A 72089-nucleotide genomic window follows, 5' to 3' on the forward strand; every position below is an offset into this window, starting at 1 on the left:
ACATTCACTGTCAGCGAGAACAATTTAAGTAGTGTTCCGGAAATCGATTATAAAGTGGCAGCTGTAATACCCACAGCGGAACTGGAGATTGAGTTTAAGACTGATTCGCAAGTGTTGAAAGAAGATCAGATGTCGGATAAAACGTCCGTCATCGAGCGAGGAGATGCAGAGAGGGATGAGGTCTGGTTAAGGCAGTTCGGTCGCTTATACGACGAACTAAGAGATTATAGGGGCCTGTACGGGAGAAGTGTTTATGGGGAGCGCGGGCAGGATTTGCCGCGTCTCGTCCCGCAGGAAGATAGTGATTGTGAAGTGATAGAAAGTTCTGGCCCTAACCGGCAGACTTTACTAGAAATAGTTGATGTTAATGGGGAGCACGAGCAAGATGCGTCGTGTTTCGTCCCGCAGGAGTTGAATGTTGAAGTAGTAACGGAAAGTTCTGGCCCTAACCGGCAGACTTTACCGAAAGTTGTAATGGTAGAAGTAGCCGACCCATCCGACACGAACATCCAGTTTAAACATTGCGAGAGTATTAAGGAGAAAGATTACGAAAATTTTAGTGATAGCCGAACACGATTGGTAGAAAAGCACGTAGATTACAGCGTGTATGAGGTTAGAGCTGACATTATACGGTCAGAAGATAACAGTGTGGGTTGTACAGATCTAGAGGAAGTAATTGCAGATACTACTGGGCACATGTCTCCAGGTAGATTGGCAGATGAGATCAATCTGATTAAAGAGGAATCAACGAAGGTGACAATTAGTGAATTGATAGCAAAGCAACACTCACTAGTTGACGAGTTACAGGAAAAGGTTTCGATATTGGAGGCGAAGCTACAGACTAAGCCTCAGGACAAACGTGTTGAAATTAAAACTGTATGTGAACAGAGGCTGAAAAAGCCGCCAGATAAACCGGATTTACGATCAAAGCCGGATGGTTTTTTCTGGAATGACCTGGATATAGACGAGGATTTACTGTGGGAAAATAAAGAAACAGTCGAGGACAAGTGTAGGCAGATAGTAGTGTCTGTTAATATGCACGACCTACAACTAAACGTGTTGATTGACACCGGTGCAGAATTGAGTGCTGTATCTGGGAAAATATTTGAGTTGCTGAAAGACAGACCTGGCATCGTAGTTATGCCAGTAACAGGAGTGAAAATTATCGGTGCTACTGGGAAGGCCAGTAAACCGGTCACAAAACAGATTTTTGTCAACTTCGAGATATGTGGGGCACGATTTGAACAAGAGTTTGTCGTCGTGCCAGACTTAACTACGGAAGTAATTATCGGGTTAGATTGGCTATTAAAGTACCGTGCAGTGATTAACTGCGAAAGCAAAACTTTGACATGTATGTCACTAGATAAAACAATGGTAGTTGGTTTTGACGAGGCAGGAGACGGTGTGCATAGGCAATACCAGCCTATACACATTGTTAACTGGCCGGATGACATTGACGTAGGAATGAGTTTGAACTGCCATAACATGAGGAATTTCGGCATTGACAAAAGTGTAGAAAGTGAATTGGAAGAGATAATCAAATTCCCTCCACGGATTAACATTAATATTGGTGTGAAAAAAGATCGTTTGCGAGAAGTAATGAAGCTAAAAGCCGATGCTCGCATACGTCGTCATGACGCTAAAGCGCGTTTTGCTAAGTTTGCAATCGGAGACTTAGTACTTGTAAAAGCTCATGAGAAATCGAGCGAGATAGACCATGAAAACTCTAAATTTAAGTTTGTTTATAATGGACCATATAAAGTCATTGGTATACCTCACACAAATGCTTACGGAATATTGTAGACTTGAAATTGTACCAACCTAGGATCGATTAATACCACACAATGGGTAATTTGTACAATATGTAAATATAGAGTGTACGATTTACGATTTGCAAGACTGTCATGCTTTTGCCTGACCAAGAGGAGATTAAAGAAGTTGTAATTAATAAGTAATTAATTTTTACTAAATGATTTAAGAGTCATTATAAATCAATTGAAAAAACCAAGCTGCTAATTTAAGTTTTCAGCTGAGTCACAGTACATTAAGCAACGTAAATATGATTTTGTAACTAGCTGTCAGATTTCATGAATGTGTGTTTTATTAGTCATTGCCGATGTACTTAGACGCTGTTTTAAGTTTCAGGCTAGTACATGCGTGTGATGATGGACAGTGTTAATTTATCCACTGTGATAGTATTAAGGGACTCCTTGAGATTACTCGGGAGTGAGTTTTTCCGAAAGAATTCAGTGAAACGGACGTTCTGGAAATGCCGTCACAAGGGCGAGTGAGATCAAGCGTGCCGCACACGCGGGCGCAACAATACTGGCGAGGCGAGCCGCTGTCGGCTCTTGTGCCGCTGTTGGCTCTTGTGCCGCTGTCGGCATTCTTTGTACTTGCGAGTACGAAAGGCGGAATAGTTTTTCTTCCCGGACAGCTGATGTGAAAGAATTCTGCTGTCAATATTTATGTTTTTTTCGATCTACTGAATATTATTTTCTTGTTTAGCGTTAAGTGGAATCTCATGACGAGATATTAATTATGAAAAGGTTATGTAAAAATGTGTATTCTATGTAATTAATTATTAATTTGCGTATTTTGATATACATGTTTTCTATGACCATGTAATCTGATTAGTTTTGTAAATAGTATTTCATTTCTTGATACTGCTAGGAATTTTGACGATTTTAGAATAGCTAAACCATTTTCTATGTTTTCTATGAATTTTAATATGTTGTCAACCTGTTTATTTTGTGCAAGATGACAGAGTGGAATAAGATTAGGAGTGTCTCCACTCAATTATTATGGTCTAAAAATTGATTTATGGTTAATTAGACGAATGCTAAATTTTGTTGATGTTTTGAGCATATGCATTTCCGCTGTATCTTTTTTGGGACATTTTCTGAGTCTGTTTACGTTACACGAACATCCTCAGACAATGTGGGGCACGTGTAACGCCGGAAATGCATATCCTCCTATTTCCATCTATTGTACTATTATTTTTTTTCCTTGTTTTGTTACCTCAAGATATGACATTTCTGTCTCTTTATATATTGTAATTGTTTTACTGTTTGTATATATATATTTATGCACTCATGTCGATGTATAATTGGTTTGTTTCGTAAATATTATTTGTATTTTTACGCTGGGTCTTGCCTAGGGAAAACTGCTATCGAACGATTACGTCGATAGGTCGTGTGACGAATCAAAGTGTGTAGGATCTTTGGTAGTGTTAACTCTGCCGCGTGGAGCGCGGGCAGAACAGTGAGGAGTCTGGCGGGAGTAGCGAGTGGAGCAGGTGTTGTGTGACGCTCCCGCGAGTTGCCGCGCTTTCGGGGTTTGGCAGCATGTAATTGCGCTCGACTCGCGATGATAGTTTCTGACATGGTGTCGTGGACGGGAAGCATTAGCTGGCGCACATCAAGAGCCCGTTTCGCCTGGTGACCGTGTCGAGAAGAAGGCGCGCCAACATCCAGCTTCTGCAACAGCGACGGCCGACAATGAGTGACTGTCGCCACCTCCTCGATCGACGGCTTCAAACCTTCAATCAACCAACAAGGAAGACTAAAAGCACGTAAAGTTTCAGAACTGTATGGCAGACCTCAGCTTTTCAAATTGTTCCATTTGCCTCGCAAAATTACAGCAACTTAGCATGAACCTTTGTTGCTCATTGTCCCAATTGCATTGCCAAGCAGGGTCCCTTCCTTTTCCGAAATGAACCCAAGTGTCGTTGAAATTCAAACGCCAGCATTAAAATAATATAATTAGATTTCACTGCTTTAATTTCAAAGTTCAGTAGCTGGCTACAATATTTAGGTTACACGAGCACAAATTTAGAGTGCGAGTTTTGTTAGCATATTTTAGCTTACCTGTGACTGCAGCTCAGCTTGGTACGTACTAAATTTTACTATTGTTAATAGTTCAGAATCATTTAATTCAAGTTCAAAGTTAAATCTCTTGTTTCTAAATTGCGTAGAGTCAAGTTGCTTTTGAAATGATTGTTGAGGTAGTCCAAGACTAACCGTATTTTACCGGATTTCGATGTGCTTCAGAAAGAAAGCTCACTATTAACTTCAGTCACTAAATTAACTTTCGATTTTCCGGTTTTATTAATTCTTTTGCTAAATTAAGTCAGAGTGTAGCGAAATTTATTACATCTGACAAACTTTCAGTTTTCACACTACACGTGTCAACCTTCAGTTGCCACGCCTCTAGTGTTAATTATATGTGTAATAACCTTTCTTTTTCAGTTACTATAGTAATTGTCCTTAGGACTGGCGACCGTGATTTCCCCCAAATCTCAAATATCTAATTACCGCTAGTTAATTGTTAACGTAACGGCCGCACACTTACTTTCTTTATTAACTTTACCCCTTTTCAAAATTAATTTCCACCAGTTTCATTTGCATTTTTCCTTTCATTTAGATGTAACCCTTTCCTCCCTCTTTACCGACAGGTTAACTTCGGTGACGATTGCTTTTCCAAAACTCCCATTAGGTACACGCGGTTTCATTTTTCACTGTCATTAAGGTCGATAAGTGAGGGGGGAGGTTACAGTACCCGCGTCAGAGTCTGGCAACAAACACCAAAAGAACATAAAATACAAAAACTCTCGTAAATCACTTCGTAAATAAACAAGGAAAAGGCTATGATTTTGGTCATTTACAACTGGTAAGAGCAACATAAACTCGCACTTGTTAATCAGAATGCCGTAAAATGACTTCTTCTTGAATGTACACACAATTTACGTAGCTGAAAGTTGTCAAACTCAAGCATTCTGCTGGTGGCTTGCCTTGCACCAATAGGGAGGGAGGACTGTTGTTTGATTGGTCGGCGCTCAGAATTTAATGGCAGATGCCACAACTTACGAGGGCTGACACATAAACTGTTAACGTACAAGAAAACACATCCTTCAAAAGAATACACATGCAATAACAGCTACATTAAAGTAAGAGAAAGATAGAGGTAGCAAAATTGAAGTAACTACTGTCTATGGTGAAATTAACAATGCAAATCTGGTTACAAAAGCTACAGCTATTTAAGGAAAGCCAATATTGAGAAAAGCTCGTCACAAAACAAAAATAAATTACCTTTGGGACTGCTTTACATGTTTTTAGTAGTTACGGAGGAGAGAGCTTGGCGTTGGGACGATACGTCGTGACGTCAGCGGCAGGTCGGTGCTACTGGCTGCGTAATTATTATGGCGTTATGAAATTGCATTGCATAAATGCTCTTGTTTAGAATAGGCCACAATATTATCCTCCGTTGAAGTTCTTTTTCACAGTCCGGTCGGATGTCGTCGTTGCTGTATAAAATCCAAGTCTGCACGTATGTCATTGCGAATTTCGTTACACACACAGTTCCACTATCAACGTCCCGTACACAGTTTTAAAACAGTATACATTCCACACTGACTCGCCAATAGCGAATATACTGTACAATCAGTCCCCTTGGCAATCACGATTAGCGAAGTGAGTGCAGTAACACACGTCACAAGCAGTATCAAAACATCCAAGGCGACATTTAATGTTTGAAACCGCGCGCCAGATCATTAAGTGGCGGACGAGGTAGTGAATCGAAAATATATTCGTTCGTGCAGTTTAGTTAGCTACGAACAGTTCAGTTCTCACAACAACAATCACAGTCCATTCGCACAAGCATTGTCACTACTGTTTGTAGTGCTCTGCAAAACTCACAGTATTCACAGTCTAACATTTTGTTCCATAACGTACACGTTGAATTTTGATTTAAGCGCAGTGACCGACAAATAAAAACGCAGCCATGAATTTTCGTGTGTTAGTCTAGCACGATAACACAACACAAACGCGAGAACGCCACGACACAGAACACCGGCTTTCGACTGCAACTATCGTTACCGATCTCGCATCTCAGTTCATACAACAGTTCTGCATGTTACTTTTACACAACGCGTTAGCATTAAGCATTACAAAGAAAATGAACGATGCATCGAAACTTTTGGATACTCAGTTAAAAGTAACTTAATGTAGCAACACAAATAAAGAAAAACATAGTAACGTGTCATACTACAGAACAAATCAAAAAAAGTACTCTAGATCTTCGAAGATATGTATATATCAAGTAAAAAGAAGCACGAGAAAAGACAGAAGAAAAAAAATTGTCTCTCGTAACTGCCAATATCTTCACACATCCTGGAGGGGTAATTTTTTTAATGTCTGTTTATGAAGTGCAGGTGATGTTAAAATGTGTACGCTCCTTTCAACCCAGCATCAGTCATTCTCCAATGACCAGTTCCGCTACAGATATGTTTAACGACCGCAGTGCCTTCCAACACTCACCTTCGGCGGCCACTTCATTTTCGTTTCTTGTACTGCAACCAAGTTGAAATACTTGCTACATATGCAGATTGCTACGTAGGAAAGTAGTGGTGCTACAATAATGAAAGACGTAACGCGAATCCTATGAGGCTGCAACATATTGCTCAGAATCACTTCATAAGAGTGCACCGTTCACCCGCTGGAATTTGTGCGTCGTTTGGCGTCACTCTCGCAATCAGCCAGTCCAGTCCACCACACTCTTTTCCTGATTGTAGTCAGTCTAATTAATTCATTAGTTCCGTTCCCACCGTGCCGAATAATTACGCGGAACGGGACACGAATAACAAGCGATTCCGATTAACTTCATGCATTTCGCGAACCGCCGTTTACCAATACGTGATGTGTACATACCAATGCACATCATTAGAGACACTTTAACTAAAATTTAACGCCTTTCAGGACACAATCCCTTACGTAGCTCCACCGCGTGAGACAGCCAACGTTGCACCCGGGGAAATGAGTGATTTACGCGCCAGACGAAAGCGATGAAAAGTACGCTGATACGAATATCGATCGCAGAGATGATAAGTGGCTTACATTTTGAAGTGGTTGTTCGGACAGAACCTATTAAAACTTCGAAAAAAGTGAACTAAGACCAATCAAAATACGGTTAAAGCGAGTAGTGGTAATTCGTTTTCTTTGTTTCAAGATGCAGTTCCTGAACTTTTCAGATGAATTGACTCGTAAGCCGATCAGGCACAACATTATGACCACCGATCTACTATGGATATAAACCCGTACAGGCGATAGCAGCGTCACCGGGCGAGGAATGACTGATAGTCAGACAATACGCACGGTGCGTGTAGTGTCATTGAGCGTGTTACTAAAATGTAGACTTTCACGGCCGGAAATGTCATGTCCATTATAATTATCCGGGCTGTTATGCCGTGGTCGGTTGATGAATTCTGTGCAGCGAGCCAGTGGGTGTGTTGGACCTTACATCGAGCTGTGGACCCCCTTGAAGATGTCTCCCGCAGTCGGAGACGAAACGTTGGGAATCGACACAGAATTCATCAACCGTCCACGGCATAACAGCCCGGATAATTATTATGGACAAGTGAGCGTGTTGTCCGTGTGTAGAATAAGGAAGGCGCGCGATCTATCTGACAGTGATTGTGGCCGAGGGCAATTTGTGATAGTCTGTCGGCTCGACACGGGCATTTCGGAAACTGCAAGATTTGTCGGGTGTTCGAGGAGTGCTGCAGTGAGTGTCTTCAATACGTGGCAAAACCAAGGTGGAACCACGTGCAGACGTCGTCGGGTTGGGCGGCCATTCCTAATTACATATGTCGGAGGTCGTAGGCTGGGCAGACTGGTAAAACTAAATAGGCGGCAAACTATGGCAGAAATAACATCAGACTTGAATGCTGGGCAGAGTACAAGTGTGTCTGAACACACAGTGCTCCGAACACTCCTAACGATGGGCCTCCACAACCGACGACCCATTTATGTGCCGATGTTAACACCGCGACATTGGCAATTACGACTGAAATAGGCATGTGTCAATCGGTACTGGACGTTGGCGCAGTGACAGAGCGCTACATGGTCTGATAAATCGCGAAACCTCCTTCATTATACCGATGGAAGGGCGCGAAACCTTCGTATTTCAAGGGGTACAGCTCCTTGACGCCTGTACTGTGTGAAGCGGACAAGCTGGCAGCGACCCCATTATACTCTGGGGAACATTCACATGGGCATCAGTGGGTTCAGTGGAGCTCGTGCAAGGCCCCCTTGACGGCCAAGGAATACCGTACACTGGCTGCAGATCAAGTACACCCCTTCGTGACGATCATGTTTCCCGATGGTAGAGGCCGGCCGGAGTGTCCGCGAGGTTCTAGGCGCTACAGTCTGGAACCGAGCGACCGCTACGGTCGCAGGTTCGAATCCTGCCTCGGGCATGGATGTGTGTGATGTCCTTAGGTTAGTTAGGAAAAATTACTTCTAAGTTCTAGGCGACTGATGACCTCAGAAGTTAAGTCGCATAGCGCTCAGAGCCATTTGAACCGATGGTAGAGGCATTTTTCAACAGGATAATGCACCATGTCACACAGTTAGGTGTGTGACGGAGTGGTTCGTGAAACACAGTAGCGAGTTCCAGTTGATGTGCTGGCACCCCAACTGGCCAGATCTGAATCCAATCGAGCATATCTAGGATGCGATCGAACGTGGCGTCAAAGTTCATCGCCACCTACCCGAAATTTAGGTGACTCGTGTGTGCAAATGTGGTGCCATCTCCAAGTAGCGATCTACCAAGGTCTCATTACTTCCATACCACGACCCATCGCAGCTGTTCTCCGTGCCAAAGGTGGACATATTGTCTATTTGATAGATGGTCATTATGTCCTGGCTGGTCAGGGTGTTTCAACTGAGCCTACCACTGTTGTGTTACGCAACTTGCAATGTTATAGTTAGCCTCCATAAACCAAGCGTCAGATTTTCATACTACTAGTCCTATACAAAAATGAACAGAATCTTTTTGTAGGGAATTTGATGTAGTTGGCTTTTGTACCAGAGTACGTTTTCGCTAGAGACCGTGGTTTTCCGAGTTATTCACGAGAAACGAACAAAAGCAAACTGCAGAAACACCTCCACTCTCACACTCAGCGGCGAAAGGTCAGAATTTCTAGTAAGTTGTTCGTGGCACTCCCTTCTACCACTGTGCAAATCTCACCAATTATTTCCCACGTTCGAGCATCCTTGGTCTTCAGTGACTGGCCGTATTACGCCAATATAAACTCAGTCGAGCACTTAAAAACCGTAAAATTGGCGTTTGTGTAAATTTTACAGAACAATTTTATGTATTTAAACATCATAAAATAAACTATTACATAGTTGTAGCCATCAGGCCTTCTGACAAAGATATTACTGTGCTTGGAAGAATTAAGTTTGAATCGAATTGTCAACGTAATTAGTTCTAGCGTAACATTTACAAAAGCCGTTTTCTTTCATTACCCTCACAGGCAGGGCCGGTTCGTGATCATTTTCCACCCGAGCGACGTATCATTTGGCGCCCCCCCCCCCCCCCTGCCTTATCTCGCCTTTCCCTCGTACACTTTTACAAGTGGTTAGTTGATCTTTTTAATTTGGATGCGCACTGTACATAATCCTTATACATGGCCACCCATGGCATCCCACTCAGTGTAGCGAGCCAAGCGGTCGCTACCACTATTGTATTCTGTACGCAAATCTTACTGTTACCGAGCCTTTGGCACCCCTCTGAGCTTGGCGTCCCAAGTGACGGCTTGTGCTGCTTTGCCCTTAAAACGGCGCCATTCACGTGCACATTTAAATTTATGTCAGCGAAGTAACTCGCTAAACTGGTGGCTTATATGGGACTTTATATCTGAGGTCATCAGTCCCCTAGAACTTATAACTACTTAAACCTAACTAACCTAAGAACATCACACACATCCATGCCCGAGGCAGAATTCGAACCTGCGACCGTAGCAGTCGCGCGGTTCCAGACTGAAGCGCCCAGAACGGCTCGGACACCAACGGCCGGCAATAGTTCGTGTAGTCGGAAAATTTTACGCATTGTTGGGAGGGACTGCAACGAACAACATACTGGGAATCCTGACTGGAGAGGGGTGAATGCGTGGTGGAGGAGCGTTTGAAGGTCACATTTGTAGGTTTTTCTTGAAAAACTCTCAAACCGTGGTCTCCAGCGAAAATGTATCCTAGTACAAGGTCCTACATCAAATGTCCTACAAAGAGGGCTTGCTCATTTTTGCTGTAGGACTCATATTGTAGTTTGCGCGTAGGGAGCGAAGAATATGAAATCTCATGCGTGGTTTATGAAGGCCAGATATAACGCTGGGGATTGCATAAAATGGCAGTGATAGGGGCAAGCTGAATTACTCTATATATTCCTATACACTGTCCAAGATGCTACTCCAGGCGGGTGTAAAAATGAATATGCGCAGCAGAAAATAATAAACGCTGAAATAATTATTTGGCCCTGTCTGACTACCCCCTGAAGCAGATCTTAGGATCTCTTAATGCTCTTTTTAACATATAAATTACGATCTAAACATAAATGAATGATGAAGACAACTAATACTACTACGTGATAAACATTGTTGTTCAATATATATTTATTGTAAATTAAAATCAACCCTTTAAGTGCAATAGTCTATATTTCCTAACTAAAATTATTAATCAATTGCCCAACTGTGCCCCTTACTATGACTGCACGGTCTAATATCACAAACACGAAATGACTGACATCATCTACAGGGCTATTACAAATGATTGAAGCGATTTCATAAATTCACTGTAGCTCCATTCCTTGACATATGGTCACGACACACTACAGATACGTAAAAAAACTCATAAAGTTTTGTTCGGCTGAAGCCGCACTTCAGGTTTCTGCCGCCAGAGCGCTCGAGAGCGCAGTGAGACAAAATCGCGACAGGAGCCGAGAAAGCGCATGTCGTGCTTGAAATGCACTCACATCAGTCAGTCATAACAGTGCAACGACACTTCAGGACGAAGTTCAACAAAGATCCACCAACTGCTAACTCCATTCGGCGATGGTATGCGCAGTTTAAAGCTTCTGGATGCCTCTGTAAGGGGGCGAAGAAACTGTTGAACGCGTGCGGGCAAGTTTCTCGCGTAGCCCGCGGACGTCGGCGAATAAAGCAAGCAGGGAGCTAAACGTACCACAGCCGACGGTTTGGAAAATCTTACGGAAAAGGCTAAAGCAGAAGCATTACCGTTTGCAATTGCTACAAGCCCTGACACCCGATGACAAAGTCAAACGCTTTGAATTTTCGGCGCGGTTGCAACAGCTCATGGAAGAGGATGCGTTCAGTGCGAAACTTGTTTTCTACATCTACATCTACATTGATACTCCGCAAGCCACCCAACGGTGTGTGGCGGAGGGCACTTTACGTGCCACTGTCATTACCTCCCTTTCCTGTTCCAGTCGCGTATGGTTCGCGGGAAGAACGACTGTCTGAAAGCCTCCGTGCGCGCTCTAATCTCTCTAATTTTACATTCGTGATCTCCTCGGGAAGTATAAGTAGGGGGAAGCAATATATTCGATACCTCATCCAGAAACGCACCCTCTCGAAACCTGGCGAGCAAGCTACACCGCGATGCAGAGCGCCTCTCTTGCAGAGTCTGCCACTTGAGTTTATTAAACATCTCCGTAACGCTATCACGGTTACCAAATAACCCAGTGACGAAACGCGCCGCTCTTCTTTGGATCTTCTCTATCTCCTCCGTCAACCCGACCTGGTACGGATCCCACACTGATGAGCAATACTCAAGTATAGGTCGAACGAGTGTTTTGTAAGCCACCTCCTTTGTTGATGGACTACATTTTCTAAGCACTCTCCCAATGAATCTCAACCTGGTACCCGCCTTACCAACAATTAATTTTATATGATCATTCCACTTCAAATCGTTCCGTACGCATACTCCCAGATATTTTACAGAAGTAACTGCTACCAGTGTTTGTTCCGCTATCATATAATCATACAATAAAGGATCCTTCTTTCTATGTATTCGCAATACATTACATTTGTCTATGTTAAGGGTCAGTTGCCACTCCCTGCACCAAGTGCCTATCCGCTGCAGATCTTCCTGTATTTCGCTACAATTTTCTAATGCAGCAACTTCTCTGTATACTACAGCATCATCCGCGAAAAGCCGCATGGAACTACCGACACTATCTACTAAGTCATTTATATATATTGTGAAAAGCAATGGTCCCATAACACTCCCCTGTGGCACGCCAGAGGTTACTTTAACGTCTGTAGACGTCTCTCCATTGATAACAACATGCTGTGTTCTGTTTGCTAAAAACTCTTCAATCCAGCCACACAGCTGGTCTGATATTCCGTAGGCTCTTACTTTGTTTATCAGGCGACAGTGCGGAACTGTATCGAACGCCTTCCGGAAGTCAAGAAAAATAGCATCTACCTGGGAGCCTGTATCTAATATTTTCTGGGTCTCATGAACAAATAAGGCAAGTTGGGTCTCACACGATCGCTGTTTCCGGAATCCATGTTGATTCCTACATAGTAGATTCTGGGTTTCCAGAAATGACATGATACGCGAGCAAAAAACATGTTCTAAAATTCTACAAGAGATCGACGTAAGAGATATAGGTCTATAGTTTTGCGCATCTGCTCGACGACCCTTCTTGAAGACTGGGACTATCTGTGCACTTTTCCAATCATTTGGAACCCTCCGTTCCTCTAGAGACTTGCGGTACACGGCTGTTAGAAGGGGGGCAAGTTCTTTCGCGTACTCTGTGTAGAATCGAATTGGTATCCCGTCAGGTCCAGTGGACTTTCCTCTATTGAGTGATTCCAGTTGCTTTTCTATTCCTTGGACACTTATTTCGATGTCAGCCATTTTTTCGTTTGTGCGAGGATTTAGAGAAGGAACTGCAGTGCGGTCTTCCTCTGTGAAACAGCTTTGGAAAAAGGTGTTTAGTATTTCAGCTTTACGCGTGTCATCCTCTGTTTCAATGCCATCATCATCCCGTAGTGTCTGGATATGCTGTTTCGAGCCACTTACTGATTTAACGTAAGACCAGAACTTCCTAGGATTTTCTGTCAAGTCGGTACATAGAATTTTACTTTCGAATTCAATGAACGCTTCACGCATAGCCCTCCTTACGCTAACTTTGACATCGTTTAGCTTCTGTTTGTCTGAGAGGTTTTGGCTGCGTTTAAACTTGGAGTGGAGCTCTCTTTGCTTTCGCAGTAGTTTCCTAACTTTGTTGTTGTACCACGGTGGGTTTTTCCCGTCCCTCACAGTTTTACTCGGCACGTACCTGTCTAAAACGCATTTTACGATTGCCTTGAACTTTTTCCATAAACACTCAACATTGTCAGTGTCGGAACAGAAATTTTCGTTTTGATCTGTTAGGTAGTCTGAAATCTGCCTTCTATTACTCTTTCTAAACAGATAAACCTTCCTCCCTTTTTTTATATTCCTATTAACTTCCATATTCAGGGATGCTGCAACGGCCTTATGATCACTGATTCCCTGTTCTGTACATACAGATTCGAAAAGTTCGGGTCTGTTTGTTATCAGTAGGTCCAATATGTTATCTCCACGAGTCGGTTCTCTGTTTAATTGCTCGAGGTAATTTTCGGATAGTGCACTCAGTATAATGTCACTCGATGCTCTGTCCCTACCACCCGTCCTAAACATCTGAGTGTCCCAGTCTATATCTGGTAAATTGAAATCTCCACCTAAGACTATAACATGCTGAGAAAATTTATGTGAAATGTATTCCAAATTTTCTCTCAGTTGTTCTGCCACTAATGCTGCTGAGTCGGGAGGTCGGTAAAAGGAGCCAATTATTAACCTAGTTCGGTTGTTTAGTGTAACCTCCACCCATAATAATTCACAGGAACTATCCACTTCTACTTCACTACAGGATAAACTACTACTAACAGCGATGAACACTCCACCACCGGTTGCATGCAATCTATCCTTTCTAAACACCGTCTGTACCTTTGTAAAAATTTCGGCAGAATTTATCTCTGGCTTAAGCCAGCTTTCTGTACCTATAACGATTTCAGCTTCGGTGCTTTCTATCAGCGCTTGAAGTTCCGGTACTTTACCAACGCAGCTTCGACAGTTGACAATTACAATACCGATTGCTGCTTGGTCCCCGCATGTCCTGACTTTGCCCCGCACCCGATGAGGCTGTTGCCCTTTCTGTACTTGCCCAAGGCCATCTAACCTAAAAAACCGCCCAGCCCACGCCACACAACCCCTGCTACCCGTGTAGCCGCTTGTTGCGTGTAGTGGACTCCTGACCTATCCAGCGGAACCCGAAACCCCACCACCCTACGGCGCAAGTCGAGGAATCTGCAGCCCACACGGTCGCAGAACCGTCTCAGCCTCTGATTCAGACCCTCCACTCGGCTCTGTACCAAAGGTCCGCAGTCAGTCCTGTCGACGATGCTGCAGATGGTGAGCTCTGCTTTCATCCCGCTAGCGAGACTGGCAGTCTTCACCAAATCAGATAGCCGCCGGAAGCCAGAGAGGATTTCCTCCGATCCATAGCGACACACATCATTGGTGCCGACATGAGCGACCACCTGCAGATGGGTGCACCTTGTACCCTTCATGGCATCCGGAAGGACCCTTTCCACATCTGGAATGACTCCCCCCGGTATGCACACGGAGTGCACATTGGTTTTCTTCCCCTCTCTTGCTGCCATTTCCCTAAGGGGCCCCATTCAGTGATGAAGCAACATTTTTTCTTAATGGTGAAGTGAACAGACACGATGTGCGAATCTGGGCGGTAGAGAATCCTCACGCATTCGTGCAGCAAATTCGCATTTCACCAAAAGTTAACATGTTTTGTGCAATCTCACAGTTTAAAGTTTACGGCCCCTTTTTCTTCTGCGAAAAAAACGTTTCAGGACACGTGTATCTGGACATGCTGGAAAATTGGCTCATGACACAGCTGTAGACCGACAGCGCCGACTTCATCTTTCAACAGGATGGTGCTCCACCGCACTTCCATCATGATGTTCGGCATTTCTTAAACAGGAGATTGGAAAACCGATGGATCGGTCGTGGTGGAGATCATGATGAGCAATTCATGTCATGGCCTCCACGCTCTCCCGACTTAACCCCACGCGTTTTCTTTCTGTGAGGTTATGTGAAAGATTCAGTGTTTAAACCTCCTCTACCAAGAAACATGCCAGAACTGCGAGCTCGCATCAACGATGCTTTCGAACTCATTGATGGGGACATGCTGCGCCGAGTGTGGGAGGAACTTGATTATCGGCTTGATGTCTGCCGAATCGCTAAAGGGGCACATTTCGAACATTTGTGAATGCCTAAGAAAACTTTTTGAGTTTTTGTATGTGTGTGCAAAGCATTGTGAAAATATCTCAAATAATAAAGTTATTGTAGAGCTGTGAAATCGCTTCAATCATTTGTAATAATCCTGTACGTACCAAACACTAGAAGACACTACTATCAAAGATGACCTACGATGGTGTGGAACCTCAGTGGAAATAAACTAACGTGATCACAGCTGTTTAGCTTTTATAGCCCTAATAAGCCAAAGCAGTTAGCGATATCACTGTATTTACTGCATCCGGTACGTTGAAGTGGTGGTTCTCGTACTCATCTGCGACGATGGAAGAATTCCAGCCACAAATAAACGCTTTCAAACACTGGAACGGCAGAAGGCGGTCCTTGACTAATATACTCTAGTACTGTCGTCTCCTCTCTGTGTTCTACAGACGAGAAACGCGAACTCCCAGCCACAAGGACGGAGTTCAGATAAAGTCTCAAAGTAAGCACAGGCAGAAGAAGTGCTCTCAATTACTGAACGCTGCGTACTCAACGACGACTTCCAATCCGGAGGTGAAGTCCAGAATCGTATAGGTTCGCAACAGTACAGTGCCTAACTGTTCTAACTGTAAACTCTCCTGAGAGCAAAGACAGCAAGTCCGTCTGTACCAAAAAAGCTGATACTCAGCGACCGTCACACACGGGCGCTCACGACGGAAGACCTCGTCTCTCCAGCGCTGGCTTCCCAGCAAGGCTTGCCTCCCGACCATGGTAATTCCGAAAACGAATCATATTCCTGAAACCACGGAATATTCTCCCTCTCTACAGATTCTTCCGAACGCCGGCCTACCATATTTTAGTCTTTGGTCGTCCAGCGCGGAAAATTTGCAAGGAAAAAGCTATACTAGTACTATGGAACACTTCTGAGTAAAATTCTTGGAAATAATCCAGCCTGCATGGTTTCCGAGGTGCCGCTTCTTCGTGCCTCTCACCTACGTCCAAGATATGCAGAGTTCCCGGTTATCCCTCCGGTCCTGCTACAGTAGCTACCAGCCATCACCTTATTGAGCTCCAGAGCTCAGGTGCCACGACGTCCGTCTAGCTCAGAGGTTCCCAAACTTTTGTTTGTCACGCCCCCCCCTTCTGCCGAAAAGAAAACTTCCGTGCCCCCCCCCCTCCCTAAAAAAATAGAGATTTTTATTAATTATCAAGAAACTATTGAAAAATTTGTGATGGTGACGTCATGTAACATGGTGGGCTGTTAATGTATCGACTCGCAGTTATTACGTCATCAGTCTAGTCTAGTGATTATAAGCCACTCCTAAAGTAAAGAAAGTCCTTGGTAAACAAGGAAAAATGTTTGCTACCTTTGCAGATTAGTGGATGCGGACCATTATTTTAAGTTGAGTGTAGCTTATCACTTTCACTCATTATCAAAAATAGTCACTCAGTCACGGTGTTAAGGAACATCACTGATTTGTACGCCTATAGCGCTCCCCATTGTCATTGCGCATAGGTTGGCATTTATGTCAACGACGACAGCTACCGAACGGCGACAAAGACTCAATTCCCAGAACCAGACAAAAAATAAAAAATAAGTTTTACGAAATAATTTTGCAGACTACACAAAACTTTAAAAAATATGAATAAAAAAACTTCCTTATCGTGATTACATTCCCTTGCTGCACACCATTTCTTCACCAGTATACGATTTTAGGAGTACTCTTCGCTTCCCATATCTAGGATAAACTTTCGCTGTGTCTTTATCCAGAAGAAATACCATTATTAGTTGAAATAACATACCACACGTAACATCAGAATCCATAAGGGTCACACGCAGTATTTATATTTAAATCAGATTAACTATAATTATTTTATATTGTTTCTTCGAAATAGTTTCTTTTATAATTTTTGAGTATAACCTACATGTAAGGATAGTTAGGAGGAAAATAACAAGTTCTCTTATAATGTTACGTATTTATTATATAAGTATTATTTCCACACACATATTGTAAGAAACAAACAAATAAATCCATGTGAAGCATGAACTTGCATATTTTTTACAAGATTTTGAATTCTTGGCTGAATAGTAGAAACTGCGCAACGTAAATCGTCGGCAATACTGAGTTTACTTCTAAGCTTATTTTTTATCGCCACTACCGCTGGAAACGCTCTTTCGCACAAATAAGTGCTTGAAATGGTAAATACAGTTTCAGTGCTTGTTCTGCTGTGCTGGGATAGACTGTAATCGCATCACATGGGGATCCGCGGGTTGACAGGGTAATAAAACGGCATTTTTGCAGTTACGGAGTATAAGTTATTATTACTCTGATGAACATAGCCTACTACGGCTAAAAGTTATAACACTATTACATTCAGTTCATGTGTACAAATGTACGGAATAGTTAATACCTGACTTTTGTGTTTTCCAATTGTCAGAAGTAAGTTGTTTACAAATCTGATATATTAGAATTAACGCATATCGCCTTCGTAATTTTCAGAGTTTCTGTGTGTGACATTCTAAACATGACATTCTCAACGTGATCTTCAAAAGCTGTACGTTGTAGGACAGGTTATTCGGATAGGATTGCGGGAAGTAGGAAGCCAAACGATTGCATTTAGCACCATAATCTATCATTAATACCTGCACATCCATTTTTATTAAAATATCGATATTAAAAAGAAATATCAGGTTTATACCGCTAACTCCACCCGCGCCCCCTTGCAACATCATCACGCCCCCCCCCCCCAGGGGGGGGGGGGCGCCCACCAGTTCGGGAACCCATGGTCTAGCCACTTCCTGTTTCTAAGCAGGACCAACACCTGTGCGGCCCTTCCACCCAGAACTTGAGTTCCGCCTGCCGTTTCATCTCCAGTGGCGTTCCAACCTCTACTAGTATAGGCAATCATTCATTACGCCGTTTCTGTAATAAAGACACTCCGTCACCTTTCACGCAATGAGCGTTAATAGTTATTTACAAGGCGTACGTCACAATGTCAGCCTCCTTTAAATATTCATATATACGATGTACAAACTATCAAATGATACGTAATTGTGGTTGTAGTTCACGGCAAAGTATGTGAATGAGTGATTGTAAAGTGCGAAATTATAGCCACCTTACAACTGAGATGACAAAGATCATGGGATGGCGATATTCCCATACACACAAGGCGGCAGTATAGCGTACACAAGACTTAAAAGGCCAGTTCATTGACGGAACAGTCATTTGTACTCATATCATTCATGTGAAAAGAGATCTGACGTGATTATGGCAGCACGACGGAAATTACCAGACTTTACATGTGGAATGGTAGTTGGAGCTAGACGTTTGGAACATTCCATCTCGGAAATCTTTAGAGAATTCAATATTGCGATATTCACAGTGTCGAGAATATGCGTAGAGTACCAAATTTCATGCATTATCTCTCACCACTCTGTGGCCGACAGCCTTCGTTTAACGACCGAGAGCATCGGCGATTGCATACAGTAGTCAGTGCTAACAGACCAGCAATAGTGCGTGAAATAACCGCAGAAATCACTGGGCACGGCGAACGTGTGAGTTACGACAGTGAGGGGGAATTTGGCTTTAATGGGATTCGACAGCTGACGACCGACGCGAGTGCCGTTGATAACAGCACAGTGCCTCCCCTGGGCTCGTCACCATATCTACATCTACATCTACATCTACATCTACATTTATACTCCGCAAGCCACCCAACAGTGTGTGGAGGAGAGCACTTTACGTGCCACTGTCATTACCTCCCTTTCCTGTTCCAGTCGCGTATGGTTCGCGGGAAGAACGAATGCCCGAAAGCCTCCGTGCGCGCTCGAGTCTCTCTAATTTTACATTCGTGATCTCCTCGGGAGGTATAAGTAGGGGGAAGCAATATATTCGATACCTCATCCAGAAACGCACCCTATCGAAACCTGGACAGCAAGCTACACCGCGATGCAGAGCGCCTCTCTTGCAGAGTCTGCCACTTGAGTTTGCTAAACATCTCCGTAACGCTGTCACGCTTACCAAATAACCCTGTGACGAAACGCGCCGCTCTTCTTTGGATCTTCTCTATCTCCTCTGTCAACCCGACCTGGTACGGATCCGACACAGATGAGCAATACTCAAGTATAAGTCGAACGAGTGTTTTGTAAGCCACCTCCTTTGTTGATGGACTACGTTTTCTAAGGACTCTCCCAATGAATCTCAACCTGGCACCCACCTTACCAACAATTAATTTTATTTGATCATTCCACTTCAAATCGTTCCGCACGCATACTCCCAGATATTTTACAGAAGTAACTGCTACCAGTGTTTGTTCCGCTATCATATAATCATACAATAAAGGATCCTTCTTTCTATGTATTCGCAATACATTACATTTGTCTATGTTAAGGGTCAGTTGCCACTTCCTGCACCAAGTGCCTATCCGCTGCAGATCTTCCTGCATTTCGCTGCAATTTTCTAATGCTGCAACTTTTCTGTATCAGTTCGGCCCTGGACGACTGGGAAACAGTGGCTTCGTCAGATGAGTCTGTATTTCAGTACGCAAGAGGTGACAGTAGGGTTCGACTGTGGCGCCGACCCCACGGAGCCGTGGACCCAGTTTGTCAAGAGGGCACTGTGCAAGCAGACGGTGGTTGTACAATGCTGTGGGCTGTGTTTACATGGAATGGTCCAACGTAACCGATCACTGACTGGAAATGGTTACCTTCCTCTACTTGAGGACCATTTGCAATTTTTATGGATGAGAATGCTCCATGTGTCACAGCTCTTCGCGATTCGTTTGAAGAACATTCTGGGCAATTCGAATGAATTGTCTGGTTACCCCGATCGCCCGACTTGAATCCCGTCGACCATTTATGGGACACAATCGAGAGGTCACCTCGTGAGCAAAATCCTGCACCGGCAGCACTCTCTCGATTACGGACGGCTGTAGAGGCAGCATGGATCAGTCAGTATGCCTGCAGGGGCTTCCAACGACTTCTTCAGTCCCTGCCACGTCCCTCAAGATTCTGCACTACGGGCGGCAAAAGGAGATCCGACACAACATTTGGATGTACCGGGTGATCAAAAAGTCAGTATAAATTTGAAAACTTAATAAACCACGGAATAATGTAGATAGAGAGGTAAAAATTGACACACATGCTTGGAATGACTTTGGGTTTTATTAGAACGAAAAAAAAAACAAAGTTCAGAAAATGTCCGACAGATGGCGCTGGACAGCAAAACGTCAGTGACTGCGCATGACAATCGTGTATAAAAGGAGCTGTAATGAGAGAGAGAATCAGATGCGCCAGCAGTCGCAGCATGTTGACGTTACCTGAAAAGGCGCTTTTAGTGAAGCTGTATTATCAGAATGGGGAATGTGCTAGTTCAGCGTTACGATCCTATCGCCATAGGAAGGGGATTCGAACGGGTAAAGGTCCGTTGACAAATGCATCTGTGGCGAGAATGATTTCAAAGTTCGAAGCCACGGGTTGTGTAGACGATAGACCCCGTAGTGCCCGACCGAGCACAAGGCGTAATGCTGCTGAGACAGTTCAGGAAGAAATGGAGACTGTAGCGGGTTCGTCTATGCACGGGGAAGTCAGCGCTCGGGGAGTCGCACGTCGCACCTGCATTCCATACGCTACTGTTCGGTTGGCACTGAGGCGTACCCTCCGACGCTATCCGTACAAAATCCATCGGCATCATGAACTGTTTCCTGGCGATTTAGTGAAGCGGAGGGCATTTGTGATGTGGGCGTTTCAAAAGATGGCGGAAGATGACGATTGGTTGAGTAACGTGTTGTGGACCGACGAAGCTCATTTCACGCTGCGAGGGTCTGTCAACGCCCACAACTGCAGAATTTGGGCTACCCAAAATCCTAGAACTGTTGTGGAAACTCCATTGCACGACGAGAAAGTCACGGTGTGGGTTGGATTTACCGCATCTACGGTTATCGGGCCTTTTTTCTTCGAGGAAATGCGTCATTGTGGTTTTGTAACTGCTACCACGACGGGTGAGAGGTACGCCGATATGTTACAGAATCGCATCATCCCCAGCCTGGCTGATAAACACCTGCTGGAACGTACGATGTTTATGCAGGATGGCGCTCCGCCCCATATTGCTAGACGCGTGAAAGATCTCTTGCGCGTGTCGTTTGGTGATGATCGTGTGCTCAGCCGCCACTTTCGTCATGCTTGGCCTCCCAGGTCCCCAGACCTGAGTCCGTGCGATTATTGGCTTTGGGGTTACCTGAAGTCGCAAGTGTATCGTGATCGACCGACATCTCTAGGGACGCTGAAAGACAACATCCGACGCCAATGCCTCACCATAATTCCGGACATGCTTTACAGTGCTGTTCACAACATTATTCCTCGACTACAGCTATTGTTGAGGAATCATGGTGGACATATTGAGCATTTCCTGTAAAGAACATCGTCTTAGCTTTGTCTTACTTTGGTACGCTAATTATTGCTAAATCTGATCAGATGAAGCACCATCTGTCGGACATTTTTTGAACTTTTGTATTTTTATGGTTCTAGTAAACTCCCATGTCATTCCAAGCATGTGTGTCAATTTGTACCTCTCTGTCTACATTATTCAGTGACTTATTCAGTTTTCAAATTTATACTGACTTTTTGCTCACCCGGTATCTTATGACGTTTTGTCGTCTCAGTATAAACTGTGCTTAGCGAGGGAGAGAATATGAAAATGTCGCAATAGGTTTATCAAGGCGAGCCCCATCGTTGCGGGTTGCATAAAACGACAGCGGAAGGGGCAGCTGAATCAGTACTTACAAGGAGACGGCACGACCGTGGGGTCGGGGATTTGTCCGCAATTTTGTGTGGTGAAAGAGGACCCCTAAGACCTCATGTGGTTAAAGTATTAGGACGCACTACCCGGAAAATCGATCCAAAGTTTCTTAGGTGCCTTATGAGTGATGATGAGTCCCATACTCCATTACAGAGCGTAGGGGAGCGACGCGGGAGACCCGCGCCGCTTTACTAGGCAAGGTCCCAGTGGAGGTGGTTTGCCATTGCCTTCCTGCGACCGCAATGGGGATGAATGATGATGATGAAGACGACACAACAACACCCAGTCATCTCGAGGCAGGAAAAATCCCTGACCCCCGGGAATTGAACCCGGGACCCCGTGCTCGGGAAGCGAGAACGCTACCGCGAGACCACGAGCAGCGGACGCCTTATGAGTATAAGAATGTTAGTACACTGCCGAGCCGCCGTCTGGCCTCCGTGTTTAGGGCTGCGATTCTTTTGCTAGAGGTCTCGTGTTCGATTCCTCCTCTGGCACTTTTTTTTTCTTCTGTTTCATTTTCTTTGGTTATTCCACCAATTATTCAGGAATTTTCCCAAACCTACATTGTCTTTAACAAATTAGTTACATTATTGAATAAAAATTTTTTTCTCTCTTTTCGTCCAACAACACAATTCATGGCGGTGGGTTTTCCATTTTTCATTGTAAAGTATATGTGGAGAAACATTCGGTTTTTAATCAGAATATCAAAGTCGATTCGGAAACATTCAATTTTTATGCATATAATAATTATAAACAAGAACTGCAGTGGTAATTATCGTAAAAACAAACAAAGCAATAATCAAAATATCCACGGGTGTACTGCCGGTCTACAGTGTCCAACGGGCACAATATTTCGGCGATCATACATGTCGCCATCATCAGGTGAACTGACGGACTGAGCTCCTGTGAACGTGCCGGCACGGAGATCCGTACACTATGGCTGCTCAGGGGGAACTGGGTTCGGTCGCGGCGGCGGCCGATTTAAATACCCTCCGCCCGCGGCGCGCTCACTCCGCCGTCCGCGCCCCGCGCCACGGTCGCGCGGTGGGACAGATTGTGACGGCGTCTGAGATGATGTCGGGGTGATGGCTCTGTCCGCCGTGGTCGTCACAACTATACATTTGCTCGATTTACTCTTGATTAACCCAATCGCTGGTTTCCATGCCTTGCTAAGATTATAGCCACAGTCACGGTTTATGAGGTCGTCATTGGTGCGAATTTAGATGGCCTCTCTAACAACGCTGTCCCAGTATCTCGACGTCTGTACCAGAATCCTCGTGCGTTCATACTCCATAGCGTGATTTTCCGACAAACAATGTTCAGCGACCGCCGACTTGCTCGGATACATCAGTCGAGTGTGCCTCTGGTGTTCACGGCATCGATCCTCGACGGTACGCATCGTCTGACCAATATACGACTTGCCACATTGACACGGAATCTGGTACACGCCGGCCTTCCTCAAACCGAGGTCATCTTTGGCGCTCCCCACCAGTGCACGAGTTTTATTCGGAGGACAAAACACAGTTCCGACCCGGTGTTTCTTCAAAATGCGGGCGATTTTCCCCGAGGAGAGTGCGCCTGTATATGGGATAAACGCAGTGCCTACCTCCTCCCCTGCGAGAGTCACTAGAATTGATTAGTCAGAAGTTTGACGAGAAGACCACTGAACTTTTTAGGCATGTCTTGACTTCCACGTATTTTCTTTTTAATGGAGAATACTACGAACAAACGGAGGGAGTCGCCATGGGTAGCCCACTATCACCGGTGGTAGCGAATTTGTACATGGAGAACTTCGAGGAGGAAGCCCTGTCGTCATCCGAATGGAAACCTACTTGCTTTTTCCGTTACGTGGACGACACGTTCGTCATCTGGCCACATGGTATGGATAAACTCCTTGACTCCCTTACACATCTAAACTCCATACACCCCAACATCAAATTCACTATGGAGACTGAAACGGAGGGTCAACTACCTTTCCTTGACGTCTTGGTCAAGAGAAGGCCTGACGGCACCGTAGGCCATGGGGTGTATCGGAAGACAACGCACACTGATCTGTATTTGCACGCAGACAGCTGGCACCACCCTTCACAGAGGAATGGAGTACTTAAAACTCTAGTACATAGGGCGCGCACTCTCTCTGACGCAGAGAGTCTACCCCAGGAATTGGAACATCTTAGAACCGTATTTCGAAAAAAATGGGTACTCAGAGTGGCAGATTCAACGTGCTATCCGCCCACCCACTACAGCACACCCTGTGGAGATGGATGAAATCACGAGGGAGGAGGTAAACACTGCGTTTATTCCATATAAAGGCGCACTCTCGGGGAAAATCGCCCGCATTTTGAAGAAACACCGGGTCGGAACTGTGTTTTGTCCTCCGAATAAAACTCGTGCACTGGTGGGGAGCGCCAAAGATGACCTCAGTTTGAGGAAGGCCGGCGTGTACCAGATTCCGTGTCAATGTGGCAAGTCGTATATTGGTCAGACGGCGTACCGTCGAGGATCGATGCCGTGAACACCAGAGGCACACTCGACTGACGTATCCGAGCAAGTCGGCGGTCGCTGAACATTGTTTGTCGGAAAATCACGCTATGGAGTATGAACGCACGAGGATTCTGGTACAGACGTCGAGATACTGGGACAGCGTTGTTAGAGAGGCCATCGAAATTCGCACCAATGACGACCTCATAAACCGTGACTGTGGCTATAATCTTAGCAAGGCTTGGGAACCAGCGATTGGGTTAATCAAGAGTAAATAGAGCAATTGTATAGCTGTGACGACCACGTTGGACAGAGCCATCACACCGACGTCATCTCAGACGCCGTCGCAATCTGTCCCACCGCGCGACCGTGGCGCGGGGCGCGGACGGCGGAGTAAGCGCGCCGCGGGCGGAGGGTATTTAAATCGGTCGCCGCCACGACCGAACCCACCCACAGGACCCATTCGCGTGAGAGATGTCGAAGCGAACTGAGCTACGTACTGCGAAGGGTGTGGCAGATCGCCGTCCGGCGGAGCTTTCTACGTCGGTGGCCCCATCTGGCCCCCCACTTATGACGGACCACGCAACGAATGAGGACATGATGGATATCGCTATGGATGCGCTTACAGTTCCGCTTCCGGAGTCGGAAGAAGACGAGCCGTCTGCCGTACCACCACCTCGTCGGCAATCCGGCAAAAGCAGAAGAGAAGACGATACGGCCCCTGCCGGCGGGCGCAGCTCTCCGGCTGAGAAGCGATCGAAACGAACGCCTGCTGACGATGCTGGCGGATTCACTCGCCCGAAGCGACGCCATACAGCGCGACGACGGGTGCTGTCCACCCACGAGCCGGCATCCACTGCCAACACTTTTGCTGCCCTTGAGGATGCCCCAGAGGAACCACCGCGCCCTTCCACGGCGCCAAGGAGGGATGCGCGACTTCCGCCGATCGTTCTGAAATACGAAGGGACCTTCCGGCAGCTGCAACAGCTTCTCAATAGCTGGACGACGGCAGTCTACAATGTGAAGGTCGCCGGACGAGACATGTACAAGATTACGCTGCGCTCAGCAGACGACTACCGACGCGTGACGCAGGAGGCGTCTGAAAGGGCAATACCTTTCTTCACTCACGCCACCACACCGGACCGCGTCCTGAAGATTGTCATCCGGCATCTGCCCTTCAACATGGAGCCGGATCACATTAAAGAAGAACTCGAAGAGCTCGACTTCAGTGTCAGAACTGTGGTCAAGATGAAGCAGCCCAAATCACGTGACTACATGCCGCTGTTTCTCGTCATCGCATCCGATACAATCGAGAACAGGAAGCTCTACCAGCTCACCCGACTCGCCAACGTCTCGGTGACCACAGAAGACTTGCGCGCCAAGAGAGGCCCTGTTCAGTGCTACCGGTGCCAGGGCATCAACCATGTCGCCCGGCATTGCTCCATGCCTGAAAAATGTGTGAAGTGCGCCGGTGCACACCCAGCGAAGGACTGCCCCATCCCTCGGAAGCAGCAGCCAACGTGCGCTCTCTGTGGGGGCGCTCACGTTGCCAGCTACCGCGGCTGTGAAGCTTGGAGACGCGCCAGTGCTCGTCAGCGAGGCCAGCCAGTCGCCGCGAAACAGAAGAAGTCTACCAAGGCTGAACCTACAGTCTCCCACGCCACGGTTGTCGCCAGAGGACTGGCGCCCCGCCGACCCAACAGCGATGACGCCGACCATGCAGGCCCTCAGGCACGTCGCCGCAATGGCGACTCACACACCCGAGATGTTTTTGAAGACGCAGGGGCACGCCATCCACTACTAAACTGCGCCACTCCACCTGCGCAGAATTCGTCGGACCCGGAACCGGGCCCCTCCTCTGCTGCCCTACCCGTGACGTCTGGTGCACGCCCCCAACGCCGCGGCGGCCGGCGCAAGACGGGGGGTCGCACAACCAACGCCCCAGAAGAAGCCACATACAATGGCGAAGAGGTGGCCACTACCATCGGCGCCAGAGAAGATACGGCTCCTGCCGCCTCCGCCACGGACATCGCCAGTCTGATTACTCAACTCACCGCACTTGTGGCGAGCACAACAAAACTGCTTGATGTCCTCACGCAGCACCTGACCGCTGCACAGAAGATTGCCACTCCGGCAGCCACCAGACGCTCCTCCACTGCTCATCATGGGAAGTGTTAGAGGACTCACGGTCGTCGCGTGGGACACCCTCTGTCTACGCACACAAGCTGGCGAATTTCGTCAATTTCTTCGTGATGAAGCCGTGGACATCTGTCTGCTCAGCGAAACCCGCCTTAAACCAGGCATTGCAGTCAAAGCGCCGAACTACTACTGTTACCGTGCTGACAGGCCAACTGCCGGCGGAGGAATGACCATCTACATACGGAATGGGATCCGTCACCACCAGATTCAACTGCCGCCGCTCGTGACTCTGGAGGCGATTGGAGTTGTCGCGCACACGTCAGCGGGAGCCATAACCTTCATTGCCATCTACAAACCACCGTCGCGTCCATGGGTAGATGCGGACTTAGAATCTCTTCTCTCCATCGGAGGCAAGCTGTTCATCGCTGGAGACTATAACTCCAAGCACGTCGCTTGGCGTTCACGACTCACCAACAGAGACGGACGCCGCGTCCTCCGAATCGTGGATCGCAATGACGCCGTGGTAGTGGGTCCCTATGATCCCACCATCTTCCCTGCTAATGGACAACCGGACATCGTCGACTTCGCGATCGTGAAAGGCATTCCGCACCGCATCCTCGCCTCGACACGGAATGTTCTCTCCTCTGACCATGTGCCAGTTGTTTTTGACGTCGACCTCGACCCACTGCAGTTACCCAGGCGTGGGGTGTCACTCTCTGGAGTCAACTGGGATCTCTTTCGCCACACCCTGACCGAGTCCCTAGCTGGGATGCCACCTGTAGACGACGCGGAAGCTGAAGATTCCCTCCTCCACTTCACGGACGCCGCCCTCGCCGCAGTCAATGAAGCGGCTCCGCCCAGACGCGAGCGTCAGGACCACTCTCGACAGCTGCCCCCCGATCTCCTTGCACAAATTGCCGAGAAGAACAGAGTGTACCGCGAATGGCAGCGTACACGGAACCCCGCCACCAAACGCCAACTCAACCGTATGCGGCGCGAAATCACGGTGGCTGTGGACAATCACCGCAACCGGGAGTGGGCTAGCCGTGTGGCGACTCTTCAGCTTGACGACGGGTCTGCCTGGAGGACCGCGAAACACTTCCTACGGCGAACGCAGCGTATGCCGCCTCTCCGAACTGCAACCGGAACTGTCTGTGAACCAAACGCGAAGGCTGATGCCCTCGCCGATGTTTTTGAAGAGAACTTCAAGCCTGTAGAGGATCCACTGGACACAGAACATGAAGAGATGGTCGCTGCCCGGCTCCCTCGCTATCTGGAAACGGAGGGCGATGATGACATCGAGGCCACAACTCCTGAAGAAGTCTCGGCGGCTCTGAAGGCCCTCAATCCAAAGAGAGCTGCAGGCCCTGACAACGTCTCCACAGCCATGCTGAAACAACTGCCTGAGGACGCCTCTACTCACCTGGCTGCAATCTTCAACAAGATCTTTCGCACCGGTCACTTTCCCCTGCAGTGGAAGCATGCTGAGATTGTGGCTATTCCTAAGATGGGAAAAGACCTGCGGCAGCCGAAGAGCTATCGCCCGATTAGTCTGCTGCCTGCCATCTCGAAAGTTTTCGAGTGCATCTACCTGAAGAGGCTACAGCAACACGTCACCGCCGAAGCTCTACTCCCAGATGCCCAGTTCGGCTTCCGTAAGGGCCACTCTACGGAGCACCAACTTCTCCGACTCGTGGAGGAAGCCTTCGATTCCCTGGAGAGGCGCGAATACTTCGGAGCAGTCTTCCTTGATGTCTCGCGCGCTTTTGACAGCGTCTGGCACGATGGGCTGCTCTTCAAACTTCTCGAAATGGGGGTCCCTGGATCCCACATCTGTCTGCTACGGTCCTTCCTCGATGGACGGACTTTTCACGTCCGTGCAGAAACTGGCCTGTCGACAGTCCGTCCCATCAGAGCAGGCGTGCCACAAGGGTCGGTCTTGGGGCCGATCCTGTACACGCTCTACACGGCTGATACGCCGACGGTCCCTCGTGTGCATCTAGCACTGTACGCCGACGACACTGCGCTATACTCACGAAGTATGCGCGCGGACACACTTCGCCAGAGGTTGCAGCACGCTGTCGACACCCTAGCCGATTGGGCCGTCAAGTGGAAACTGCAGTTCAATGGCGCCAAGACGCAATTTTTCATTGCAACCCGTCGTGTCATCCCAGCCGCTCTGCCCCCACTCGTCGTTGGAGGCAGTCCTGTCAACTGGCGACCGACAGCGCAGTATCTTGGGGTCACCATAGATCGCCGCCTCACTTGGGGCCCACACGTGAAGGGCGTCGTAAACAAAGCAAGGGGTCGACTTCTCCAGCTCTACCCCCTGCTCAACCCGACGTCGACTCTTCCTCCGCGACTGGGCGTCACGTTGTACAGGGCGCTAATCCGCCCTGTCTTCGATTACGCGGCTGTCGTCTGGGGGAATGCGGCAGACGACCACCTGAAGAAACTACAATCTCTGCAGAACAGGGCTCTCCGCCTCGCGCTGCACCTGCCGCGGGACTTCCCATCTGGACCACTGCACGACCTCGCTGAGGTCCGCAAAGTCAAGGACCACGTCCGTATGGTTGCCCGCCGCTTCTACGAACAGGCGCGGCAATCCGAGAACCGGTACATACGCTCTCTGGGGCAGAAGATACGGCGCAATGCCAACACACGCTGGCCCCAGCTCCTTACGGCATAGGCTGTAACTGAAGAAGAAGACACAGTGGAAACAACCAGAAGCCAATCACCTCTAGAAGACGCACCGTCAGAATCAATAGGAGGCAAAACATGTATATGTTGTGAACTCCGCTTTACTCGAAGACTGAAGTTTCTTCGCGAAGAAGCCACGCAGACCGACCGAACCCAGTTCCCCCTGAGCAGCCATAGTGTACGGATCTCCGTGCCGGCACGTTCACAGGAGCTCAGTCCGTCAGTTCACCTGATGATGGCGACGTGTATGATCGCCGAAATATTGTGCCCGTCGGACACTGTAGACCGGCAGTACACCCGTGGATATTTTGATTATCAAATACGCCGGGAGAAACTCAAGAATCACAAACAAAGCAATAATTTTTTAGACATCTTGCGCAACATATAAAAGCGGATTTTTTACAATCACAGGGCGTTTGCAATAAATCTGTACAAAAACATGCCCCATTAACATTTACGAAAATGTTTCGAGTTTCTGACAATATTGAGGCAAACCAGGCATATTGAATCATGTCTCGGAATATTGGTGACGATAATTGATGGTGAATTATAGAATGAATTTTTGTACAATCTTCCCGGGAATTAATTTCACGATTCTCCTGTAACAATGCGCTGCAATTTTGCAAGCAACAGGAAGAAAAAAAAGTGCCACAGGAGAAATCGAACCCGAGACCTCTGGCGTAAGTGTCCGAGAGCTAACCATGTACGCCAGACGGCGGCACGACACTGGACTAACATCTTATGCTCATAAGGCACCTAAGAAACTTTGGATCGATTTTTCTCGGGATTTTCCGAGTAGTGCGTCCTAATAATTTAACCACGTGAGGTGTTAGGGGTCCTCTTTCACCACACAAAATTGCGGACAAATCCCCGACCCCACGGTCGTGCCGTCTCCTTGTTAGTCAGGCGAGAGTGAAAATGTTGTCGTTGGTTTTTCGGTCAACGGGGAGAGACACCGTATTGAATTTCGCCGCAGTGTCGAGTGGTTTAGCTTCCTGTCGGACAGCCAGCCGCATATCCCCGCCGCTGCGGCGAGAGGCGGCTGTCAGGGAGGGAAGCGAGAAGCGGCCACTTCGGACCTGTTGTCGCGGGCCGGCTGCGGCCGCGCCCGTTCGATGAAGACAACAGCGGCGCGGAAATTGCGAATTAATCTGGCTTAATGGGCGCTGTGGGCCTCTCTCTCGTGGCGGGCTGTGCCACGTGCCGGACGCACGTGGCCCCGGCACGTGGGCGAGCTGCCAGTGTCTGCGGTGTTCCATCATCATCCACACAGCCGCCCCGGCCAGTGCTTTGTCCCCTTTGGATTGCGGCCCCACATGCTGCCCCAGTGGACGATCTACCGGTGTTTCCCCCTCCCTCTCTACATCAGGCTGGTTGCAAAAGCTGCGTTCTCTTCTTCCTCCCCTCGAAGGGTGAGGCAAACAAACCAAAAATTTAAAACAAGACGATAAGAAAACAAAGCGTGCTCATCGAACCGTGTATTTTCCTCGTACGACCCGCCACTACATAATTTTTCAATAGTGGTGTGATGGCTGACATTGCAAACGTTTTTTATCTACTATATATACGAGGGTAACCCCAAAAGTAAGGTCTCCTATTTTTTTATAAGCACATAGACCTGTTTATTTCTACAATGGTTCACATCATTTTACAGCTTGAAAATTTAACTGTTTTTCGACATAATCACCACTTCTGTCGATGCATTTTTTAGACACTGTGGCAGTTTTGGTATGCCCATATCATACCAGCTCGCCGCCATGCTGTTCAGAAAGTTATGAACCTCTTCTTTCACCTCGTCGTCGGAGCTGAATCGCTGGGACCACAATTAACGCTGGCAGGTACTGTGAGACTCTGAAAAAACTCAAACAGGCAATTCAGAACCGGAAAGAGCAATGTTGAGCAAGGGCGTACACATTCTCCATGACAACGCTCGCCCACACATCGCTCGGCAAACCGTTGCTCTCCTGCAACAGTTTCAGTGGAACATAATCACCCACCCACCCACCCAATAGTCCTGACTTGGCGCCCAGTAACTATCACCTGTTCCCTAGGTTAAAAGAATATTTGGCCGGAAAGCGATTCATCTCTGACGATGAGGTGAAAAAAGAGGTTCAAAACTTGTATATAAATCCAGAGCATATTCTTTGGGAAAAGTAAAAGGGACTTGTGAGCACACACACACACACACACACACACACACACACACACACAAACACAACACACGCGCGCGCGCGTATGTACAGGATAAATTCTGGAATCGGCCTAGAATCTCATTGTCTCGAGTAGATGCGGTTTCCGCCAAGTTACTGCGGACAGTGTGGCGAATTTCGTGACGTTCAGTAGTAAATTTTATAGCCTATAGTCGCCGAATTACACCGACCTCGTTCTTATCCTAATGGAATTATATACTTTTTTCCAAGGCATTTGAAATAAGCTTCCAAGAGAACTTCAACGACGTAACATGCATGGGACTAGATGAAATAGTATCAAGGTATCAGTGCCACAAACCACTGTACTACTGTCAGGGGAAGAGGTTCCACAAACGCCTGTACTGTTACACCCGTGCGCTTGAAACTCATCAGTCTGTGTTCTGCTCTTGTAGCAACCAGGTAACTTACCCGTAAACTTATCGAGACACAATGGACACGAAAGCCGAAAAAGTGAAAATCGTTTATGCCGAATGTTGCCAAACTACGTACAACAAAAAAAGTTTTGTATCACCTCGGTTCCGAGAGTTCCGGAACCTGTTGAGAAAACTGGAATAGAGATGAGCATAAACATCATTTCCGCCCGTTTTAATGCTCATGAAAACCCCACATTGCACGTTGTAGCAACATACGAGACCTTCAGAGGTGGTGGCCCAGATTGCTGTACACACCGGTACCTCTAATACCCAGGAGCACGTCCTCTTGCATTGATGCATGTCTGTATTCGTCGTGGCGTACTATCCACAAGCTTATAAAGGCACTGTTGAACCAGATTGTCCCACTTCTCAACGGCGATTCGGCGTAGATCCCTCAGAGTGGTTGGTGGGTCACGTCGTCCATAAACAGCCCTGTTCAATCTATCCCAGGCATTTTCGATTGGATTCATGTCTGGAGAACATGCTCGCCACTCTAGTCGAGCGATGTCGTTATTCTGAAGGAAGTCATTCACAAGATGTGCGCGTCGCCAATATGCTGCCGATGTGGTTGCATTATCGGTCGGAGGATGGCATTCACGTATCGTACAGCCGTTACGGCGCCTTCCATGACCAACAGCGGGGTACGTCAGTCCCACATAATGCCACACCAAAACATCAGGGAACCTCCACCTTGCTGAACTCGCTGAACAGTGTCTGAGGCGTTCAGCCTGACCGAGTTGCCTCCAAACACGTCTCCGACGATTGTCTGGTTGAAGGCATAGGCGACACTAATCGGTGAGGAGAACGTGATGCCAATCCTGAGCGGTCCATCCGGCATGTTGTTGGGCCCATCTCTACCGCGCTGCATGGTGTCGTGAAAGCAAAGATAGACCTCGCCATGGACGTCAGGAGTGAAGTTGCGCATCTTGCAGCCTATTGAGCACAATTTGAGTCGTAACACGACGGCCTGTCACTACACGAATAGCATTATTCAACATGGTGGCGTCGCTGTCAGGGTTCCTCCGAGCCATAATCCGTAGGTAGCGGTCATCCACTGCAGTAGTAGCCCTTGGGCGGCCTGAGCGAGGCGTGTCGTCGACAGCTCCTGCCTCTCTGTATCTCCTCCATGTCCGAACAACATCGCTTTGGTTCACTCCGAGAAGCCTGAACCCTTCCGTTGTTGAGAGCCCTTCCTGGCACAAAGTAACAATGCGAACGTAATCGAACCGCGGTATTGACCGTCTACGCATGGTTGAACAGACAAGACAAGCCGTGTACCTCCTTTCTGCTGGAATGACTGGAACTGATCGGCTGTCGGACTCCCTCCGTCTAATAGGCGCTGCTCATGCATGGTTGTTTACACCTTTGGGTGGGTTTAGTGACATCTCTCAACAAAGGGACTGAGTCTGTGATACAATGTCCACAGTCAACATCTATCTTCAGGAGTTGTGGGAACCGCGGTGATGCATTTCTTTTTTTGAAGAGTGTATTAGAGCAGCGTGTGTATTAGCTTAAAAGTACCTAGATCGTGCCAAGCACCCACGATCTGACTTTGCAAATATTATAAAAACGTTCTGGAAACTGCGAGTGTGGGGAATAAAATGCGCCAAGGAAACACAACGGCACCCGATGAAAGAAATAAAACAGACATTTTGGCTGCAGAAACACAACGCAAATGTCACTAAGATGCATCTAGGAAGTACCAGAGGGATCAGCCAAACAAGTTCAAAATGGTTCCAATGGCTCTGAGCACTACGGGACTTAACATAGGAGGTCATCAGACCCCTAGAACTTAGAACTACTTAAACCTAACTAACCTAAGGACATCACACATCCACGCCCGAGGCAGGATTCGAACCTGCGATCGTAGCGGGCGCGCGGTTCCAGACTGATGCGCATAGAACTGCTCGGCCACCCCAGCCGGGGCTAAACAAGTATTCTGTGAACACTACATTCCACCGCATTTCGCACTCTTTACATTTCGCCGCATCTACAGCTTCATGGCAATGACTTCCAAAATTGGCTACAGTTCCCCGAATGTTGCCTATGAAAAGCGCAGAGTGAAGGAGCATATCTACGGCAAAAATTTTAAAGGAAGAAGTATGGTTTACAAAATATGGTTAAGTCAATCTTCGAAATACGCACTAACCGTCAGCTGAAAACCCACCCAGTCTCAAAGTAGTACATAAAAACAAAACTCTTGGCCTATCAACGTATGGTGCGTGTTTTCCTAGACCCACATCATTGGTCCCTCTTTTATCGGTGGGAATTCATACATTCAGGTATCTCGAGTCCCTAAGATATGCTGCTACCATAGTTATTTGAAGACATCCCACTGGACACAAGGCGACATGACGGATGTCCCTCCCATTCCTCCATGTGATGACAGACCCTCTTAAGAAAACATTTGGAGAACACTGGAAGAAACGCAAAATGGTCTGCACAGTCACCGGGGTTAACACTTCTATACCACTAGCTGTGGCGAACATTAAAACAAGATGGCCATTAGGGAGCATCGACGACTCCCGACGGCATGAAGTGCCCTGTAACACGGGCCTGCGCCGTCGTCAACCCCCTCTGAAATTCAACGTGCAGTATTGTTGCACTACATTCATTTTACAGCATGTGGCAATGATCAGCGTCAACACTTTGAGCTTGGCATGACAGCCGTGATAATAAACACACAAACCGTCCTTCAGGTGCGTGATTGCTTACATTTGGTATAATACGTCAGACGTTTGCACCCTGATTGCGAGACAGTGGTTTGCGGCACTGTTATCTTGATATTATTTGATGAAGTCCCAAACATATTGTTTCGTTAAAGTTCTCTTGGAAGCTTCTCTTAAATGCCACAGAATAAAGTTTATAGTTCCATTAGAAATTAAACAAATACCGTGCCGAAATTCGGCGACTTTAAACGATAAAAATTACTTGCCAGCGTTAAGAAATTCGCCAAATTGTCCTCTGTAATCTGGTAAAAAAAACGCACTTCGATATATTTATTCACTCTAGATGCATTAGGGGTGGCCTGCCTTAGCTGCCTCACCCTATATATACAGAGGGGCTCAGAGAAATGTAGACACCCTTTGATAGCGGATGTTAATGGAACAAACTGACAAACCGTTGCAGTCTTGCACGGGGGAAGGTTATTTTATGTGTTAGAAGTGACCCCCATTAGCAGCCAAACAACATCGATGACCGAACTACGGCTGTCTATGTTGCCGGCGTGACAGCCACACAGGACGCCTCGATGGTTTCTCGTGGCTCGTTCAGTGTAGCCGGCTTCAGATGGTAAACTTCATTTTCAGGGTCCCCCATACGTAGACGTCAAGTGGTGTAAGGCCTGGAGACCGTGGTGGGTACTCAGCAGCTCCCCTTCACCCTATCCGTCGTCCTGGTAGATTTTCATCCAAGTGGGTTCTGATATATCTGTGACAGTGAGGCGGAGCGCCGTCTTGTTGTAAGTAAAATCTTTCATTTCCAAACATCTCTCGAGTGGCAAGTAAATTCGATGTTTACAGCATATGAAGATACACCTCCCTAGTTGCGGTACCTTCGAAGAACAATGAGGCAATCAAAACGAGTGGTGACAGCCCATACACAAACCGACACCCGGTAAATTACCACGTTTGAACGCGAGGATTTTCAGGAGCCCAATACATGCAGTTGTGGCGGTTTACAGTACCGTTCAGTTTGAATTGCGCCCCATCAGATCAGAGAACCATTCCTGCAAACCGTTCATCCTCGCGAAGGATGCCCTCAAACCACTTGCAGTACTCCATACTTCGATCCGAGTCGTCGTCGTTGTTAGAGTGCAGCGATCTTGGAATGCACACTTTCCACCTTACAGCCTTCAGAATTCGTCGTACGCTTGATCGGTTTACCACGCCTTCATGTGCACCCTGATTTTTTAGGTGACCTAGTAAAATTTTGCAACACATCAGCGCTGGAAGCTGGGCCTGTTCATGTTTTTAGTCGGGCACAGCTTTCCTCGTGCACATCCTGAACGGTACCGTCGGCTCCAGTACGATACGAGTATGATAAATTCTTCTACGTGTTGGTGGCTGAGTTCCGTACACATTACGCCACTGCCATTGTACCTCCATCACGGTATCGTACTTGCTCAAATGACAAACGACAAACTTACTTCATTAATTGCTGCACTGTCGTTTGCTGGAAACGCCCGTCAAGATACAGGGTGTTTCAAAAATGACCGGTATATTTGAAACGGCAATAAAAACTAAACGAGCAGCGATAGAAATACACCGTTTGTTGCAATATGCTTGGGACAACAGTACATTTTCAGGCGGACAAACTTTCGAAATTACAGTAGTTACAACTTTCAACAACAGATGGCGCTGCAAGTGATGTGAAAGATATAGAAGGCAACGCAGTCTGTGGGTGCGCCATTCTGTACGTCGTCTTTCTGCTGTAAGCGTGTGCTGTTCACAACGTGCAAGTGTGCTGTAGACAACATGGTTTATTCCTTAGAACAGAGGATTTTTCTGGTGTTGGAATTCCACCGCCTAGAACACAGTGTTGTTGCAACAAGACGAAGTTTTCAACGGAGGTTTAATGTAACCAAAGGACCGAAAAGCGATACAATAAAGGATCTGTTTGAAAAATTTCAACGGACTGGGAACGTGACGGATGAACGTGCTGGAAAGGTAGGGCGACCGCGTACGGCAACCACAGAGGGCAACGCGCAGCTAGTGCAGCAGGTGATCCAACAGCGGCCTCGGGTTTCCGTTCGCCGTGTTGCAGCTGTGGTCCAAATGACGCCAACGTCCACGTATCGTCTCATGCGCCAGAGTTTACACCTCTATCCATACAAAATTCAAACGCGGCAACCCCTCAGCGCCGCTACCATTGCTGCACGAGAGACATTCGCTAACGATATAGTGCACAGGATTGATGACGGCGATATGCATGTGGGCAGTATTTAGTTTACTGACGAAGCTTATTATTACCTGGACGGCTTCGTCAATAAACAGTACTGGAGCATATGGGGAACCGAAAAGCCCCATGTTGCAGTCCCATCGTCCCTGCATCCTCAAAAATTACTGGTCTGGGCCGCCATTTCTTCCAAAGGAATCATTGGCCCATTTTTCAGATCCGAAACGATTACTGCATCTCGCTATCTGGACATTCTTCGTGAATTTGTGGCGGTACAAACTGCAAACAACTCATGGTTTATGCAAGATGGTGCCCAGCCACATCGCACAGCCGACGTCTTTAATTTCCTGAATGAATATTTCGACGATCGTGTGATTGCTTTGGGCTATCCGAAACATACAGGAGGCCTCCCTATTCGCCAGACATGAACCCCTGTGACTTCTTTCTGTGGCGACACTTGAAAGACCAGGTGTACCGCCAGAATCCAGAAACAATTGAACAGCTGAAGCAGTACATCTCATCTGCATGTGAAGCCATTCCGCCAGACACGTTGTCAAAGGTTTCGGGTAATTTCATTCAGAGACTACGCCATATTATTGCTACGCATGGTGGATATGTCGAAAATATCGTACTATAGAGTTTCCCAGACCGCAGCGCCATCTGTTGTTGACAATTCTAACTACTGTAATTTCGAAAGTTTGTCTGCCTGAAAATGTACTGTTGTCCCAAGCATATTGCAACAAACGGTGTATTTCTATCGCTGCTCGTTTAGTGTGTATTGCCGTTTCAAATATACCGGTCATTTTTGAAACACCCTGTATGTTGAGAAAACACTGCGCTGCTCCAACGTGCAAAATTAAAAAGTTAAGTTATTTTGTTCCAAAGATATTAACTACCAAAGAATATCTAAATGTTGAAACACGTCAGGCTATACTGACCCTACGACTTATCTTAGAAGAAAGATTAAGGAAAGGCAAACCTACGTTTCTAGCATTTGTAGACTTAGAGAAGGCTTTTGACAATGTTGACTGGAATACTCTCTTTCAAATTCTGAAGGTGGCAGGGGTAAAATACAGGGAGCGAAAGGCTATTTACAATTTGTACACTGACCAGATGGCAGATATAAGAGTAGAGGGACATGAAAGGGATGCAGTGGTTAGGAAGGGAGTGAGACAGGGTTGTAGCCTCTCCCCGATGCTATTCAATCTGTATATTAAGCAAGCAGTAAAAGAAACAAAAGAAAAGTTCGGAGTAGGTATTAAAATACATGGAGAAGAAATAAAAATTTTGAGGTTCGCCGATGACATTGTAATTCTGTCAGAGACAGCAAAGGATCTGGAAGAGCAGCTGAACGGAATGGACAGTGTTTTGAAAGGAGGATATAAGATGAACATCAGCAAAAGCAAAACGAGGATAATGGAATGTAGTCGAATTAAGTCGGGTGATGCTGACGGAATTAGATTAGGAAATGAGACACTTAAAGTAGTAAAGGAGTTTTGCTATTTGGGGAGAAAAATAACCGATGATGGTCGAAGTAGAGAAGATATAAAATGTAGACTGGCAATGGCAAGGAAAGCGTTTCTGAAGAAGAAAAATTTGTTAACATCGGGTATAGATTTAAGTGTCAGGAAGTCGTTTCTGAATGTATTTGTATGGAGTGTAGCCATGTATGGAAGTGAAACATGGATAGTTTGGACAAGAAGAGAATAGAAGCTTTCGAAATGTGGTGCTACAGAAGAATACTGAAGATTAGATAGATAGATCACATAACTAATGAGGAGGTATTGAACAGAATTGGGGAGAAGAGGAGTTTGTGGCACAATTTGACTAGAAGAAGGGATCGGTTCGTAGGACATGTTCTGAGGCATCAAGGGATCACCAATTTAGTATTGGAGGGCAGCGTGGAGGTTAAAAATCGTAGAGGGAGACCAAGGGATGAATACACTAAGGAGATTCAGAAGGATGTAGGCTGCAGTAGGTACTGGGAGATGAAGAAGCTTGCACAGGATAGAGCTGCATGGAGAGCTGCATCAAACCAGTCTCAGGACTGAAGACCACAACAATAACAACAGATTGGTTTTCGATTCCTGGAGCGGGCTAAGAGGAATGTTATGCGTAAGTGCTTATTTCCATCACTGAGGATGGATAGGGTAACTTATTTCAAAGGCATTTGAGGAAACTAATGTCATGGATTAAAAGCAGCTGGGGGAACATCACATTCCTGTGCCACGTGTGCTGCAAAGTTTTTGCATAATCTGGATGATGTATAGTTGTAAACGTCTGTAGCTTATATTTAGAAGTCACTTGCATTATTTTACATTTTCACTGAAGCCTGCCGTGTTCTGCAATAGCTGCCAAATATTTGACCAAAAATAATAATAAAAGTTTATCCTCTTCGGACGATGTTTTCCTGTTCTCTTCTCTACCTTGAATGCTTTGGTGTAAAGCACTACACAATTTTTCTATGTTTGATTTTGGACCTTGCTTTTTAATTCTTCTTGTTTTTGAAGGGATCCGTTCTCCTCCACTAGTACTAGCACGAAATTCATCGCTATCCTCTTCTGCTTCGTCGTTTCTAATCGTGTCATTTTCTTCACATAAGTTAGAGAATGATCTGTAAAACAGAAAGTAATTTGCATGCGATCAATTATACAGAATAAGATAACACAAGAGTAGCATATATTTTGTTCACTTACAATTTGTGGTGAATACCAGGTGAAAAAAATGACAGGTTAGAATAAATACATATAGTTTCGTTAGTTGCTGAAGAACCACTCTTTACTTTCACGAGATCTTTTAATATCTCTCACGTATGATGACTTCAGATGCTTCCATTTCTTTTGTATATCATTCCCTGAAAATAGCGCGTGATAGCCTCGCTGTCTGAAGTGCCTTGCCACGGTTCGCGCGGCTCACCCCGTCGGAGCTTGGAGTCCTCCCTCGGGCATGGGTGCATATGTTGTCCTTAGCGTGAGTTGTTTTAAGTTATATTCAGTAGTGTGTAAGCCTAGGGACCTACGACCTCAACAATTTGGTTCCATAGGAACTTATCACAAATTTCAAACCTAGAAATATGACATTTGTCATTAGTATATTTATGTAAAACTATTGTTCTTAGTGGTACTTATCATCTGGCCCATCCTTTACTGTAATGTATTACATTTTCCGGATTGGAATTTCAACCTTTTCTGGAGTAATACAGGATGTATGCAAAAATCATGTCAGATGAGACAAATAACTATGCCACTGCCAAATAAGGAAATGTGGTAAGCAGTAGCTGACGGATTTTTTAAAGCAACAGGTTTCGCGAACAGCGTTGGCGCAATAGATGGAAATCATGAGAGGAATATTCATCCACAAGACAGTTGCTCCTTGTTTTATAATTACAAACATTATTTTTCAACCGTATTTCTAACTGTTTGCGATCATAACTGTTGCTTCACTTCTGTTGACACTGGAGGGTACGGAAAAAGTTCTGACTCTTCTCTCTTCGTGAACTCGACTTTCGGAAACTAAATTATTAATAGAACATTTGATTCACATACCGTACGCCCATTGCCAGGGACCACATTTGTGTTTGTTGCAGGTGAAGAATTCGGATTGTCCATGATTGTTATGCGTCCTTTTGCTGGAAGATCTCTGTCTTTGAGAAACAGTGTCTACCTAACGCCTGTCTAAGGCAAGACGTCTTACTGAATGTACATTTGGAATATTGTAGAATAAGTGGCGAATTTTTCACCGACCATTGAATGTCTCTGTCGAGTTTGCAGAAGACATAAAGTGCTGCGTTGTGCTTCACAATTTTGTCCGAACCAGAGATGGAATAAAATCTGAAGATAGTTTGCAGTGTGATAGTTTTAAAGATACAGAATGTGAGACAGCTGCTAACTGTAGATCGATTGCAGTGAAAAGTATTCGCAATAATTTTGAGACTACTTCGTCAGCAATACTGGAGAACATGAATGGCAGTATATTCTCGAATACAAGCGTTACGTAAACACTGAGGGAGATAATTGTGATGTGTTGTCACCTAACACAAAACGAACTGCAACACAATGTGCCAGTTTCGTATGTTTGTACAGAAAATATCTAATTACAGATTAATAAAAATATGTACACATGCTTACCTACGATTAGCTTCCCCTGTGGCGGCAAGGTGCCAAAATTCTTGTTATACATTCTACAGATCTCATTCCAAGCTTCGGCCTTTTTCACTTTGTTCGAATAATCAGATGTGGAACAATCCCACAGCACTGGCCTACGTTGCACTTCCGCAGTGAAACTCTCTACGCCGAACACACTCGCTGATTTCTCCATGGTTTTAGATACTCACGCAAAACTTTACTAGTGTTCTACTTTGGTCAATGGACAGGAACAATGCAGCCGCTGACATAACGTGTACCGAGACTGGGCGCTGACAGCGACGAGCGGCCCACAGTATCCCGTGTGGAAGCTCCCATAAAAGGCTCTGTGTAAAGGCGAGCCGCAGGCGATTCACTTGACAAGCCACACTGCGCCTCAGTGAGTCTCTCGTGTCAAGGGACATATAAAGTCCAGTGTAACGCGAATGGCTTCAGCTCTGTGCAGCTGCATACACGGCCTCCCGTGTGAAAGGAGCCTTAATTCTGAGAGAACACACTAAATTCATTTCCGTACAACAAACAGAGACATAGCAACAATTGATGATAAAAGAACCATATTACTGAGCCACTCAATTAAGCTCAACTCCATTTGCTCTTCGTATAATTGCTAGTCTTGGAAACAAACGAATCAACCCGCTGGCATGTTTTGCACATTTTCTCTCAGTAATATGTTAAGAATAACTTTCTAGGGTCATTCATAATTTAGAAAGTATTGTTTGTACAAAAACGAGCGGTAACAATAATATGTGGTGTTCACCCACGGTTGTCATGTTGGGACCTCATCAAGGAGATAGGCATTTCAACTGCACCATCACAATGCAAACATGTTGTGTTGTTGTCTTCAGTCCTGAGAATGGTTTGATGCAGCTCTCCATGCTACTCTATCCTGTGCAAGCTTCTTCAACTCCCAGTACCTACTGCAACCTACATCCTTCTGAATCTGCTTACTGTATTCATCTCTTGGTCTCCCTCTATCATTTTTACCCTCCACGCTGCCCTCCAATACTAAACTGGTGATCCCTTGATGCCTCAGAACAAGTCCAACCAACCGATCCCTTCTTCTGGTCAAGTTGTGCCACAAACTTCTCTTCTCCCCAATCCTATTCAATACTTCCTCATTGGTTATGTGATCTACCCATCTAATCTTCAACATTTTTCTGTAGCACCACATTTCGAAAGCTTCTATTCTCTTCTTGTCCAAACTATTTATTGTCCATGTTTCACTTCCATACATGGCTACACTCCATACAAATACTTTCAGAAATGGCTTCCTGCCATTTAAAGCTATACTCGATGTTAAGAAATTTCTCTTGTTCAGAAACGCTTTCCTTGCCCTTACCAGCCTACATTTTATATCCTCTCTACTTCGACCATCATCAGTTATTTTGTTCCCCAAATAGCAAAACTCCTTTACTACTTTAAGTGTCTCATTTCCTAATCTAATTCCCTCAGCATCACCCGACATAATTCGACTACATTCCATTATCCTCGTTTGCTTTTGTTGATGTTCATCTTATATCCTCCTTTCAAGACACTGTCCATTCCATTCAACTGCTCTTCCAAGTCCTTTGCTGTCTCTGACAGAATTACAATGTCACCGGCGAACCTCAAAGTTTTTATTTCTTCTCCATGAATTTTAATACCTATTTCGAACTTTTCTTTTGTTTCCTTTACTGCTTGCTCAATATACAGATTGAATAACACCGGGGAGAGGCTACAACCCTGTCTTACTCCCTTCCCAACCACTGCTTCCCTTTCATGTCCCTCAACTCTTATAACTGCCAACTGGTTTCTCTACAAATTGTAAATAGCCTTTCGCTTCCTGTTTTTTTACCCCTGCCACCTTTAGAATTTGAAGGAGAGTATATCAGTCAACATTGTCAAAAGCTTTCTCTAAGTCTACAAATGCTAGAAACGTAGGTTTGCCTTTCCTTAATCTTTCTTCTAAGATAAGTCGTAGGGTCAGTATTGCCTCACGTGTTCCAGTGTTTCTACGGAATCCAAACTGATCTTCCCCGAGGTCGGCTTCTACCAATTTTTCCTTTCGTCTGTAAAGAATTGGCATTAGTATTTTGCAGCTGTGACTTATTAAACTTATAGTTTGGTAATTTTCACATCTGTCAACACCTTCTTTCTTAGGGATTGGAATTATTATATTCTTCTTGAAGTCTGAGGGTATTTCGCCTGTTTCATACATCTTGCTCACCAGGTGGTAGAGTTTTGACAGGACTGGCTCTCCCAAGGCCGTCAGTAGTTCCAATGGAATGTTGTCTACTCCGGGGGCCTTGTTCCGACTCAGGTCTTTCAGTGCTCTGTCAAACTCTTCACGCAGTCATATCTCCCATTTCATCTTCATTTACATCCTCTTCCATTTCCATAATATTGTCCTCAACTACGTCGCCCTTGTATAGACCCTCTATATACTCCTTCCACCTTTCTGCTTTCCACTCTTTGCTTAGAACTGGGTTTCCATCTGAGCTCTTGATATTCATACAAGTGGCTCTCTTTTCTCCAAAGGTCTCTTTAATTTTCCTGTAGGCAGTGTCTATCTTAGCCCTAGTGAGATAAGCCTCTACATCCTTACATTTGTCCTCTAGCCATCCCTGCTTAGCCATTTTGCACTTCCTGTCGATCTCATTTTTGAGACTTTTGTATTCCTTTTTGCCTGCTTCATTTACTGCATTTTTATATTTTCTCCTTTCATCAGTTAAATTCAATATTTCTTCTGTTACCCAGGGATTTCTACTAGCCCTCGTCTTTTTACCTGCTTGATCCTCTGATGCCTTCACTACTTCATCTCTCAAAGCTACCCATTCTTCTTCTAATGTATTTCTGTCCCCCATTCCTGCAATTGTTCCCTTATGCTCTCCCTGAAGCTCTCTACAACCTCTGATTCTTTCAGTTTATCCAGGTCCCATCTCCTCAAGTTCCCACCTTTTTGCAGTTTCCTCAGTTTTAATCTACAGTTCATAACCAGAGTCCACATCTGCCCCTGGAAATGTCTTACAATTTAAAACCTGGTTCCTAAATCTATGTCTTACCATTATATAATAAATCTGTAATCTGTCAGTATCTCCAGGCTTCTTCTATGTATACAACCTTCTTCTATGATTCCTGAACCAAGTGTTAGCTATTATTAAGTTGTGCTCTGTGCAAAATTTTACCAGGCGGCTTCGTCTTTCATTTCTTAGCCCCAATCCATATTCACCTACTACATTTCCTTCTCTTCCTTTTCCTACTACCGAATTCCAGTCACCATTACTATTAAATTTGCGTCTCCCTTCACTATCTCAATAATTTCTTTTATTTCATCATACATTTCTTCAATTACTTCGTCATCTGCGGAGCTAGTTGGCATATAAACTTGTACTACTGTAGTAGGCGTGGGCTTCGTGTCTATCTTGGCCACAATAATGCATTCACTATGCTGTTTGTAGTAGCTTACCCTCACTCCTATTTTGTTATTCATTATTAAACCGACTCCTACATTACCCCTATTTGATTTTGTATTTATAACCCTGCATTCGCCTGACCAAAAATCTTGCTCCTCCTGCCACCGAATTTCACTAATTCCCACTATATCTAACTTTAACCTATCCATTTCCCTTTTTAAATTTTCTAATCTACCTGCCCGATTAAGGGATCTGACATTCCGCGCTCCGATCCGTAGAACGCCAGTTTTCTTTCTCCTGATAAAGACGTCCTCCTGAGTAGTCCCCGCCCGGAGATCCGAATGGGGGACTATTTTACCTCCGGAATATTTTACCCAAGAGGACGCCATCATCATTTAACCATACAGTACAGCTGCATGCCCTCGGGAAAAGTTCGCAGTACCGAAACAGCAAGGCCGTTTTGGTTAGTGTTACAAGGCCAGATCAGTCCATCATCCAGACTGTTGCCCCTGCAACTACTGAATAGGCTGCTGCCCCTCTTCAGGAACCACACGTTTGTCTGGCCTCTCAACAGATACCCCTCCGTTGTGGTTGCACCTACGGTACGGCTATCTGTATCGCTGAGGCACGCAAGCCTCCCCACCAATGGCAAGGTCCATGGTTCTTGGGGTGTATGCATACATGAGCTAATGAAATTCATCATAAACAATTCATTACAATTTGAAAAGAATAGTGATGGCCACACCAACAGCACTACAGAAAAAATAATATTTGTTACTCATTATTAATCAGTCAGTTGCTCAGAAAGGAGTTCAATGTGTAGCAACAAAGATTTTTGATGATTTGCGCAATGTTATGAAATGTCTGACAGGTAGCAAGGCAAGTTTTAAATCTAATCTAAATACATATCTCTTGGACAATTTAGTATACTTTCATAATTAGGGACAAAAAGTATATATTTATCAGTTTTAACACTTCTCACATACACATAGACAGTAAACCGACTCGTTCTCCATCGTTTCGATAAAAGAATCGTTCAAATGATGTATGGAACATGTAACTAACTAACTAACTCTAACTGTTTAATAAGACTATTCGATGAACACCAGTTGAAAGAATTACATGACTATCCGGCGGGCTAGTTATCAATGTGTAGATGATCGATGATCCACCTCTAGGTCCACTTTCGCTCAATCTGAGTGCGAGTTTCAAATGGTAAATTATTACAATTGTGGTATTGTACTTTGCAGAAAATAACGGTTAACCCACAGGAGCTGACACATTGGTGTCGGAACTTGTCTGGGGAAATATAAAAATAAACTAGTTGTGTTTGCATAAGGCTGATTTCCGAAATAACCCAGTTTTTAAATGGCAAACACGGAAGAACGAGAAGAGAAGCTTCAAACCTTAGTAAAATGGATGACTACCAGAATTACGAATGTTACCATGTTTTGACAGGCATCCGTGACAATGATTTATTTACAAATATGGAACATGACGACCTATTCGCCATTCACAAGCAGATCGTTACTTCATTTCTTACTGGTCCATATTTTACGCTCAGTTGCTTAGTGCCAGTTGAATCCGCAACACATTTCTTGTTATTTCCACATAAAATACGCATTTTTTTAAAAGAAATATACATTAGGTGTTGGATTCGAACTGTCTTTGTAGTGGATATGGCTTACCCACTTCGTTACGATAGATGCACTTAAAATCTAGCGTCTTCCATGGGAGCTATGTGTAGTCAACAGAATGAAAGGGAGACACACACACACACACACACACGAATCACCGGATATTGGAGACACCGAAGGATACCTCGTGTAATTTCTTGTGTAAGGTACTAGCTGCATGTAGTTTGCTGTTCCTTCCTCAGAACTGCTACAAGGTACCAAGTGTATAACTGTGCCTTTCATACGACTACATCATGAATGAGTACGGAACGGTAGGAAGCGACTGGATGGAATTCCTGTTGTCCAAACGTAGAGTATTCGTTACAAATAACATTCAACTTGCCTTCGACCCTGAAACACCCATGTGAAGGACAGTCTGCACTTTCCGCTTAGGTATTGAGGCTTCACTAAACATCTTCAGTTGAAAGACGGTCTACTTCCTTTACCAAGGCCACGGCTGATACCCATCTTTATTCTTGTTCATCTAAGGTGATCTTTAGGCTGCAATAACTTCTACAAAATCGATGTTTTGCTAAACTTTCATCTGTCTTCTAGCATGTTCCATTGTCTTTCCTGGCAAATATTGTCTAAGAATGTAAAAAATGAAAGATTTCATTCAAAAGCTGTTATCCACAAAATACTTCGCAAGATTACTTGGGAAAAATATTTTCTTGGTTTTTTTTTCTGAAGTTTAGATAAAACTTGTGATCCAATGGGGGTCGAGGTAGCGGAGGGATATCTTTGTAGAGCAGTGGTTCCCAACTTGAGGGTAATTACCCGCTGAGGGGTAAAAAATAAGGTATTCTGTTATGTTTTTGTCAGTTACTTTCAAAAGATCGTTACTGTTAACGTAATTTTGTAAGACTAATACTTATTATATAAATTATCAATAATTACTTTTTTTCAGTTAGTAGCATTAACCCAGTGGTGGTTACAGGCTCCTCATACCGTCCACCCTCTACATATGTATCTTGTGCTTTGTTCCGTACATTGCTGATGATAAAACTGAGACATTTGTAACAAATGCTACATATCTCAAGAAAAGATGTTCTGCAAGTTGTAGATAGTCTCTGCAGTAGTCCAGAAATTGCTTCATTACGCGCTTCGAAACAGATAAATTAATTAACTGGCAGCACAACACAGCAGTAACTACATAAGGGCTGTTATAGTGATGTGCACAGTATTAATATTATTATTATTATTATTATTATTACAGTGGTTAGACACAAAGCATTAACGGCCTGAAGTAGTCCAATTTCTGCCAGTTCAGTTTAGAAGTAGTAGGTATAGTGCACACATATGAACCTGTTTTTTTAAATTGGATTGCAGTGTGCATGTCAAGCAAGTGCTGCAATGGAGAGGAGTAATAAAGGACAAGTTTGTTTTCTAACATAACACACACACACACAAACTAAATATCATTCATCATTCACCATTTTAGAAATAAAAGTGTCCCAATAAAAGTCTGTCACTCTACAATTTAGTTAGGTGCTAAAGTTGGTGATAATGTGAGTGAGAGGGAGGAGGGGGCAACAGACGGCAGGGGGTGGACGGGGACACTAGCCAATTTTTGATTGCACTCGGAAGTAGTGGTCTCGGAAAGGTTGGGAACCACTGTTGTGGAGGGTCATCAAATGATTGTACAAGTTTTTTTTATCTTATTTGGCCGGACGGTGTGGCCGAGCGGTTCTAGGCGCTTCAGTGTGGAACCGCGCGACCGCTACGGTCGCAGGTTCGAATCCTGCCTCAGGCATGGATGTGTGTGATGTCCTTGGGTTAGTTAGGTTTAAGTAGTTCTAAGTTCTAGGGGACTGATGACCTCAGATGTTAAGTCCCATAGTGCTCAGAGCCATTTGAACCACATCTTATTTGTATGTAATGTGTAGCTATTGCTGCAAGGGAAACTGTTCGCGTGACGTGGCTCGTTTCAAATATCGTGTTACCGATCCGCACGCTTCATTTACGACAACAGGAAGCTTCTTGACACGAACAGGTTTGTGTCACACTGGACAGGCGTCCTCTTCGGCCGAATAGTAGAGGAATAACGCAACTGGCGTCGTTGTTTGATGACGTGAGCCTCTGTAAGTTCGTCAGGTAGGTGGGTCCAAGACGAGATTTTGACCTTGATGCCAGTGTAAGGGTATCGTTGTGTTAGTGAGCTGGACAGGATTTTAACCACACGTCGTGAAAGGCTGTGCTCTACATCTTTTTTTAGCTGCTTCACTCGCAACTTTCGTGGTGCTCCATTCTTTTTAAGAGGAAAAACAGAGTTTCGAACGGATTATGTGAATGGTTATCCACGCAACAATCAGGGAGCAACAGCAAGCTTGCTTTTAACTGTTTCAGAACCCCCCTTCCCTCCCTTCCTCTCTCCCTCTCTCTCTCCCCCTCCCTCCCTCTCCCTCTCTCTCTCTCTCTCTCTCTCTCTCTCTCTCTCTCTGGTCCAGTTGCGGAAATGGCGTGCAAATTCTAGCCTTTCTAACCGATGAACTGCGGTCAGTATGTGTGCATCAACCAGGCGTTTGATGCAGAGACCCGTACATAGCAACGTTCGCTGAACGGTCACCGAGAAGACATTGTTGCTAGCCTTTGGCTCATTTGGGTGGTCAGCTATTCAACAGTTGCACGTCAGATGTCCCGTACATAGACTCGCAGTTGTCTGTTTCACCACTGTCTTCTGTGGCTCGTCGTACACTACAGTTGTCTCTAAGCCGGTTTTAGATAGTGCCATTTTGAGATGCACGGTACACTTTAATCACGGTGGCACGCGAACAGCCTACAAATTGTGATTCTTCAATTTCTCCAGGCGTATTTTATGACGAAATAAATCTCGGGTGAACAGCCTGGTATGAGTGTGCATAGGACAGAAGGATATTTCCCAGAGTGGACCGACTTCAGGGGAGGAGGGAAGAAAACGAGAGCGGTGCCGGCAGACGCTCCTGAACGAGGAGACCTAGGACGCAGCGTCCAGACGGCGGGAGAACGGAAGCTGTACCTGGACCGCACCGACTCACAGGAAGCGCCTGAGGGAGGAGTGGGATTGTCCTGAATATACCTGGCGCCGGCCCACCGACGGTCAGTACATCACCTCACCTGATGATGTCAACGTGGTCGATTGCCGAAACATTATGTCCTATGCACACTCATACCTGGCTGTTTACCCGAGATTTATTTAGTCAGTCTACAAATCCTCCCCCCATGAACCATGGACTTTGCCGTTGGTGGGGAGGCTTCCGTGCCTCAACAATACAGATAGCCCTACCGTAGGTACAACCAAAACGGAGGGGTATCTGTTGAGAGGCCAGACAAACGTGTGGTTCCTGAAGAGGTGCAGCAGACTTTTCAGTAATAGCAGGGGCAACAGTCTGGATGATTGACTGATCTGGCCTTGTAACATAAACCAAAACGGCCTTACTGTTGTGCTACTGCGAACGGCTGAAAGCAAGGGGAAAAAACAGCCGTACTTTTTCCCGAGGGCATGCAGCTGTACTGTTTGGTTAAATGATGATGGCGTCCTCTTGGGTAAAATATTCCGGAGGTAAAATAGTCCCCCATTCGGATCTCCGGGCGGGGACTACTCAAGAGGACGTCGTTATCAGGAGAAAGAAAACTGGCATTCTACGGATCGGAGCGTGGAATGTCAGATCCCTTAATCGGGCAGGTAGGTTACAAAATTTAAAAAGGGAAATGGATAGGTTAAAGTTAGATGTAGTGGGAATTAGTGAAGTTCGGTGGCAGGAGGAACAAGACTTCTCGTCAGGTGAATACAGGGTTATAAATACAAAATCAAATAGGGGTAATGCAGGAGTAGGTTTAATAATGAATAGGAAAATAGGAGTGCGGGTAAGCTACTACAAACAGCATATTGAACGTATTATTGTGTCCAGGATAGACACAAAGCCCATGCCTACTACAGTAGTACAAGTTTATATGCCAACTAGCTCTGCAGATAAAGAAATTGAAGAAATGTATGATGAAATACACTCCTGGAAATGGAAAAAAGAACACATTGACACCGGTGTGTCAGACCCACCATACTTGCTCCGGACACTGCGAGAGGGCTGTACAAGCAATGATCGCACGCACGGCACAGCGGACACACCAGGAACCGCGGTGTTGGCCGTCGAATGGCGCTAGCTGCGCAGCATTTGTGCACCGCCGCCGTCAGTGTCAGCCAGTTTGCCGTGGCATACGGAGCTCCGTCGCAGTCTTTAACACTGGTAGCATGCCGCGACAGCGTGGACGTGAACCGTATGTGCAGTTGACGGACTTTGAGCGAGGGCGTATAGTGGGCATGCGGGAGGCCGGGTGGACGTACCGCCGAATTGCTCAGCACGTGGGGCGTGAGGTCTCCACAGTACATCGATGTTGTCGCCAGTGGTCGGCGGAAGGTGCACGTGCCCGTCGACCTGGGACCGGACCGCAGCGACGCACGGATGCACGCCAAGACCGTAGGATCCTACGCAGTGCCGTAGGGGACCGCACCGCCACTTCCCAGCAAATTAGGGACACTGTTGCTCCTGGGGTATCGGCGAGGACCATTCGCAACCGTCTCCATGAAGCTGGGCTACGGTCCCGCACACCGTTAGGCCGTCTTCCGCTCACGCCCCAACATCGTGCAGCCCGCCTCCAGTGGTGTCGCGACAGGCGTGAATGGAGGGACGAATGGAGACGTGTCGTCTTCAGCGATGAGAGTCGCTTCTGCCTTGGTGCCAATGATGGTCGTATGCGTGTTTGGCGCCGTGCAGGTGAGCGCCACAATCAGGACTGCATACGACCGAGGCACACAGGGCCAACACCCGGCATCATGGTGTGGGGAGCGATCTCCTACACTGGCCGTACACCACTGGTGATCGTCGAGGGGACACCGAGTAGTGCACGGTACATCCAAACCGTCATCGAACCCATCGTTCTACCATTCCTAGACCGGCAAGGGAACTTGCTGTTCCAACAGGACAATGCACGTCCGCATGTATCCCGTACCACCCAACGTGCTCTAGAAGGTGTAAGTCAACTACCCTGGCCAGCAAGATCTCCGGATATATCCCCCATTGAGCATGTTTGGGACTGGATGAAGCGTCGTCTCACGCGGTCTGCACGTCCAGCACAAACGCTGGTCCAACTGAGGCGCCAGGTGGAAATGGCATGGCAAGCCGTTCCACAGGACTACATCCAGCATCTCTACGATCGTCTCCATGGGAGAATAGCAGCCTGCATTGCTGCGAAAGGTGGATATACACTGTACTAGTGCCGACATTGTGCATGCTCTGTTGCCTGTGTCTATGTGCCTGTGGTTCTGTCAGTGTGATCATGTGATGTATCTGACCCCAGGAATGTGTCAATAAAGTTTCCTCTTCCTGGGACAATGAATTCACGGTGTTCTTATTTCAATTTCCAGGAGTGTAAAAGAAATTATTCAGATAGTGAAGAGGAAACGGAAATTTAATAGTAATGGGTGACTGGAATTTGGTATTAGGAAAAGGGAGAGAAGAAAATGTAGTAGGTGAATATGGATTGGGGCTAAGAAATGAAAGACGAAGCCGCCTGGTAGAATTTTGTGCAGGGCATAACTTAGTCATAGCTAACACTTGGTTCAAGAATCATGAAAGAAGGTTGTATACATGGAAGAACCCTGGAGATACTAAAAGGTATCAGATAGATTATATAATGGAAAGACAGAGATTTAGGAACCAGGCTTTAAATTGTAAGACATTTCCAGGGGCAGATGTGGACTCTGACCACAATCTATTGGTTATGACCTGTAGATTAAAACTGAAGAAACTGCAAAAAGGTGGGAATTTAAGGAGATGGGACCTGGATAAACTGAAAGAACCAGAGGTTGTACAGAGTTTCAGGGAGAGCATAAGGGAACAATTGACAGGAATGGGGAAAAGAAATACAGTAGAAGAAGAATGGGTAGCTTTGAGAGATGACGTAGGGAAGGCAGCAGAGGACCTACTACGTAAAAAGACGAGGGCTAGTAGAAATCCTTGGGTAACAGGACAAATATTGAATTTAACTGATGAAAGGAGAAAATATAAAAATGCAGTAAATGAAGCAGGCAAAAAGGAATACAAACGTCTCAAAAATGAGATCGACAGGAAGTGCAAAATGGCTAAGCAGGCATGGCTAGAGGACAAATATAAGGATGTAGAGGCTCATCTCACTAGGGGTAAGATAGATACTGCCTACAGGAAAATTAAAGAGACCTTTGGAGAAAAGAGAGCCACTTGTATGAATATCAAGAGCTCAGATGGAAACCCAGTTCTAAGCAAAGAGGGGAAAGCAGAAAGGTGGAAGGAGTATACACAGGGTCTATACAAGGGCGATGTACTTGAGGACAATATTATGGAAATGGAAGAGGATGTAGATGAAGATGAAATCGGAGATACGATACTGCGTGAAGAGTTCGACAAAACACTGAAAGACCTGAGTCGAAACAAGGCCCCGGGAGTGGACAACATTCCATTAGAACTACTGACGGCCTTGGGAGAGCCAGTCCTGACAAAACTCTACCATCTGGTGAGCAAGATGTATGAGACAGGCGAAATACCCTCAGATTTCAAGAAGAATGTAATAATTCCAATCCCAAAGAAAGCAGGTGATGACATGTGTGAGAATTGCCGAACAATCGGTTTAATAAGTCACGGATGCAAAATACTGACGCGAATTCTTTACAGACGAATGGAGAAACTGGTAGAAGCCGACCTCGGGGAAGATCAGTTTGGATTCCGTAGAAATGTTGGAACACGTGAGGCAATACTGACCCTACGACGTATCTTAGAAGCTAGATTAAGGAAAAGCAAACCTACGTTTCTATCATTTGTAGACTTAGAGAAAGCTTTTGACAATGTTGACTGGAATACTCTCTTTCAAATTCTGAAGGTGGCAGGGGTAAATTACAGGGAGCGAAAGGCTATTTACAATTTGTACAGAAACCAGATGGCAGTTACAAGAGTCGAGGGACATGAAAGGGAAGCAGTGGTTGGGAAGGGAGTGAGACAGGGTTGTAGCTTCTCCCCGATGTTATTCAATCTGTATATTGAGCAAGCAGTGAAGGAAACAAAATAAAAATTGGGAGTAGGTATTAAAATCCATAGAGAAGAAATAAAGACTTTGAGGTTCGCCGATGACATTGTAATTCTGGCAGGGAGAGCAAAGGACTTGGAAGAGCAGTTGAACGAAATGGATAGTGTCTTGAAAGGAGGATATAAGATGAACATCAACAAAAGCAAAACGAGGATAATGGAATGTAGTCGAATTATGTCGGGTGATGCTGAGGGAATTAGATTAGGAAATGAGACACTTGAAGTAGTAAAGGAGTTTTGCTATTTGGGGAGCAAAATAACTGATGATGGTCGAAGTAGAGAGGATATAAAATGTAGACTGACAATGGCAAGGAAATTGTTTCTGAAGAAGAGAAATTTTTTTAACATCGAGTATAGATTTAAGTGTGAGGAAGTCGTTTCTGAAAGTATTTGTATGGAGCGTAGCCATGTATGGAAGTGAAACATGAACGATAACTAGTGTGGACAAGAAGAGAATAGAAGCTTTCGAAATGTGGTGCCATAGAAGAATGCTGAAGATTAGATGGGTAGATCACATAACTAAAGAGGAGGTATTGAATAGAATTGGGGAGAAGAGGAGTTTGTGCCACAACTTGACTAGAAGAAGGGATCGGTTGGTAGGACATGTTCTGAGGCATCAAGGGATCACCAATTTAGCATTGGAGGGCAGCGTGGAGGGTAAAAATCGTAGAGGGAGACCAAGAGATGAATACACTAAGCAGATTCAGAAGGATGTTGGCTGCAGTAGGTACTGGGAGATGAAGAAGCTTGCACAGGATAGAGTAGCATGGAGAGCTGCATCAAACCAGTCTCAGGACTGAAGACGACAACAACCACAACAACAACGGTTGGTTGGGTTGTTTGGGGAAGGAGACCAGCGAGCGAGGTCTTCGTTGTCATCGGATTAAGGAAGGATGGGGGAGGAAGTCGGCCCTGCCCTTTCAGAGGAACCATCCCGGCATTTGCCTGGAGTGATTTAGGGAAATCACGGAAAACCTAAATCAGGATGGGCGGACGCGGGATTGAACCGTCGTCCTCCCGAATGCGAGTCCAGTGTATGTTTTGGAATACGTTTGTTTAGGTAACATATTTATGTGGTAAACAGTGCAAGACCACAGGTTAATATAAGAGCGAAATAAGCTATTGCAAATGTAAAATGCCGGTACATTAGTAGCCGGTGAAACCACCAGAACGTAGAGTGTAAAACGTGCATGTATTGTGTTGTACAGGTGCCGGATGTCTGTTTGTCGGATGGACTTCCATGCTCGCACTTGGTCGGTCAATACAGCGATGACGTAGGAGTTGTTGTCCGATGATGCCCCATGTGTGCTACGTTAGAGACAGATCTGGTGATCGAGCAGGCCAAATCAACATGTCGAAACTCAGTATGGCACGTTGGGTTACAACAGTGGTATGTGGGCGAGCTTTATCCTGTTGGAAAACACCCCCTGGAATGCAGTTCAGGTCGAATCACCAGACTGATGTACAAATTTCTAGTCAGGCAGAGTGGGATAACCACCAGAGTGTTCCTGCTCTCATAAGAAATCGCGCCCCAGACCATAACTCCAGGTTTATGATTAGTGTGTCTACTACGCAGACAGGTTGGTTGCAGGGCCTCAACTGGTCTCCCTCTAACCAATACATGGACATGACTGGCACCGACACAGAACCATATTTCAACATAAAACGCAACAGACCTCCACCCTGCCCTCCAAAGAGCTCTCGCTTGACATCACAGAAGTCGGAAATGGTGGTGGTTTCGGGTCGGTGTCATTGCAATAACCGATTGGTAACAGTTCGTTGCGTCACTATGATGCCAGCTGCTGCTCATATTGGTGTTGCAGATGCCGTACGATGCGCAAGAGCCACACGCCGAACACTGTGCTCTTCTCTCTCACGTGGCCGTCCTGAACCCAGTCTTCTTGCGACACCACTACCAACAATCATGTACAGTGGCTACATTGCTAACCACATCTTTCTACAATACCCCAAAGCAACATTCAATTCCTTGTATCCCTACTACACGACCTCGTTCAAACTCAGTGAGGTGCTGATAACAGCGTCTCTGTCGCTTTAAAGACGTTCCTCGCTAACTTCAACTCACCACGTCCAACTTCAGAAGTAACTAACGCTTACGACCGTTGCAGTCCGTATTGAAAGCAACCTACCGTCACGCGAAATTTGAACAGACATCTTCTTTCAGATGTAGAAACACAAACTTTTGTTTATGTCTGACACCTCCTTCTTAATACTGCGATTTTTTTTCCGGCAGTGTTGCACCATTCTCTTACCGACGCCTTTCGTTTTACCAAATTAATTTTTAAGTTGCGTTGGCGGATAACAGCTGCGAAATGCTCACAACTATTGGGATAACGCAACAATAACTGGAAAAATAAATGTAACTACGCTCATGCTCATAAACTAAGGATATCTGCAGAATTTGGTGTCACCTAACGTGGCACTATACAAAACTGGCGCTAATAGCATAGGAACATAGGGAACACACACGACACAGATCTGTAAGTCCACGGTATTGGTGATAAGGTGCGAAAACCGTCCCGAAACACATGTGCTAAAAAACACCATTGTTTCCTCCGCATGTACCCCGACATCAATATGGGATATGATCACCATGCACACGTACACAGGCCGCACAACGGGTTGGCATACTCTTGATCAGGTAGTCGAGCAGCTGCTGGGGTATAGCCTCACATTCCTGTACCAGTGTCTATCGGAGCTCCTGAAGTGTCCTAGGGGTTTGAAGACGTGCAGCGATACGTCGACCGAGAGCCTCCCAGAAGTGGTCGATGGGGTTTAGGTCTGGAGAACAGGCAGGCCACTCCATTCGCCTGATATCGTCTGTTTCAAGGTACTCCTCCACGATGGTAGCTCGGTGGGCCATGCGCTATCATCCATCAGGAGGAAGGTGGGACCCACTGCACCCCTGAAAAGGCGGACATACTGGTGCGAAATGACGTCCCGATACACCTTACCTGTTACAGTTCCCCTGTCAAAGACATGCAGAGGTGTACGTGCACCAATCATAATCCCACCCCACACCATCATACCACGATCCCCATACAGGTCCCTTTCAATGGCATTAAGGGGTTGGTATCTGGTTCCTGGTTCACGCCAGATGAAAAACTGGCGCGAATCACTGTTCAGACTATACCTGGACTAGTCCGTGAACATAACCTGGGACTACTGTTTCAATGACCATTTACTGTGTTCTTGACACCAGGCTTTAGGGGCAGGGGTCAGTGGTATGTACCTAGCAGCTCTCCGGACGAATAAACCATGTCTGCTCAGTCGTCTGTAGACTGTGTGTCTGGAGACAACTGTTCCAGTGTCTGCAGTAAGGCCCCGAGCAAGGCTACCTGCAGTACTCCGTGGCCGTCTGCGGGCACTGATGGTGAGATATCGGTCTTCTTGTGGTGTTGTACACCTTGGACGTCCGGTACTGTAGCGCCTGAACACGTTTCCTGTCTGCTGCAATAGTTGCCATAATCTTGAGATCACACTCTGTGGTTCACGGAGGCCCCGTGCTACGACCTGCTGTGTTTGACCAGCCTCCAGTCGCCCTAGTATTCTACCCCTCATAACGTCATCAATACGTGTTCTTTGACTCATATTCATCACACAGTCACCATTAGCACGTCTGAAAACTTCTGCACACTTACTCGCTGCACCCTACTCTGACATGCACCAACGCACCTCTGTGTATGTGGACTGCTGCCAGCGCCACCGTGCGACGACCCCATGTCAAATGCACTGCACAGTCATACCCCGAGGTAATTTAAGGCCGCAAACCGTCCACCACAGTGTTGTTTCACCATGTATCAGCATTATCTTTAATTTATGAGCATAAGTGTATAACTCAATGGCTACGAAAAAACATTAGGTTCAAATGGTTCCGAGCACTATGGGACTTAACTGTTGAGGTCATCAGTCCCCTAGAACTTAGAACTACTTAAACCTAACTAACCTAAGGACATCACACATATCCATGCCAGAGGCAGGATTCGAACCTGTGACCGTAGCGGTCGCTTGGTTCCAGAGTGTAGCGCCTAGAACCGCTCGACCACTTCGGCCGGCAAAACATTAGGAAACTAGTTTAGATAAAGATAGTGGACTTTGTTTCGCCACAAGGAACGGTCCTACTTTATGAAAGCAATGATGCACCATAATGCACAGTTCACTTTTCCAGGCGATGTTGTCTCCATAACTTAGTGAAATAAAAATCTGACTTCTCTTACGGCAAACTTCGTTTCCCGCACAGTAACTAAGAATTCTGGCCTGGGTGCGCGGACCTTCACATAAATGCCTTCAACAGTACCGCATCGCTTGGCACAACGCGACGCAGTGCGTTGTTAAATAAACAGTCTCCTTAAGCTGAAGAAACCACAGCGCAGACGGACCGTATTTAGGAAGCTCGTTTCATGTTTGCTTTCCCTGGCTGAATGCAGGAACGGGCAGAACACGAGTGCTTTACGCACACTCCCGTCTGACCCCGACTTTGCGGCCGCAGTGCAGCGTACATTTCCTGCGTGACCACTTTAGAAGGGACGAGTAACCACATTCTGCAACGGACCCTCTCACAGCGCACTAACCAGAGGATATTACTCGATACTTTCGTTGTCTCGTGGTAGGGTCGTGATGTCGTCAGACGTACGCCGCGGGTCCCTTCACTACAGCGATAGTACACCACTGACCATTAAAATTGCTACACCAAGAAGAAATGCAGATGATACACGGGTATTCATTGGACAAATATATTATACTAGAACTGACATGTGATTACATTTTCACGCAATTTGGGTGCATAGATCCTGAGAAATGAGTTCCCAGAACAACCACCTCTGGCCGTAATAACGGCCTTCATACGCCTGGGCATTGAGTCAAACAGAGCTTGGATGGCGAGTACAGGTACAGCTGCCCATGCAGCTTCAACAGGATACCACAGTTCATCAAGAGTAGTGACTGGCGTATTGTCAGGAGCCAGTTGCTCGGCCACCATTGACCAGACGTTTTCAATTGGTGAGAGATGTGGAGAATGTGCTGGCCAGAGCAGCAGTCGAACATTTTCTGTATCCAGAAAGGTGCGTACAGGACCTGCAACATGCGGTCGTGCATTATCCTGCTGAAATGTAGGGTTTCGCGGGGGTCGAATGAAGGGTAGATCCACGGGTCGTAACACATCTGAAATGTAACGTCCACTGTTCAAAGTGCAGTCAATGCGAACAAGAGGTCACCGAGACGTGTAACCAATGGCACCCCGCACCATCACGCCGGGTGATACGGCGATGACGAATAGACGCTTCCAATGTGCGTTCACCGCGATGTCGCCAAACACGGATGCGACCATCATGATGCTGTAAACAGAACCTGGATTAATCCGAAAAAATGACGTTTTGCCATTCGTGCACCCAGGTTCGTCGTTGAGTACACCATCGCAGGCGCTCCTGTCTGTGATGCAGCGTCAAGGGTAACCGCAGCCACGGTCTCCGAGCTGATAGTCCATGCTGCTGCAAACGTCGTCGAACTGTTCGTGCAGACGGTTTTCGTCTTGCAAGCGACCCCATCTGTTGACTCAGGGATCGAGACGTGGCTGCACGATCCGTTACTGCAGTGCGGATAAGATCCCTGTCATTTCGACTGCTAGTGATACGAGGCCGTTGGGATCCAGCACGGCATTCCGTTTGACCCTCCTGAAGTCACCGATTCCATATTCTGCTGACAGTCATTGGATCTCGACCAACGCGAGCAGCAATGTCGCGATACGATACACCGTAATCGCGATGGGCTACGATCCGACCTTTATCAAAGTCGGAAACGTGATGGTACGCATTTCTCCTCCTTACACGAGGCATCACAACAACGTTTCACCAGGCAACGCCGGTCAACTGCTGTTTGTGTATGAGAAATCGGTTGGAAACTTTCCTCATGTCAGCGCGTTGTAGGTGTCGCCACTGGCGCCAACCTTGTGTGAATGCTCTGAAAAGCTAATCATTTGCATATCACAGCATCTTCTTCCTGTCGGTTAAATTTCGCGTCTGTAGCACGTCATCTTCGTGGTGTAGCAATTTTAATGGCCAGTAGTGTATTAAATGATAGGGCAGTGTGTACAAACAACAAAAAACTGTCTGGTAACTAGGACAAAAAAAAATGGCTCTGAGCACTATGGGACTCAACTGCTGAGGTCATTAGTCCCCTAGAACTTAGAACTAGTTAAACCTAACTAACCTAAGGACATCACAAACATCCATGCCCGAGGCAGGATTCGAACCTGCGACCGTAGCGGTCTTCCGGTTCCAGACTGCAGCTCCTTTAACCGCACGGCGGTAACTAGGACATTCAAAAACTAAAAGAAACCTATTACACAGGATGTTTCCGTAAGAGCGGGCAAAAATTTAACAGGGCATAGAGGATGCTCCACTGAAGGATTTGAGATTGGGAACCTGGGTTCAGAGAAGCATTCTCTATGGTCTGTTACATTTTTGCACGGTCTTACGGAAACACCCCATACATATGGTGAGTCGCGTAACACACCTTTTATATCCTAAACGCTTCCAAATATCGAAACGAGGTTCTCTGCAATTAATAGTACGATGAGGCTCAAATAATATTTTGCATAGTAAATGCTCTGATCTCTATCAGACGGGATATTGAAAGAAGAAATTTTTTTAGGCGGAACCTTGTACTTTTCGTAACTGCATTCAATCGCTCTTGGAAAGAGAATTACGATACTTTCGTTGGTATGGACGTTGAAACCTATCGTAAAAGAGTCCGATAAATGCACTAAGTTTGGAAAGCGTTGTGGCCGGAGTCTGCGATATGTCAACCAACACGCAGGGCTCCCATGCCAGACTCCGCTGTTGTAGGTTGGCTTACGCTGCTAAGATAAAATTTCATTTCCTATACGACGTACACACAAGGTGAGCTACGATTATTTCCTATGGGACTACGGTATATTCTAGCTTCTGGCGCATCAGATAGGACTTGGGAAAACCATTTCAAATGAGCGTACGTTCCTAGCTTTTTGTGGAAACAATAAAGTTTCATCAGGCAGTTTTCCATTACCATTTCGACAGCATTTGTTTGACACTCGCTGTGTAAAAGTAACATGTTTTACGTCTTCTCATTGCTTTAGATGTCTACAAGCAAAAACTGTTGAAGCAGAAATGACCTGCCACTGGACAACATAGTTACTGCTAGCTCTGCAGTGCAGACTAGTAAGCAATTGAAAGGTTTGGTACAACAACATAACCTGCCATGAGAATGTTTACAACACAATAGCTGATTTCGGCCGACTTGCTTAACAGTTTTACAACATTACTCGGATTCTTTTTCGACGAGATTCAACCTCAAAATTAACGAGCATTATATCACTGTGCTTGGCTTTCGCACGGTTTAGGATTCCGGTGAAAAATCACATTATTCTATTTCAAAAATCATAATATTGCTTCAGTATCTCGGTCGATACAAGAGTTCAGATTCCTTACATACTAAAGTACGTGCCCCTTAGCGTACTATCATTTGCCGGAAATCTCTTTTTTTTATATCGAAAACTGTCCACGACATAAAAGGGGAGTTACATCTTCTGCAACCCACCCTGTATATAAAAAGTAGGTCCAATAACATAACATGTTATTAGTAGGTACTTACGAGCTCTAAATATGAAAAGAAACGACGTGTTCGTGGGGTATAGGTTTTCTTCCTTTTATTTCTTATTTTTATTGACTGTGGTTCAAATGGCTCTGAGCACTATGGGACTTAACTTCTGAGGTCATCAGTCCCCTAGAACTAAGAACTACTTAAACCTAACTAACCTAAGGACAGCACACACATCCATGCCCGAGGCAGCCGGCCGAAGTGGCCGTGCGGTTAAAGGCGCTGCAGCCTGGAACCGCAAGGCCGCTACGGTCGCAGGTTCGAATCCTGCCTCGGGCATGGATGTTTGTGATGTCCTTAGGTTAGTTAGGTTTAACTAGTTCTAAGTTCTAGGGGACTAATGACCTCAGCAGTTGAGTCCCATAGTGCTCAGAGCCATGCCCGAGGCAGGATTCGAACCTGCGACCGCAGCGGTAGCGCGGTTCCAGACTGTAGCGCCTAGAACCGCTCGGCCACCCCGGCCGGCTTTACTAACTGTGTACACGGTACAGGAGCATCGTATGGCGTTACACATGTGTAAAGAAAGCAAATGCCAGAACCCCCCCCCCCCCCCCCCCCCCCCCGGTTTCGAGCTGCAACTACGACTGCAATCAAACAGTAATTTTATATTGTGGGTATTTAGAAGAACAAGCCAAAGTTACAAAACCGTCGTCTGAAACTTAAGACTTCGCGTTTAAAACAGAACAGAACAGAAATTCCAATTCCCAAGAAAGAGATGTAGAAAGGCAGAGAGAGAGAGAGAGAGAGAGAGAGAGAGGGAGAGAGAGAGAGAGAGAGAGAGAGAGAGAGAGAGAGAGAAATAGGATTCACGAACATAAAAACAAGTTCGTTGGAGGATAGCAGGGAGCTCGGGGAATTATTCACCCGAATGAATTTACATCGGAAATATTTTGCTGTTACCGAATCCATTTGCAAGTCATAACAGGGGTGAAAAATGATCCTGCCGACTAATAGCGGACAAAGTTAATGTCGTTTGCCAGCAAAGTGGAAAGCAGAGCCGCTGTGAAATGCTGCCGAACGGGGCGTGTGTGCGATAGAAGATAGGGCGTATCTGCGGAAAACGTATTACAGCGCTATAAGCGTTCCGTACACATCATATTCGTCAAAATGGGTCTGTTATACGACGCTCATTTGTCAGTTTTTGTTTTGGTCCAATGCTAGCCGACGCCGTCCAGTTTCAGGACTCACTCAACGACTTTCTGAGTTACAATTGAAAATAAAAAAGCCCTCGGTATTGTTTCTCACAGGAATACTCAGAAAGTCAAAATTTTGTACATGGCTGCACGTTCAGAGACCGTGAATAGTTACAATTGAAAGAAAAACAGTCCTCGGTCACTATTTTTAACGAATTAGCCGGGTTTCAACACTGCTAGGAGTGTCTTCCTCAGAATTTAAATCAGAGAATGGTCTATATATATGTGTGACCATGTTATAGAATATAGACCATTCTTTGATTTAAATTCAGAGGAAGGCTCTCCTAGCAGTGTTGAAACCCGGTTAATTCGTTAAAAATAGTGACCGAGGACTGTTTTTCTTTCAATTGTAACTATTCACGGTCTCTGAACGTGCAGCCATGTACAAAATTTTGACTTTCTGAGTATTCCTGTGAGAAACAATACCGACCTAACACAGTGTCAGTGAATTTGTGAGTGCGACCGTATAAACATTCTAATAAACGAGAGCGCAGCACTACTAGAAATCGCATTATACAACACTCACTACATTTACACTCAAGAGACGGTGTATACGTATGCACAGTGTATCATAATTAACATCAAAAATTGTCGTGGGTGTATATCCATGCATATTACAAACTAAGTGTGTGTGTGTGTGTGTGTGTGTGTGTGTGTGCCACATCTCCTCGTAAACCACTGGACCTATTTCGGCAAAAGTTGGTATACAGATCCCTTAACCGTCAAGCAAGAGTTGCTGTGCAAATAGGAACACCCGCCAGCCGGTGTGGCCGAGCGGTTCTAGGCGCTTCAGTCTGGAACCGCGCGACCACTACGGTCGCAGGTTCGAATCCTGCCTCGGACATGGATGTGTGTTTTGTTCTTAGGTTAGTTAGGTTTAAGTAGTTCTAAGTTCTAGGGAACTGATGACTTCAGATGATGTTAAGTCCCATAGTGCTCAGAGCCATTTGAACCATATAAACACCCTACCTACCATATTTCTGGAGACATGACGTCATAAGCACTGAGATGTGTGGAAAACTCATGCATTGTGCAGGGCTTTCAAATGTATTACTTCTGTGCTGCTATCTCTATTCGCAATAAATTTCGCAGCAGTAGCCACATGCGACGCTAAACGCACCTACAAAACCGTGTCGTCGTACCGCGTATAGTTCAGTAGATCTGGCGTGATAAACATTGAAATGCGTGAAAAAATCCTGCATTGAGCATGAGGTTTAGTTTTTTTACTTCTCTCCCACTAACTCTATTCGCAAAGTATTTCACTGACAGTATGCACATACGCCGTTGAATGTCGTTACGCAAATATCTCGAAGTACGACACATTTATCGGGAGTTACGACGTTATAAACACTGCGAGATACGTGAAAAAATGAAGCATCATCCATGAAGTTGTAATACATTAAGTCTTTACTATTAAGACACTCCTACAGACGAGTCAACATAAGAAAATCTCTGATACCTGGGAGCGTTTTTTGCAGCTTTCAAATACGAAGCGCAAACGGCTGCAAGCGAAAACGATAGGTGTTTATAGGTCTATTGAGAGGTGGTTTCATAGACACGCGAAGCAAATGCGTTCAACATATAGCAGTTGTTTCATAATTACAAAGGTTTTTTTACGAATGCATGAAAACGAAATTTTTTCGGTATTGACTGCAAACACAGTTGAAATTCATGTCTCCGTTTCCAACAGAAAATTGGCAAGAGAATACCCGGTCAATTCTGGGTTTGTCAACTACTATACGACAATAGAACTATAGAAGTAGTCGGAGCACATTCCCCTCCTCCCTCCGTCCCGCCCCTCCCACCCCCCGAACTTGGAATGTATAGTCCTTATTCGTATACTGAGTGGATAAACATTAATTGTGTGGCATATAGTAAATTTTTTGTGTCACCTATAAAATTTAGTAGTAATGCACTATTGGCCATTAAAATTGCTACACCACAAAGATGACGTGCTACAGACGCGAAATGTAACCGACAGGAACAAGATGCTGTGATATGCAAATGATTAGCTTTTCAGACCATTCACACAAGGTTGGCGCCGGTGGCGACACCTACAACGTGCTGACATGAGGAAAGTTTCCAACCGATTTCGCATACACAAACAGCAATTGACCGGCGTTGCCTGGTGAAACGTTGTTTTGATGCCTCGTGTAAGGAGGAGAAATGTGTACCATCACGTTTCCGACTTTGATAACGGTCGGATTGTAGCCCATCGCGATTGCAGTTTATCGTATAGCGACATTGCTGCTCGCGTTGGTCGAGATCCGATGGCAGTTAGCAGAATATGGAATCGGTGGGTTCAGGAGGGTAATACGGAACGCCGTGCTGGATCCCAGCGGCCTCGTATCGCTAGCAGTCGAGATGACAGGCATCTTATCCGTATGGCTGTAGCGGATCGTGCGGCCACGTCTCGATCCCTGAGTCAACAGATGGGGACGTTTGCAAGACAACAACCATCTGCACATACAGTTCGACGACGTTTGCAGCAGCATGGACTACCAGCTCGGAGACCATTTCTGCGGTTACCCTTGACGCTGCATCACAGACAGGAGCGCCTGCGATGGTGTACTCAACGACGAACCTGGGTGCACGAATGACAAAACGTTATTTTTTCGGATGAATCCAGGTTCTGTTTACAGCATCGTGATGGTCGCATCCGTGTTTGGCGACATCGCGGTGAACGCACATTGGAAGCGTGTATTCGTCATCGCCATACTGGCGTATCACCTGGCGTGATGGTATCGGCTGCCATTGGTTACACGTCTCGGTCACCTCTTGTTCGCATTGACGGCACTTTGAACAGTGGACGTTACATGTCAGATGTGTTACGACCCACGGCTCTACCCTTCATTCGATGCCTGCGAAACCCTACATTTCAGCAGGATAATGCACGACCGCATGTTGCAGGTCCTGTTCGGGCCTTTCGAGATACAGAAAATGTTCGACTGCTGCCCTGGCCAGCACATTCTCCAGATTTCTCACCAATTGGAAACGTCTGGTCAATGGTGGCGGAGAAACTGGCTCGTCACAATACGCCAGTCGCTACTCTTGATGAACTGTGGTATCGTGTTGAAGCTGTATGGGCAGCTGTACCTGTAAACGCCATCGAAGCTCTGTTTGACTCAATGCCCAGGCGTATCAAGGCCGTTATTACGGCCAGGTGTGGTTGTTCTGGGTGCTGATTTCTGTGGATCTATGCACCCAAATTGCGTGAAAATGTAATCACATGTGAGCTCTAGTACAATATATTTGTCCAATGAATACCCGTTTATCATCTGCATTTCTTCGTGGTGTAGGAATTTTAATGGCCAATAGTGTAGATTGACATGTCTCGAAACCGAGCGAGGTGGCGCAGTGGTTAGACACTGGACTCGCATTCGGAAGGACGACGGTTCAATCCCGCGTCCGGCCATCCTGATTTAGGTTTTCCGTGATTTCCCTAAATCGCTCCAGGCAAATGCCGGGATGGTTCCTTTCAAAGGGCACGGCCGACTTCCTTCCCCGTCCTTCCCTAATCCGATGAGACCGATGACCTCGCTGTCTGGTCTCCTTCCCCAAACCAACCAACCAACCATGTCTCGAAGTTGGCCAAACAACTTATATCAAAAACGAACATTTTGGATCCTTGCCCTTTGCTTATACGGCAGATACTCCATACACGAACACTTTTTTTTAACGTGAAATGCTAGCAGCTAGAGCGGCAGTATTCGCTCCACCTCGAAGCTTTGCACAGGCGCCGTGGCTCCACAGGGGCGACGTATCGTGCGCACGCGGTAACAAACGGCAGCCCCTGAGAGAGCGGCTTTGGGGAGGAGTTGGGTCATTAATTATGAGCGAGGCTTGTCTTCTGATACTAATGCACAATTGCTGTCGAGGCGGCCTTTCCATTAGCGTACCGTTTGATGAGCCTTTCTTGTGTACCGAGCACGGGGCCAGACAAGACGAGAACAGGTCGCGGCGGAGGCCGACACGCCCCCCGGACGCAAACCATCGCTCACCGGTGACGCCTACAGACGAGATACAGCCCAGGGCGGACCGATTCCCAGAACACCTTCCCAGCTGCTCACGTCAAAATCGTCAGTGGTATCTTCGACTGGATTTCCACTCAATAAATTACGAGTGGGTACAGTCACGGTGTAAACAACGGCTCTACATCTTCATATACATGGATACTCTGCAAATCACATTTAAGTGTCTGGCAGAGGGTTCATCGAACCACCTTACAATTCTCTATTAATGCAATCTCGTATAACGCGTGGAAAGAACGAATTCCAATCAAGAACAACTGCCAAGATGAGAAACATAGAAGTGGATATCCTCGGTGTAACAAAGCAGCTTATATCACTTAATAAAGGCAAGGCCTCCGGTCCAGATTACATACCAGTCAGGTTCCTCTCAGAGTATGCTGATAAAATAGTTCCATATTTAGCAATTATATACAACCACTCGCTCGCAGAAAGATCCGTACGTAAAGACTGGAAAATTGCTCAAGTCACACCAATACCGAAAAAGGGAAGTAGGAGTAATCCGCTGAATTACAGGCCCATATCACTAACGCCGATCTGCAGTAGGGTTTTGGAACATATACTGTATTCGAACATTATGAAGTACCTCGAAGAAAACGATTTATTGACGTATAGTCAGCACTGATTCAGGAAATATCTTTCTTGTGAAACACATCTGGCTCTTTAAACTTCTGAAGTAATGAGTGCTATCGACAAGGGATGTCAAATTGATTCCATATTTTTAGATTTCCAGAAGGCTTTCGACACCGTTCCTCACAAGCGTCTTCTAATGAAACTACGTGCCTACGGAGTATCGCCTCAGTTGTGCGACTGGATTCGTGATTTCCTGTCAGAAAGGTCACAGTTCGTAGTAATGGACGGAAAGTCATCGAGTAAAAGAGAAGTAATATCCGGCGTTCCCCAAGGAAGTGTTATAGGCCCTCTATTGTTCCTCATCTATATTAACGACATCAGAGACAATCTGAGTAGCCGTCTTAGATTGTTTGCAGATGATGCTGTCATTTACCGTTTTGTAAATTCATCAGATGATCAAATCGACTTGCAAAATGCTATAAATAAGATATCTGTATGGTGAGAAAAGTGGCATTTGATCCTGAATAAACAAAAGTGCGAAGTTATTCACACGAGTACTAAAAGAAATCAGCTAAATTTCTAGTACGTGATAAGTCGCACAACTCTGAGGGCTGTAAATTCAACTAAATACTTAGGGATTGCAATTACAAATAACCTAAACATGAACGATCACATAGATAATATTGTGGGTAGAGAAGTTGCAAGAGATCTGCCAAAGAGACTGCTTACGCTACGCTTGTCCGCCCTATTCTGGAGTATTGCTGTGCGGTGTGGGATCCGCATCAGGTGGGACTGACAGATGACATCGAAAAAGTACAAATAAGGGCAGCTCATTTTGTATTATCGCGAAATAGGGGAGATAGTGTCACAGACATGATACGTGAATTGGAGTGGCAATCATTAAAACAAAGGCATTTTTCGTTGCGACGGGATCTTCCCATGAAATTTCAATCAGCAGTTGTCTCCTCCGATTGCGAAAACATTCTGTTGGCACCCACCCATGTAAGGAGAAATGATCATCACGATAAAATAAGAGAAATCAGGGCTCGCACGGAAAAATTTAAGTGCTCGTTTTTCCCGCGTGCCATTTGAGAGTGGAACGGTAGAGAGACAGCAAAAAGGTGGTTCATTGAACCCTCTGCCAGGCACTTTATTGTGAATAGCAGAGTAATCACGTAGATGTAGATCTAGATGAACACCTACATCATTCCTTACGAGCTCTGATTTCCCTTATGATGTGAAGCCTTCCAGGAATGATATAAATGATAAAGGAAAGCGAGAGATGGCACTAAAATTAGGAACACCGCTGGAGGATCACTTTAATCGAGGACTGTAAACTAAATGACTCACATAACTACCGTCCTGCATCACTCATATCTGTTTCTGCCGGAATCCATATCTCGTTGTTGTCGTCGTCTTCAGTCCTGAGACTGGTTTGATGCACTTCTCCATGCTACGCAAGTTTCTTCATCTCCCAGTACCTACTGCAACCTACATCCTTCTGAATCTGCTTAGTGTATTCACCTCTTGGTTTCCCTCTACGATTTTTACCCTCCACGTTTCCCTCCAGTACAAAACTGGTGATCCCTTGATGCCTAAGAACGTGTTCTACCAGCCGATCCCTTGTTTTAGTCAGGCTGTGCCACAAATTACTCTTCTCCCCAGTTCTATTCAGTGCCTCCCCACTAGTTAGGTAATGTACCCATCTGATCTTCAGCATTCTTCTGTAGCACCACATTTCGAAAGCTTCTATTCTCTTCTTGTCTAAACTGTTCTCGTTTCACATCCATACATGGCTACACTCCATACAAATACTTTCAGAAAAGATTTCCTGACACTCAAATATGTACTCAGTGTTAACAAATTTCTCTTCGTCAGAAACACTTTCCTTGCCACCGCCAGTCTACATTTTATGTCCTCTCTACTTCGACCATCCTCAGTTATTTTGCTGCCCAAACAGCAAAGCTCATCTACTACTTTAAGTGTCTCATTTCCTAATCTAATTCTATCAGTATCACCTGATTTAATTAGACTACATGCCATTATCCTCGTTTTGCTTTTGTTGATGTTCATTTTATATCCTCCTTTCAAAACACTGTCCATTCCATTCAGCTGCTCTTCCAGGTCCTTTCCTGTCACTGACAACTACAATGTCGTTGGCAAAACTCAAAGTTTTTGTTTCTTCTCCATGGATTTTAATTTCTACTCCAGATTTTTCTTTTGTTTCCATTACTGCTTGCTCAATATACAGATAGAATAACATCAGGGATAGGTTACAACACTGTCTCATTCCCTTCTCAACCACTGCTTCCGTTTCATGTCCCTCTAATCTTTTGAGTGCCATCTGGTTTCTGTACAAATTGTAAAAAGCGTTTCATTCCCTGTATTTTACACCTGTCACCTTCAGAATTTGAATGAGAGTATTTCAGTCAACATTGTCAAAAGATTTTTTGAGCGTGTGTCTTTTCCACATTTCTTCCAAAAACACTGGACCGAATCCAACAAAATTCGGTACACACATCCCTTTATGTCAGGCAATCGTCGCTACGTTATTAGTTAATTCGATCATTGCTTCTAGTAAAGCTTGCTGAGTTTGTCTAAATTCATGAATTTGAATTTCTTTAGTCAAACTAGCCTGTGACAATTTCGCCCACATGGCTTCCTGGTTCTCCGAAATCACATCTGTTTGGTCAAGTACCATGGTCAGAGTTCCCCCTAACATTTCTATTCTCCTACATAATATCTTTAACAGATTCCAATTTTTATTTTACTGAGCAGTAGGCTGAATATTCTCACTCACGGACTGAACATTATGTTCGTTAATTACTTCCGTATTTGTCTGATCTACGAGTATTTTTACAACTTGAAAAATCTCACCAGAAATTGACATATAACTAATTTAATGTTAAGCAATAATAATTAACCCCATCACATACAGATTGCGTAACTATTACAGCAGATAACCTCAATTATTAAATTTCAAAAAAAATTCCACTCATATTGGTTTAGAAAGGAAACTACCTATTACTACGTCTGAATTGTGAACTTTGCTTTATGAACTTGGTCCAGACAGACAAGACACAGGAATAAGTACGATGTATTTCTACTTGTATGCGCTTCACCAACGAAGTTCTTGTTCATGGAATCTCTTCTTGCTATTAATTACTTAATTCTCCTCCATTCATTGCACTGGGTACGGAACAGAAAAATACAAATTTTGTAATGCCATTAATAAAATAATACAAAGAATACTTTATCACTAATCGTACTGCTAACTGATCATTAAAATGCAACTTGTCATAGTCACCAACTAAACTGTCTCCCTCATAAAAATTAATTGCCTCAAAAAATCACTTTCAATTAAAGATATGAATTTCTATTTTTTTTTTTTTTTTTTTTTTAATTTCAGGGCAGATCTTCTTATGCTTGGTGCTGGCGTGATTTCACATGCTCTGCAATGCGTGTATGGTCGTGCAGCTAATGGTTATTGCCAATCAGTTTTAAATAATTCGTAGCAGAAAACTAAGCGAAATATACGCTGAAGCTGCAGGCTCTAAGCCGCTTTACCATTAGCCAGCATCTAATACTACACCACACAAGCGATATCATAAAACAGAAAAATTATTTATGTTCAGGTTAAAAAACTCAAGAAAAATATTTAATTATGTTTTATTCTGCCAGTCTCCAGTGTATATGAACTACTAGAATGTCAATATTAATCGTGGAGATACTTCGAATGCATTTGGTCAACATGGTGATACATGCTTCTAATTGTCAACATGTGTAACTCTATTAAAAGACAAAGCCACAGAGAGTCTTTAGTATCTTCCTTTTTTAGCACGGAATTGTGGGACAGTTGTACTTCAGCAGCGATGAAAACACGCGAAAAGCGCTCATTACTGCAACCACTGGAACAATAGCTAGAGGCAAAGGTGGAAAAATGGGCTCCTGCTAGTATTATGGGCCCCCCACATATTTGGAAGTACAGGCCACGAATTCTAGCGGAGAACACATGAGCTGCTAGAACTAGTTGCCAGACTTCACTGTAGAGTGTGCAGACGTAGTAGCTGTCAAGGTTTGTGAGTAGTTGTGCTGTGAATTTTTTCGCTGTCATCAAAAGTTTGAAAGGTTAGTGTTTATTTGAATAAAACTCAGATTTCTAACATGTTATTACTAAAACTAAGGTAAGGTACGTATTTGGCTTGTTGTTGGGATGCCGTTTTACATTAATTAACGTCGGTTGCGAACCAAACTAACCGTTGGCAAAATCGTTTTTCCCAAGATGTCGAGCGTAAATATATGGGCCCCTTTTGCTGCTGGTATTATGGGCCCTGTAAAATCAATCAGATTTTATGGGACCATTTACAAATATTGCTACTCTTTATGTTTCAGATGCCTCGAAGACATCTTGTACCACCAAAAAAATCGAAACGGCAATAGTGGGACAAAAGCAAATATGTCAAATCCTATTGTAGCTATTAAAGAGAAAAAAATGGGGTTGAAAAAAGCGGTTAAAGTGTACTCTGTCCCTCGTTCTACGCTCCACAGGCTTTCACGAATGGATAAACCGGTCGAAGAAATAGTTAATATTAAACTGGGCCGTCCACCGGTTTTACCACAGGGACTTTAGGACGAACTGGTTAAATATCCTCTCATTATGGAATCCAAATTCTACAGCCTCACCAGAAATGACGTCAGGCGCATGGCCTACCAGCTTTGCACAGGAAATAAAATCCCTCATCCATTTGTTAAGGGCGAAGTTTCTGGTCGAACTTGGTTTGACCATTTTATGTCACGGCACAAAAATATTCTGTCTATTTTGAAGCCATCCGCAACTTCGATTTCACGTGCTAATGAGTTTAATAAACAAGCTGTCGACAATTTCTTCAGTTTACTTGAAGCTGCGGTCAGTAACTACAAATATCCTGCAGACAGAGTTTTTAATGTAGACGAATGAAAAAATGGCTCTGACCACTAAGGGACTTAAACTGCTGAGGTCATCAGTCCCCTAGAACTTAGAACTACTTAAACCTAAATAACCTAAGGACATCACACACATCCATGCCCGAGGCAGGATGCGAACCTGCGACCGTAGCGGTCGCGCGGTTCCAGACTGTAGCGCCTAGAACCGCTTGACCACCCCAGCCGGCAGACGAATCAGGTCTTAGCGTCGTTCAAAGAAAAATTTCTCGTGTCATCGGCCTGAGGGGAAAAAGGCCAGTTGGTGCATTATCTGCAGCTGAAAGAGGATCACTTGTAACGTGTAAAAAGATGCTTGTGTGTGTGACTATTCTGAATAGACTAGGCGTAGGCTGTGAAAATCATCCCACCAGTAGACTAATTAACAATGTTCAGAGTGAATCTTTCTTTCATTATACACAAAAATTAAATAAAATTATTTTTTCAAATTTTTGGTTCTTTTTATTTCAAACTTCCTTGGGGTCCATATTACCAGCACAAATTCTTGACGCAACAAAATGCAGACTATCAAGAAAAATAACATTTTGGTTTAACTATTAAAAAGATGAGCCAAAACATGTCATAACTATTTGCAGGACATACTAGAGAAAT

The sequence above is a fragment of the Schistocerca serialis genome, chromosome 6, assembly GCF_023864345.2.
Source record: "Schistocerca serialis cubense isolate TAMUIC-IGC-003099 chromosome 6, iqSchSeri2.2, whole genome shotgun sequence".
Classification (NCBI taxonomy): domain Eukaryota; kingdom Metazoa; phylum Arthropoda; class Insecta; order Orthoptera; family Acrididae; genus Schistocerca; species Schistocerca serialis.